Source organism: Lathyrus oleraceus, chromosome 2 (genome assembly GCF_024323335.1).
Source record: "Lathyrus oleraceus cultivar Zhongwan6 chromosome 2, CAAS_Psat_ZW6_1.0, whole genome shotgun sequence".
Lineage (NCBI taxonomy): Eukaryota > Viridiplantae > Streptophyta > Magnoliopsida > Fabales > Fabaceae > Lathyrus > Lathyrus oleraceus.
This window is the reverse complement of record NC_066580.1, coordinates 175928245-176000333: the sequence shown is the minus strand read 5'-3', so window position 1 is coordinate 176000333 and position 72089 is coordinate 175928245. Positions and strand designations below refer to the sequence as shown.

The 72089-nt window shown below is 40.1% G+C and overlaps 1 non-coding gene across 1 annotated transcript; it reads left to right on the top strand.

Annotated features, from left to right (window-relative positions):
* Positions 1-37946: 37946 nt before the first annotated feature.
* On the top strand, positions 37947-38053 carry LOC127124897 (small nucleolar RNA R71). Its single transcript, XR_007804375.1, has one exon. It is a non-coding gene; the product is annotated as a small nucleolar RNA R71 (small nucleolar RNA).
* The last annotated feature ends 34036 nt before the right edge of the window (positions 38054-72089 follow it).

Below are 72089 nucleotides of genomic sequence, written 5' to 3'. Positions count from 1 at the left end.
TGATAGCTTTCAACAGGCAGAAACTGCCACAACAATCATTCTGCAGACTAAGCTGGGAAAAGTGGAAAGCAATCATGCTAAAGAGAGCAACAACAACTCCGCTGGCAACTGCACTGGGGAGGGACTACTGCTGGGGAAGAACGCGAAGTCTTCAACAACGTCTCTGCTCGCGACTATATTGGGGAACAACCCCACCAACAGCTCTGCTTGCGACAAATGCTGAGGGAAGTGGTAAGGTACCGGGATATCAATCCACCAACCACTGAATCTACCACAGGGAGAATAACCATGCTAGGGAGATTACTGCGGGAGAAGAAACTGAGTCTTCAACGACAACCTCTGCTTGCGACTATACTGGGGAACAACCCCATCAACAGCCAAGCGGGAGAAAGAGGATACAATCAAATGCCAGGAATATGAACACATGTCTTACCTGTTGGGAATCATACCACCCTCGGGAGAGCACTGAGACATCCCTGAATATCCTTTCATCATTGTGAATATTCACTTTGTTTAAAACAACAATTTTGAAAAATTTATTTGTTTAAAACAATGACATTTTATCAATTAAAACATGCAAAACATTTGTTGAATTGAAACAAATAAGAGTGCAAATAATTGGATAAAAGCTCAAATTTATTTGATGGAATGGTAGCCTGCAAATGGCAAGACTCCATAGATCTATACAAATTTGAAATCAGTGATATATATTGGAAGAGGGCTACATTGAACATAATGATCTTTTCTCTACCAATTTGAATCTCGATGTATGCGAAGCTTCAGTCGGCGACGAATCGAGACTCTTCCGACGAAAAGACGGCTGTGGAACAGAAAGTCTTGTCAGGATGCAGTTACTTGCCGAATCCCTAATTTTTGCCTAGATTGCCCCAGGGTGAGGTACTCAATCTAGCGGGATGCAAAAATCTCTTTTTTCAAGTCTCTAATTTTGCCTGGATTACCCTTTCAGGTTCTCCACCGAGACGCTCATTTTTGCCTAAGCCGCCCTTTCGGGTTTCAACTTAGCGAGCCATTCTGTTTTTCATTTGCATATACTTTTTTTTCTAGGCAAAGTATTTCTTGACTGCATCTGAATTCACAGGACGAGTGAAATCCTCCCCATCCATTGTTGTAAGCATCAAAGCACCGCCTGAAAAGGCTCTCTTAACAACATATGGACCCTCGTAGTTTGGAGTCCACTTGCCCCTGGAATCGGGCACGAACGACAAGACTTTCTTGAGCACGAGGTCACCTTCTCGGAACACACGAGGCTTGACCTTCTTATCGAAAGCTTTCTTCATTCTCTGCTGATACAACTGACCATGGCACATGGCAGTAAATCGCTTCTCTTCAATCAAATTCAGTTGGTCATAACGACTCTGAATCCATTCAGCATCAGTCAATTAGGGACTTGAGGGTATAATTTTTCTTTTTTCTTTTGAAAAATTTTGAATTTTTTTTTTCTGATTTTTGATTTTTTCATCTTTTTTCCCTATTTTTTTTTTGATTGCATTTGCAATGCCCCAGTTTGACTGTTTTGCTGATTCTCATGATACAGCTGAATGAGCTTCTTTTGGTGTTCAAGAAGACGGGTAATCTCATCAGGAATCCCCTTCAACATCATCTTCCTCTGCCTCAAATACAAAGACTTCAAGATTGGGAGATGGCGTTGGATCATTATGTTCAATGGGTTTAGAAATCCCTGCATAACGATTCTGGATAATGAAAAGCTTTTGAATTTAAACAAGCAAATCATTAATGCAGATGAAAAATGCTGTTTTCTTTGTTTTTCAGGGTTTTTTGTGATCACTGATTTCATGCAAAAAGCAAAAAGTGAAAACAAATGGGAAAACAAATGTTTAACAATGCATTAATTGAATGAAACATCATTGTATTAAATGCTGCCAACAATGTCATCACTTCTCCTTTTGGCCTGGGAAAAGGTTTTTCAAACAAAATGAACAATTACTCTGATCTATGGATGACTGTAGGAACATCTACAACGACCCAATTGTGGCAGACACCACCAGGTATGACGAAATTGTTCAGATCCTCTGCATCCTCTTCCAAGATAGCAGCAGCTTCCTCAGGTTGATCAGCATGGATGAATCCTCCACTCTTGAACAAACCTTGCTCATTATATGCCCCAGAAGAATAGCCAATGCCAGCCCGGGATTGGTTAACCAGGAATAAATCCATCAACAGTACTTAGTCTGGCAAATATCTCTCTGAGTTCACAATTCTCTTGCTCAGGATGATCCATCAATCTCGAAGGATCGGCTCTGGTGTAGTACCGGGCGAAGTGCGTCTTCAAAATAAATGAAGATCGCAGGGTCAGACCACAAGACGGGATACCGGAACAAAACACTCGCTTATGCAAATGATGCATGAAGTGTTTGTGCATATGCTTGTTTTTTTATTTCAAAGAAACTCGAGGGTTTTATTTGCAAACTTTGAAATTTTTAAGCATTTTGATCATATATGAGAATATCTCATCAGATATATCAGGTGAAAAAAATTTCCCGGTTTTTCCATGTTTGAAATTTTTTGCAAATAAACTCCTTTGAGTTCCTTGAAAATTTTCTTTTTTATCTGATGATATGGATGTAGATGAATGCATGAATGCATGAATGCAACAATCACACTCAAGGATCAAGCAAGTCACACCAAACAAAGGTCATGGGAAAGCTCATAGTATCCCTAATATCAATCATCCATTTTGGTGGATTTAGGTTTTCACCTTATCGACACCCAAGTTCCATTGATATTAACGGTACATGAACCGGCTCTAACATCCTTAATATCAACCATCCGTTTTGGTAGATTTAGGTTTTACACCTTATCAATACCCAAGTTCCATTGATATTAACGATGTTTGAACGACTCAACCACGAATCACGGGTTTGCTGAGAGTCACGAGCATGGAGTCTCGGTTAAGAACCACCCAAAGGGAGTGTACTAGGGTTTAAACCTGCCAGACATGTTCTACCAGAGGTTCCCATAATCATCGTCTCATCTTTCGGATATTATCGGAGGAACGAATACTCGTATTACAAAAATATTCTCAAGAGAGACTCTTATGAGTGTAGTATCGCGTAACAATCGCATCAGATCTGACATCTGAACGACCTCTGCACTACGTCCTAAAAATAGGCCAAGATGGGCTTGGTAAACTAAGGTCCTTGGCTTCTAAGGCACATGATTGAAAGAATAATGCCTAACCACAAATAACTTGTGTGACATTATTAATCCAACATGACCTCCACCAAGTGAATGGACTCGCAAGTCAACTGGCTAAGGAATACTCCACACCAGTCGACAAGACTACGCCATTCTCCTATCCTAGAGTGCACTCGAGTTCGGGTATAGAACTCATCTCACAGAGATCACCAAAGCAAACAGCAATTGTATATCAAGCAATTCAAACATTACAATCAATACAGTTATCCCAAATTGTACAAAAATATGTCAAATAACACATAAATAATTATCATACAACAAGGGTGAAAAGTAGGCAATACCACCAGGGAAGGTCTAATGATATCCCCAGCAGAGTCGCCACTTTTCTGTAGCGGTGTATTCGTCGCTATATGATTTATTGATTAAACCATAAGCAAAGCATACAATGAATCGAGTCGCCACCGCACTTTTATTTATCCTAAGGACTGGTTAAAAAGCGAACAAAAACCTAAGAAGTTTTACACGTAGAAAACTAATGAAAAAGATCAGAGAATCTGGATAAGGGGTAAATTACGCTATGGGAAGGTGTTAGGCACCCATCACGTCCTAGGTACTCCTAGGGAGCCCTTTTCACACTTGTTGTATAGAAAATGTTTATTTGTTTTGACACATTGTGCAAACATGAATGGGATGATGAGAAAAGAATATACAAGTTAGTTATTTTTGTGTTCAAACGGATGAACCCGTTGCCTACGTACCTTCCATCAAAGGTAAGGATCAAAACGCCGTAGTTCGGCTAAAAGATTTCCAAAAATTAATGAGTTCAATTTTAAAACACAAGCACTAAGGCTCTTCATTACCAATGGGAGAAAACTCAACCAACATCAACAATCCACCACGCGAGGACGACTTCAACATACTAGTGAGGGGGTAACCCTATAATAAGTATGGAAGACTTACAATCAACTCACTAAGGATAAGGTAAGATTTACATCAACCACTATGGTAATTAAAACCTAAGGCTAATGTATGAAAACATATTAACAATGGACAAAGCCAAAACAATTGAATGGGTGAAGTTAATTGATTATGATTATTTACAAAATATGGTCAAGGTATGATTAGGATTGATTCAAAGAAGTGTTATGAAAATGGAGTTTGAAAAGTCAAGGACTTAAGGTCCAAGTTTCTAATTTTAAAAGGTATGAGAATGTTTGCACAACAAGTCAAAGTTTTTTTTGAAAGCAAAGTGTGAAAAAGTTTAGGACAAAGAGGGTATGGATGATGGAGTGTAAAACTTCTTAGAAAGGTTCACCTCTTGAGATCATATAGAAGATGATTCAAATGTGTCCTTATGAATGAGGCAACAAAGCGATTAAGCAACATAAAAGCAAGGTGATACCGGATGCCATCAATGGTCTTATACCAATCTCACAAACAAAAGCGGATGTCGGATACCAATAAATGGGTTTACACCAACCTCCTAAAACAAAACAATGATACCGGATGCCATCAATGGTCTTATACCAATCTCACAAAGCAAAAGCGGATATCGGATACCACTAAATGGGTTTACACCAATCTCCTAAAGTAAAACAAAACTTGGATGTCGGATGCTAATCTATCTGGACTTATACCAACCTCCAAAGTATGGTCATAGGAATACAAATGCCACATCACAGGGACTTACAATTGCATCCTCTCATACAACAAACAAAAGCGAAGAAGATATGAGTGACCAATGAGGTCTTACACTCTCTCCTTCCATATCATGGGAACCAAAGCCAATCAACATGGTCTTACAATTGTCCTCAATGGGCAAACAAACAAACCACAAGGATATGGAATGATTATACAAGAATTAACAATCAATAATGATGAATGCACAGTGGCAAGTAAGCAATCATGTTCAAATGAATCAAATAATCGATCAAACAAGTTCAAATAGCACACACTATAACCACACAATTTAGGCTCAATCAAAGGTAAGGCATTAAAGCCAACTGGAATAGGGTTAATGTTGCTCTTAACCTTGCCATTGAGGGGCTAAGGTGAAGCAGATGAAAGGATATGAGGGGGTGTGCCTCATCACTCTTATCCCTGGTCAGGGAGAGTATTGAATATCAGAAGGTGGGGGAGTTCAGAAAGATGGAACTCTCTCCCCAAGTTAGACTCGATAGATCTTGGGTATTTACTCACTATGCATCAACACAAGTAGTGTGAGCAAGGTGAGTGACTCACAGAATAGTAGGAGATAGGTTGCATATCTCTTGGATTCTACCAATTGCCTCAAATGAGGACTTTTCCTGCTTAGGACAAACATAAACAATCACAAACATTGCCTCTTAAGGAGGACTTCAGACAGTTGCCTGGCTAAATAACAAGCCAGGTCTTCCAGACTACATGGAGACAAGAGAGTCTACCTCAATGCAAATGCTTAGCAAAGCAATGCAAGTTCTCAAAAGAACTGAGCAACTAAGGGTACCTGAAATCAATCAAATATAATCAGCATCCCAACATAAACAAAACAACAACATAAGAATCAACAAGCAAGGTATAATCAAACAATAATGTGCATAGCCCAAAGCTCAAGTGAACCAAGCACCCTACAACACAAACAAATTAGTTCACAATAGTCAAGTGCAACAATTCAACTTGCATTAATTCCTTTAAAGCACTTTGCTTCTTAACCTGAAAAGTCAAAGTCAAACTCAAACATGAGTAACAAGACCACTAGGACAAGCCTAGGGTCAAAAGGATGGAAAAATGTTAAAACAGCAAGTGAAACATGATCAAAATCAAGGTAATTCAATTAAGAAGAGAACCTAATTGGCCTCACATCAAAACTATGCACTAATTTCATTTCATGCACAACTTAAGTCAAAGTAAGCAAGTATGGATCATAAATGAGCAAACAGAATGACTTCCATCAAACAAATATCAAAAACAGCTCAATAAATTCCACAAAAAAATTCTATCCTAAACAGAACATATTCAATGAGCTACATATCAATTTTCATGATATTTGGACAAGTGGAAGTAGGGGAATTAAATTCAACATGTCATGGCATGCAAAAATCAATCTAAACTAGGTCACAAAACAAGTGTCAACTCCAATCAATTGTAAAACAGTATGAACAAATGGGAAATGAATGGGGCCAAAGCCAAATTGAAGCTAAACATGTTAAGAAACACTCCACCAAATTTCATCTTCATATGATAAGAAATGAGCATTTCACAAGATATGGAAGTTTGCTACTCAAGCAAAACCCTAAAAATGCTAAACAGCAATAAAAAATGTCAATCAAATAGGAAATGAATAAACAATTCCTACAAAACTTCATGGTGAAACTAGACATATACAAGGTATCTCATGCAAAAAATCAGAGCCATAGGCATAGCATAAGCATGGATAATAAAATCATGAACACAGCATAGCATAGTGTGACACATATTGTCACACTCAAAAAGATTATATCATATCTACCAAACCAGGGATCCAAAAACTACAAACTATACATCAAAATCACCAGGCATGAGTCAAGAACAAGCATGTGAAATTTCATTCATTTTGGATAATGCATGGTTATTTTATGATCAATATGGTGAAACATACATATAATGCACACATGTCAAAGATCAATATACAAATCCAAAAAATCACCAGACACAACTTGAGTTACTATGCCTAAAAAAAACTAGAGGAAATTCTGAATCTAACAAAAAAAATCCCACCTAATTTGGATTAAAGATGATTAAATTATGATTTTTAGAAGTTTGATTGAATATTGAAATGTTTATTTAATGAATTAAATGATTTAATAATTAGCGAATGGCATTTTTGTAATTATCCAACGCCTGGCCTAAAACGCTGCGTCTTATTAATGTGGTGGCGGCGTGTGAATGGACGAAACCGGCGGGAAACTCATTTTCGAATTGGAAAGGCACAGAAACGGATCAAACATCCTTTTTTCCAGAAAACTCGCGAGCTTCCTCACGTTCTTCATGTTCCTCCATTCCAGAAACCGTTATGCGCGATTCTTCACGAAAATGCATAAACCGCATATGGTTTTCTTCGTCTCTCAACGTAGATCACAACTATGGCCACGGTTTTGTCTATAAGTTAACATACATAAAGATCCAATCCAAAAATGTTTTGTCACACAAACTTTAAATCCAAAGATCTTGGTGAATAATGGATGGAATTGCATGATTCAAACATCAATATACTCTAAGTTCAAAGATCTATTGAATCCATAAATCGATTTCAAGAATTAAAGAGTTTGAGAATTCATCTTCTTGAAGTGCAGCCGTGAGATCCTCGTGTTTTTGGCCTGGATTTATGAAAACAGATGTAGTATATTGGTGTGGAAGGTGAATGGTGAAGAGAGTTCAGCTCAAGAATGCTCGAATCAAAGGAAAATTGCAGCTGCCATTGATGAGTGATACTTTGCACAGTGAGAGTTGGCCACGATTCTTGCTTCAATCTCCACAAACAGAACTCCAAAACCACCTACAAATGATGAATCAACCATGAACTAGCACAAACATTAGTGAATTCTTGAAGAATTGATGAAGAAAGTGAAAATGCAAATTGTGAAATTTTGAGAGAATTGGAGAGTTTTTGGATTGGATCTGAAAAAATGATTATCCTCCCTGCAATTCTGTTAGAGTTAAGCTTTTATACTTGCCCTTAATCCACTCTTTAATCATGATTAGGCAAAATTGGATGATTAGTGAAATGTAGCTTGTAATGCAATTTGGCCTTTTTGCCCTTGGATGACTAGAACCAATGTAACAGTGTTTTTCCACCTTGAGCAAGTCATAAATCATATTTGGGAGCTATTGGAATTGGTCCCATGTCAAAATTCTTTGTACTTTGAAATTTGGACCTTTTTGCCCTTGGCTTTTTAATTGGTACACTTGAAAAATGACCTTTTTATGTGAAGGCTTTTGGCAAAATGTGATGATGGATTTGGATAGTACATGTTAAATGTGGTTTGCTCAAAGAAGAACCATCCAATTTGGCCATTCCATGTGAAAGTTATGCCACTTTGAATTCAAGCATTTTCTGAAAATGATTTGACTGTATCTTGCCAACCATAAATGAGAAATGAGTGTTCTTTGACTTTTTGGAAAGGTGAGAGCAAGATCTTCAACTTTCATGTTGGACAAATTTTGATTTGAAGCTTGGTGCATGATGTAATTTTGAGGAGCATAACTTTCCATTTTGGGCAGGTGAAAATTACACGTCATTTCCATTTTGGGAAACTTTTTGTTTGACTTCAAATCCTTCACTGTGGATGTTTGAAATGCCAATTGAGGCTTATATGGACATGAATGAGACCTTTCCAACCATCTCACACCTTCCAATTCCTGATTAAATGCACAGTTGACCATAGTTGACTTTTCTAGGGTTTTGGTTGACTGAGCCATGTTCTGATGAATTCCAAGCATCTACCACATGAGATCTTGATCCACAATGATATCACAACTTATATGAACTTTTGATGAATGATCATAGTGCCCAAATTCTTCAAGAATGGCCACTATCCATAGCTCAATGGCTGATTTAACTGTCTTGACCTAGTTTACTTCATCTGCAAGCAACATGATTAGATGACAATATTTTTGTACTTTTGGTTAGTAAACATATGAAAAGCATTGATATACAAATGCAATACATGCTTGGTGATCAAGAACCACACTCACAAGATACCCACCCACTAAGAGGGAAACAAAGGTGCACAATGATCCTTGAGGCAATGATATGACATGATATGATGCCTTGAGGCCATGAGGGATCTTAGGGCAAAAATTGGGGTCTTACACCGCTGAGGATAGAATTGCTTACTCGGAGCAGTTATCCACAAGGAAGGGGAAGACCCACTGGGGATAAAATTGCTTAATCAAAGCAAATATCCAAAAGGGGAAGGAATATCAATACCAACAACTGGGTAATGATAACCGCCAAGAGAGGATTACATCTACCGGTTAGTAGGTAGAAAACCACGAAAAAGTAACTGTCATCGGTTGGGATGAACAACAAAGTTAACTCTGCAAGGAGAGAAAAAAGGGTTTACAACTACCGAGATGATGGGTAGAAGACCAAAGATTCCGCTGAGGAACAAAGGTGAGAAAACAGGATTTACAACCACCGGTTAGTAGGTAGAAGACCCAAAAATCCACCATCAACCAGAATGAACCACAAAGGTTACCTCTGCTAGGGGAGAAGATAGGGTTTATAACTACCGGTTAGTAGGTAGTAAACCACATAGATAGGACTTACGACTGCTGGTTTGTAGGAAGAAAGCCACGAGTTCCACTGAGGATAAGATGAAGGAGTGCCGGTTAGTAAGCAACTATTCATTTATACCACAGGGAAGCACAAGAGACAGTCACAAAAGGCCAATTTAGGATCGAGCTAAAAGGCAAACTGAATCAAGACTCGTCCTAATGAGGATAGAACTCAAAAGGGAAACCCATCCCAATATATGTGTTGGGAGGGAACGGAAACAACCATGATCCACGCGGAAATATCTCAGTGGGGAATTGAAGGAAAGGATAGACACTTTCTGCTTAAGGGGTTGACTCTATATTGAGAGATTAGACACCCGACATCTGCTTGGGGAGATCTTCTGGGGAGATCTATATCACCACTTAGCAGGAGACAACAATCAAAAGATATATGGAAAAAATGCAACATGAATATCTGAATGTTGAAAGTATGCATGAATATGCTTGATTTATGTTTGATGAATGCTGACAAACAGACATATCTAACACAAACAGGCCCAGGGATTAAACGCCCGGTACTACACCACAGGAGAGAAAGCCAGGATTACCGGAGAATGATCAATTCTGACGGGATCAGGAAACAACAAGATCTCTGCAAGGATGAATCATCAGTCTCAACTGGGAAAGAGAGCTCGCTGCACAGGCAAGAACTGCCACGAAAGCAACTCCAAACAACTTCACTGGGGGAAACCCACTGAGGGAGAAAAGATCACACAAATAGATCATGCCACACAAGCAACTCTACTGGGGATCGGAGATATCAGGAAATCACCAAATCTCTACAGGGGAGGAATCATCACAGATACAATCCACCATGCCACCAATCTACTGGGGATTTATCTGAGAAAGAGAAGGAGAACTGGGGATCAACCACCAAATACTGAACCTTCCAAAAGGAAATCACAACTGCTGAGGAGGAGACGAATCACTGCTCTGCTGAAGGGAAGGGAGGTGAAAACCTCAACAAGCACCTCTGAAGGGGAGAGTCCTAACAAAGACTCTGTTCAACAAAAATCTGTTCGGGAGAAATCCCAACAAATACCATGCTTGGGGGAAAAATCTCAACAGAAACTCTGCTTGGGGAGAAACCCCAACAACAATCTGGAGAAAGAGGATACAGCCATGCCAGGAATATGAACAAATGTCTAACCCCGTCGGAAATCAGGCCACCCTTGGGAGAGCACTGAGAATTTCTTAGGTATTCTTTCATCATTGTGAATGTTCACTTTGTTTAAAAACAATTTGTAAAAAATTTGTTTGTTTAAAACAATGACATTTTATCAATTAAAACATGCAAAACATTTGTTGAATTGTAACAAATAAGAGTGCAAATAATTGGATAAAAGCTCAAATTGATTTGATGGAATGGTAGCCTGCAAATGTCAAGACTCCATAGATCTGTACAAATTTGAAATCGGTGATATATATTGGAAGAGGCCTACATTGAACATAATGACCATTTCTCTACCAATTTGAATCCGATGTATTTGAAGTCTTAGTTGACAATGACCGAGCGAGAATCTCTGACGAAAAGACAGTTGTGAAACAGAAAGTCTTGTCAGGATGCAGTTACTTGCCAAATCCCTAATTTTTGCCTAGATTGCCCCAGGGTGAGGTACTCAATCTAGCGGGATGCAAATTCATTTTTTTCATGTCTCTCATTTTTGCCTGGATCACCCTTTCGGGTTTTCAATCCACCGAGACGCTCATTTTTTCCTAAGTCGCCCTTTCGGGTTTCAACTTAGCGAGCTATTCTGTTTTTTTTTTTTTTTTTTTATCTAGGCGAAGTATTTCTTGACTGCATCTGAATTCACAGGACGAGTGAAATCTTCCCCATCCATAGTTGTGAGCATCAAAGCTCCGCCTGAAAAGGCTTGCTTGACAACATATGGACCTTCATAGTTTGGAGTCCACTTGCCCCTGGAATCGGGCGCGAAAGACAAGACTTTCTTGAGCACAAGGTCACCTTCTCGGAACACACGAGGCTTGACCTTCTTATCGAATGCTTTCTTCATTCTCTGCTGATATAACTGACCATGGGACATGGCAGTTAATCGCTTCTCTTCGATTAGATTCAGCTGGTCGTCACGACTCTGAATCCATTCAGTATCAGTCAACTTGGCTTCCATCAAGACTCTCATTGATGGGATCTCCACCTCTACTGGGAGAACAACCTCAATGCCGTAAACAAGAGAGAAAGGGGTTGCCCCTGTTGAAGTGCAGACAGATGTACGATACCCATGCAAAGCGAATGGCAGCATCTCATGCCAGTCTTTGTATGTAACAACCATCTTCTGGATAATCTTCTTGATATTCTTGTTAGCAGCTTCAACAGTCCCATTCATTTTGGGTCTGTAAGGTGAGGAATTATGGTGTGCGATCTTGAACTCAGCGCAAAACTCTTCCATCATCTTGTTGTTCAGATTAGATCCATTATCAGTAATGATCTTATCCGGCACACCATAACGGCAAATAAGCTGATTTTTGATAAACTTCACGACCACCTGCCTGGTCACATTCGCATATGATGCGGCTTCGACCCATTTGGTGAAGTAATCAATTGCTACGAGAATAAACCTGTGTCCGTTGGACGCTTTCGGTTCAATCATGCCAATCATGTCAATTCCCAAAATGGAGAAAGGCCATGGTGATGAAATCACATTCAGAAGTGTCGGAGGAATATGAATCTTGTCCTCATAAATCTGACACTTGTGGCATCTCTTCACATACTTGCAGCAGTCAGACTCCATTGTCAGCCAATAGTAGCCTGCTCTCAGCATCTTTCTAGCCATAGCATGTCCATTGGAATGTGTACCAAATGAACCCTCATGGACCTCAGTCATCAACAGGTCTGCTTCGTGTCTATCCACGCATCTGAGCAGAACCATGTCGAAATTTCTCTTGTATAGCACTTCGCCATTGAGGTAGAAACTGCCTGCTAGTCTCCTCAAAGTTTTCCTGTCTTTCACAGATGCCCCAGGCGGGTAAATCTGGCTCTGAAGGAAATTCTTGATATCAAAATACCAAGGCTTATCGTCTTTGACTTCTTCAACTGTAAATATATGAGCTGGTCTGTCCAAGCGCATCACGGTGATATTTGGAACTTCATTCCAATACTTCACCATAATCATGGAAGCAAGCGTAGCAAGCGCATCTGCCATCCGATTATCTTCTCGAGGAATATGATGAAAGTCAACTTCTGTAAAGAACGTTGAAATCCTCCTCGTATAATCTCTGTACGGAATGAGACTAGGTTGATTCGTTTCCTATTCACCCTTGATCTGATTGACAACCAGGGCCGAATCACCGTAAACATCAAGGTGCTTGATTCTCAGATCAATACATTCTTCCAATCCCATAATACAGGCTTTGTACTCAGCCATATTATTCGTGCATTTGAAAGTTAGCCTTGTTGTAAGAGGAATATGTGTGCCCTGAGGAGTAATGATTACTGCCCAATACCATTTCCGTACTGATTTACAGCGCCATCAAACACCATCGTCCATCTGGAACCAGGTTCTGGACCTTCATCAAGTGTAGGCCCATCGCAATCTTTCATTTTCAAATACAGAATCTCCTCGTCCGGGAAGTCGTACTGAACAGACTGATGATCTTCAATCGGCTGGTGTGCCAAATAGTCAGCCAAGATACTACCTTTGATAGCTTTCTGAGCTCGATACTCGATATCATACTCAGATAACAACATCTGCAAACGGGCAATCCTCCCTGTTAAAGCAGGCTTCTCGAAGATATACTTGATTGGATCCATTCTGGATATTAACCAAGTTGTATGATTTATCATGTACTGGCGTAAACGCTTAGCGGACCAAGCCAAAGCACAGCATGTCTTCTCAAGCATAGAGTATCGAGACTCATAATCAGTGAACTTCTTACTCAGGTAGTAGATAGCAGATTCTTTCTTTCCCGATTCGTCTTGCTGACCAAGGACACAACCCATCGAGTCTTCAAGAACAGTCAGATACATGATCAGAGGTCTTCCTTCTACAGGCGGAGACAAGATCGGAGGTTCAGACAGATATTCTTTGATACTGTCGAAAGCTTTCTGGCAATCCTCGGTCCAATCATGAGACTGATCTTTCCGGAGGAGCTTGAATATCGGCGCACATGTGGCAGTCATATGGGATATAAATCTGGAAATGTAATTCAAGCGGCCAAGAAAACCTCGGACTTGCTTCTCAGTTTTGGGCGCAGGCATCTCTTGTATTGCTTTGACCTTTGCGGGATCAACCTCAATACCTCTCTCGCTGACTATAAAGCCCAATAACTTGCCAGAACGGACTCCAAATGTACACTTGTTCGGATTCAGGCGAAGCTTGTACTTCCTCAAACGCTGAAAAAGCTTCAACAAGTGTTCTACATGCTCAACTTCTGTTCTAGACTTAGCAATCATGTCATCGACATAGACCTCTATCTCCTTGTGCATCATATCATGAAACAAGGTAGTCATAGCTCGTTGATACGTGGCTCCGGCGTTCTTCAAACCGAAGGGCATCACTCGATAACAGAATGTTCCCCAAGGTGTGATGGATGTTGTCTTCTCCATATCCTCGGGTGCCATTTTGATTTGATTATATCCGGAAAATCCGTCCATAAATGAGAAAACTTTGAATTTAGCTGTATTGTCTACCAACATATCAATGTGTGGTAGAGGGAAATCGTCTTTCAGACTAGCTTTATTCAAATCATGGTAATCCACACACATTCAGACTTTTCCGTCTTTTTTAGGCAGAGGCACAATATTGGCCATCCATTGAGGATACGTAGAAGTCACCAGAAACCCCGCATCAATTTGCTTCTGAACTTCCTCTTTGATCTTCACTGCCATATCTGGATGAGTTCTTCTGAGCTTCTGCTTCACGGGCACGCACTCAAGCTTCAAAGGCAGGAAATGTTACACAATATCTGTATCTAGACCAGGCATGTCTTCATACGACCAGGCAAAGATATCAGAATATTCTCGTAGCAAACTGATCAACCCCTTCTTGACAGACTCTTCAAGGAGTGCCCCAATCTTCACTATCCGAACACAATCTTCAGACCCCAAGTTGACTGTTTCCAGATTCTCAAGATGCGGCTGAATGATCTTCTTTTCGTGCTCAAGGAGACGGGTAATTTCATCAGGAATCCCTTCAACATCATCTTCCTCTGCTTCAAATACAGGGAATTCAAAATTGGGAGATGGTGTTGGATCATTATGTTCAATGGGTTTTAGAGTCAACCTGCATAATGATTTTGGATAATAAAAGCTTTAGAATTTAAACAAGCAAATCATTATGCAGATGAAAAGATTGTTTTTATTCTTGTTTAGGGTTTTTTGTGATCACCGATTTCATGCAAAAAGCAAAAAGTGAAAACAAATGGAAAAACAAATGTTTAACATGAATTTATTGAATGAAATATCATTGTATATATGATGCCAACAATGTCATCACTTCTCCTTTTGGCACGGGAGAAGGGTTTTTAAACAAAGCAAACATATTACGCTGACTTATGAATGACCGTAGGAACATCCACAGCGACCCAATTGTGGCAGACCCCACCAGGGATAACAAAGTTGTCAGAATCCTCTGCATCCTCTTCCAAGATAGCAGCAACTTCGTCACTCTGATCGGCGTGGATGAACCCTCCACTCTTGAACAACCCTTCTTTGTTGAAGACCCCAGAAGAATAGCCAATGCCAGCCCAGGACTTGTTATCTTCAAGCTCAATCATTTTTCCTAGCCCAGTAACTGCACCACATTCAATGGCCAGCTTCGCATCTCGATAGGAAGCAAATGAATGAGTCTTCTTCTCAATCGGTTCAGCTATAGATAAATCTTGGAAAGGAGTTCCAACTTCATCCTCAGCATCAATGTATGAGAAGGAAGACAAGTGGCTAACCAGGAGAGCCTTTTCTCCCCCTACCACAACCAGTTTCTTATTCTTTGACGAATTTCAGCTTCTGGTGTAGGGTGGATGTCACGGCGCCAGCCTCGTGAATCCATGGTCTACCAAGGAGACAGCTATAAGATGGGTGGATATCCATAACCTGAAAGGTGATCTGGAAATCACTTGGTCCAATCTTGATTGGGAGATCAACTTCCCCAATCACAGTCTTACGCGACCCATCAAAAGCTTTCACAACAACACCACTATGCCTCATGGGAGGCCCTTGATATGACAATCTAGAGAGTGTGGTCTTTGGAAATACATTCAGAGATGACCCAGTGTCCACCAACACGTTGGACATGGCGTCGTTCTTGCAATTCATGGATATATGTAAAGCCATGTTGTGGTCTCTTCCCTTCTCAGGGAGATCAGAGTCACAGAAACTCAAAGTGTTGCAAGCAGTAATGTTTGCAACAATGTTGTCAAACTGTTCAATAGTGACATCGTGATCAACATAAGCAAAATCCAAGACTTTCTGCAGAGCCTCCCTATGCGGTTCTGAATTCAGAAGCAACGATAACACGGAGATCTTGGATGGTGTTTGTAGAAGCTGATCTACAACATTGTACTCACTCTTCTTGATGAGCTTCAGCATCTCATCACAGTCTTCACTCATAATGCCACTAGGGCCAATAGAAGAAGTAGGAGTCTTTTGTACAGAGGAGGGTTTAACAACAGGTGCCGGGTTCGGAGGATTCACAGCATTCCCAATCGGACGCTCAACAGAGTCAGCAACAGCCTGAGGCTTCGGGGGTGCAGAAAACACGCGACCACTACGGGTCAATCCACTGACATCAGCAATGTTCACATTAGAAGACGAAGGCAAAGGCACTTCTTTCCCATCTTCCACAGCAACAACGCTATAGCGGAAAGGAATTGCTTTATCAGAAGAATAAGGCACAGGACCAACAGGTTTGATAATCAGGGAAGGAGAAACCTTCTGCTTCCTACCATCATATCGAATGACAACAGGCTCAGGGATCTTGAACACATGAGAAATCACATTAACCTCTGGTTCATCTTCATCAACATTCATGTTCTGAAGAATCTTGATGGTCCCATCATCCAGCAATTCCTGCAGATCTTTTCGCACTTGGAGACAGCCCAAATGATTGACAGAGCAGATACGGTATTTGTCATGGTCGTGCTCCAGATGACTGTAATCACACAGTAGACGATGCAACTCAACCAATGACTGTTGGATATGGCTAATATATTTGACCTTGTATTTGCCAGGGCAGCCCTGGACCATGTTAACAGGCTTCCCATGCTCAGGCAGTGGGTTCTTTTTAACATTAGGACCTGCGTCCTCAAAGCTCAAAATGCCGCATCTCATAAGGTCTTGAACCTTAGTCTTCAGCTGAAAGCAGTTCTCTACATCGTGGCCCGGAGCTCCCGAATGATAGACACAATGCAGATCAGGCTTATACCACCACTGAGGGTTGACCGATATAGCTGGCGGGTCTCTCAGAGTAATCAGTTTCCGCTCTATCAAAGAGGGATACAGCTATGTGTATGACACAGGAATCGGATCGAAGGTGATCTTCTTCCTTTCATAACTCGTACTAGCTTGATTACTGTTGTTGCGAGGCTGGTAAGCCTGCTGTTGAGGACGATGTTGTTGCTGATGATATTGTTAAGATTGCTGATTATTGTGTTGTTGATGATGATATTGCTGGTTGTCTCTGAAGACAGGTGCTATGTGAGCCACCTGGTGCTGGTTGCTGGCATGAGGCATAGGCTTCCTCTTGGCAGAGGGTCTTCTGGGTTTGATATGGGATTACACAGAATGTGCCTCCCCATCTTTCTTCTTGGCAAACGCCCCATACCGCTTGCTAGAAGAGCCTTCATCTTTAGATAGCCGTCCTTCATGGACCCCTTCCTCTAGTCGCATCCCCATATTCACCATTTCAGTGAAGTCAGAAGGAGCGCTAGCGATCATCCGCTCATAATAGAATGAACTCAAGGTCTTCAGAAAGATCTTGGTCATTTTCTTCTCTTCTAGCGGAGGGGTAATCTGAGCTGCCAACTCTCGCCACCTCTGGGCGTACTCTTTGAATGTCTCTTTATCCTTCTGGGACATGGCTCTGAGCTGATCCCGATCGGGAGCCATATCCACGTTGTATTTGTACTGCTTGACGAAGGCTTCGCCAACATCATTGAAGGAACGAATGTTTGCACTGTCCAAACTCATATACCATCGCAGTGCAGCACCGGACAAACTGTCCAAGAAATAATGAATGAGCAACTGATCATTATCTGTTTGAGTAGACATTTTCCTGGCGTACATGACCAGGTGGCTGAGCGGGAAGGTATTCCCTTTATATTTCTCAAAGTCTGGGACCTTGAATTTCACGGGTATTTTCACACCGGGAACCAAACAAAGCTTGGCAGCAGATTTTCCAAAGAGGCCCTTTCCTCGAAGGGTCTTCAATTCCTTGCGGAGTTCAAGAAATTGGTCATTCATCGCATCCATCTTCTCATGAACATCTGGGCCCTCAGACGGCTCAGAATGATAGATGGTTTCGTCTACCCTAGGAACGGTATGCACGACAGGAGGAGGCATAGCGAGACCGGGCTAGATGCCGGCATGGAAGCAAATATTGGTGCAGGAATATCAGGCATAAAACTAGGAGGCATCCCCCACCGAAACCCGGGCGCCATGGCTGTTGGCACAAAATGGGCACTGGCAGCTGGCACTGTTGAGGAGACAACCTCAGAAATTACAGTCCTCTGGGGAGGAGTTGCAGGTGTTGGAGACGGCTGGTTCTAAGCAACTAAGAATTTCTCCATCAGGGCAGTGAGTCTAGCGACTTCGTCCTTCAGCTCACGGTTCTCTTGCTCAAGATGATCCATCAGTCTGGAAGAGTTGGCTCTGGTGTAGTACCGATGAGTCAGCTTGTCTTCAAAATAAATGAAGAGCAACAGAGTTAGGCCACAAACAAGAAGACCGAGAACAACACCTGCTTATACAAATGATGCATGCAATGCTCGTGCATATGATTTGTTTTTATTTTCAAGGAAATTTTAGGGTTATTATTTGCAAATTTTGAAATATTAAGCATTTAATCGCATATGGAAAATATCTCATCAAATATAATTGAGAAAAGAAGTACAGCATTGTCAATCATTACAAGAGAAAAGGAAAATAAACATCCTATGGATCCCTAGAAGCTCGGGACGCTGGAAGATAAGCTGCACGAAGCCTCTTAACCTCTCTCTCATATGCTGCTTCCATATCCGCTTTCTCTTTGGCGAGTCTGTCATACCTCCTTTTCCAGAACTTGGAAGACTGAGGAAGTAGAGAAGTCCATGCATCGTTCGGATCATCAATCACCTGATGCTCGAGGAACTCGATCAGAGCGTCCTTCTCCTTAAGCTGTTGAAGCAACTCTTCTCTTTCACGGATCTAGGCACGTGAAAGGTCTTCGTCTCTCAACTCCTCTACGCCTTGGTTAGGGAGGGTTGAAGGCCCAGCCACAACCAAAGGTGCAGGTCTTGGATAATCATAAGGCATGAGATACTCTGATGCTCTCTTCCTTACCCAATCAGTATGCGGCTCCAAAGCAATGCAGTTCTTCGGGCCCAACTTATTCCTACCCTTCTTGTGGATCTTGCGCCAAGCGCGGACCATCCTGGCTTTCAGGCCTTGGGGATCTTTACCCTCCTGAAAGAACACACCTTCTAACTGAATGTTATTAGGTTTATCCTTTAGGGGGAACCCAAGCTGACGACGTGCTAAGATAGGGTTGTAGTTAATCCCACCACATGTACCAAGAAGAGGCACATTGGAGAATTCACCACAAGAGTCAATAATCTGAACTCAATCATACATGCGATCATACCAAGAGATATCATCATTAGTGAGAGACATAAGTCTCGTAGACCACCGTAGACATCCCTTATTCTCCTTGAAAGCGACCGTCTGAGGTAAGTGAGAAATAAACCACTTATACAACAGAGGCAAACAGCACACAATAGCGCCACCACCCTTTGCATTACTCAGGTGCAAAGAGAAATAGGTATCACCCAACAGAGTCGGAACGGGATTAAGGGACGAGAAGATCCTAATGGCATTCACATCCACAAATTTGTCGATGTTGGGGAACAATACCAACCCATAGATGAGAAGAACGAATATGGCTTCAAAGGCATCCTCACTCATGGCCTTCCCATAAACGGTAGCTTGAGCGATGAGGAACTCAGAAGGAAGACCTTGAATTCCACCTTTGGTAGTCATATGAGCTTTAACCAAGGATTCATCTATGTGCAACATGTCAGCTATCTCTTGAGAAGTAGGAATACTCTCCAAGCCACTGAACGGTAACTGGTCCAGAATAGGAATATCCACAAGATGAGCATACTCCTCGAGGGTAGGCAATAGCTGAAAGTATGGAAAAGTGAAGCAGTGATACAGAGGATCATAGAATTGCACCAAAGTACCCATCAACCCTTCATCGACCTGAGTAGTCAGCAGAGGCAGAAGCTTCCCATAACGAGCTTTGAAACCCAAGGGATCTAGTACATAGGATGTCAGATTCCTTAACTCTTTCAGATCGGGTTGTCTGAAGCTGTACTTCTTTGTATGCCTTTTTTTTCTTTCCATGTCTGAAAATTTTGCAAATAAACCCCTTAAGTTCCTTGAAAATTTTCTTTTTATCTGATGATATGGATGCAGATGAATGCATGAATGCAACAATCACACTCAAGGATCAAGCAAAGCACACCAGACAAAGGTCATGGGAAAGCTCATAGCATCCCTAATATCAATCATCCATTTTGGTGGATTATGGTTTTCACCTTATCGACACCCAAGTTCCATTGATATTAACGATGTCTGAACGACTCAACCATGAATCACGGGTTTGTTGCGAGTCACGAGCATGGAGTCTCGGTTAAGAACCACCCAAAGGGAGTGTACTAGGGTTTAAACCTGCCGAACATGTTCTACAAGAGGTTCCCATAGTCATCATCCCATCTTTCGAATATTATCGGAGGAACGAATACTCGTATTCCAAAAATACTCTCAAGAGAGACTCTTATGAGTGTAGTATCGCGTAACAATCGCATCAAATCTGACATTTGAACGACCTTCGCACTACATCCTAAAAATAGGCCAAGATGGGCTTGGTAAACTAAGTTCCTTGGCTTCTAAGGCACATGTTGAAAGAATAATGCCTAACCACAAATAACGTGTGTGACATTATTAATCCAACATGACCTCTACCAAGTGAATGGACTCGCAAGTCAACTTGCTAAGGAATAACTCCACACAAGTCGACAAGACTATGCCATTCTCCTATCCTAAGGTGCACTCGAGTTCGGGTATAGAACTCATCTCACAGAGATCACCAAGCAAACTAGCAATTGATATATCAAGCAATTCAATCATTACAATCAATACAGTAATCCCAAATTGTACAAAAATATGTCATATAACAAATAAACAATATAATACAACAAAGTGTGAAAAGTAGGCAAACCCACTAGGAAGTCTCTTTCGCTCCCCAGCAGAGTCGCCACTTTTCTGTAGCGGTGTATTCGTCACCATCGGAAATATTAACTAGATCCGAGGTAAATCATACAAAGTCGAGTCGCCACCGCACTTCTATTTATCCAAAGGAAAGGTTAGAAAGCGAACAAAAACCTAAAAGTTTTACAAACAAAACTAGTAAAAGAAGGGTCAGAGATCTGGGTAAGGGGGTTGGTTACGCAATGGGAAGGTGTTAGGCACCCAAAACGTCCTAGGTACTCCTAGGGAGCCCTTTTCACAACTTGTTGTAAAAATTGTTGTTTATGAAATATTTTTGTGCAAACATTGATTGAAGAGATGAGAGAAGAATGTACAAGTTATTTACATTTTTGTGTTTGGATGGATGAAACCCATTGCCTACGTACCTTTCATGAAAGATAAGGATCAAAACACCGTAGTTCGGCTAAAAGATTTCAAAAAGTGAGTGGATTGATTTTAAACAAAAGCCTTAAGGTCTTTCGTTATCAAAGGGAGAAAACTCGACCTGAACAACCACAAGTCCACCATGTGAGAATAGCTTCAACATACTAGAGGGGTTAACCCTGTTATCAGTATGGAAGTCTTACAATTCGATCACTAAGGACAAAAAGGTGAGATTCACATCAACCACTAAGATAATTCAGATCTATGGCTAATGCATGAAAACTTGATTAAGAAAGTGGACAAGGGCCATAAAAGCAATTGAGTGAGTGGAATTAACCAATTAGAAGTATTCACAAACATGTCAAAGTTGATTAGAGATTCAATTCACAATAAGTGTTATGAAAAGAAAGTTTGAAAATCAAAGGCATAAGGCCTAGGTTTCTAGTGTTAAAACAAGTCAAATGTTTGCACAATAGTTTTCTGGTTTTGGGTTAAAGATGAAAAGTATGGATCAAGGTTAAGCATGCAAAAGGTGGGTGATAAGAGACAAAGCCACAAACAAGGTTGCTTTCTCAAGATCATAGAAATGATCCAAGTAAGTTCCTTTGGAATGGTCAAGCACAAGGGCAAAAGCAGATAAAGCATGTATCAGGGAAAATAAGCAATAGGAAACAAGATGCCAATAGCTGGTCTTACTCTTGACTCCAAGGAAATGGAATGACAATCAATGGTCTTAAATCCAATTCCTAGCAACACAAAGGAAACAAATGCCAATAGCTGGACTTACAATTGACTCCTCAAAAGACAAGAGAAATGTCATAAAGTATGAGCAATGATCATGGAAATGATATACAAGTAAAGCTCAAAATGAAAACAATGCACAAAGGCACACACAAACATCAATGCATAGATGAACAAACAATCACACACTATACACAAACAAGGGGCTTCACACAAGGGTGGGCTTTAGTCAAGGGGTCATATCAACCTCGACAAACAAGCCGGTTGTACAAGTGTAAACAGAAGCTCTTAACCACTAACATTGAGAGTTAGGGTGAGCAGATGAAATGGGAAATGAGGATTAGACCTCATGGCTCTTCCCTGGCCGGAGTGAGCTCAAAGACAATGAAAGTGTGGGGATCCAGAATGAGGGATCCTATTCCACATGACTGACACAACAAGATTTTAGGTGTTTATTCAAAATGCATCATCACGTAGTGCGAGCAAGATGAAAGACTCAACTGATTAGCAGGGGATGGATTGCACATCCCTTCTATCTGCCAATGCCTCTTCACTTAGGAGGTCTTTACATGTAACCATGCCTCATTGAGGTCTTTAGCACAAAATTAAACAATAAAAAACATGGCCTCTTAAGGAGGGCTTCAGATAGGTGCCTACCAAAGATAGCAGGTCTTCCAGACTACATGGAGAAAAGAAATTACCTAAGTGGTATGCCAACCACAAGCAAAGAAAAGAAACTCAAATAATGAGTTAAAGCTACTAAAGTACCTGTAAGAAAATCAAATAAGTCAATATTCACATTCAGACAAAACCAAATAGATAGTCAACAGTGAGACAACCAATATACACAATGCAAGTCAACAACTCAAGTGAGTTAGCCACCCAAGGACCTACAACACAATCAAAATTAGTTAAACAAAGTAAATTGCATCTCAAGCAAAGAGATTACATCATCCATTGGAACTAATTGCTTGAACCTAAAAGGAAAAGCTCAAATTGTGAGTACAAACCCCTAGGGCAAAGCCTAGGGTCAAGGGCAAAGCAAAAAGTCAAAACAGAAACCAATATTCAACATAAAGCTCATTTAAACAAGTAAGAACATGTCCTAAAAAGGACCAAGTCAAAAACATCAAGCAAAGTCATGTAGTGAGTAAGAGAAGGCAAAGGCAATTACAAAACACACAATTGATCATTAAGAATGAAAATTCCATATTAAAACAGAAATGAATCAAACAATTATGAAAATTTTTATTTGCATACAACATGTCAAATACAAACATCATGCAAAAAATTGGAATCAGAAGAGATCATTTGACCTAGAAATGAAAATGCACAAGTAGGACATCAAATTGTGTGACACACATTGTCACACCAAAAGTTTATGTGTCTAAAATAGAGATGGAAAATGATAAAAATACACAACCAAGCCTCAAAGGTCAAGCAACATGTTGGGAATCATCACACCAAATTTCAAATCAATTGACCAATGTATGAGCATTTCACAATAGAATGAATGAAGCATGTCACATTTTGCATATATGATCAATCAACAGTCCACAATCAAAAATCCAGAAATGATAAAAATCAGAGAATCAAATCATAAAATGATAGACACTTCAAGGAATATGTGAGAAAAAATTTGGAATTATTTGGAATCATTTTCAATTTTTAGTGATTTTTTGAATATGACGAAAATATTTGAAATGAAAATGATCATGCATAGGAAATTATGGAGGGAAATGAGAAAAAGGTTGAGAAATTTGAAAAAGTGTTGGAGCGGAGGATCGAAGCAGGTTCACATCAAAAATCAAGCGCTGAAGAAAATAACATTTCAAAATGTTGCCAATGGGAGTCGAAGGGTGATCCAAGCGTTAAGCATCAAAACACGGTCGTTTAAATAATTGACGTGGACAGCATAGTCACAGTCAATGCGCATGTGGCACAGGTCAAGCAAACTGGATCCAATCGTTTTGACAACAGGCATGACGTGGCAGCTGACTGGGATAAAAACCCTAGCATTCAAGGCCTGTTGCAGACGGCGGAGCCCGCGGTGGCCAGGGGTGGTTTCCACCGTCTTCTTCATGAAGACGGTGGTTGCTACAGTATGCATGCTTAAAAAATTCTCCAGAAACAGGCAAAAATTATATCATTCAAAAGCTCATCACATGTACATTCTAAATCCAGCATCAATTCATATCAATTCATCACAATCAGTGCAAATCAAAGAGAAAACATTTGGATCTACAAAACTTCTATCAAGCATAACTCATGCAATACTTCAACATTTTTTATGAAATTTATATCAGCGTGATCAACATGCAAAGATCTACCAAAACATGGCAATGGATTGAAGAATTATGAGATTCGAGTTTTTACCTCTTGAAGAGCAGAACAATGAAACCGTGGATCCAAGGCCTTGCAAGTGTCCAAATCAACTCCTGAGATGATGACTTGAAGCTTGATGCAATAATTGAAGCTTTGCACGACCTAGATCTAGCTCAAATCACAACTTCCATCTTCATGTTCTTGAGCTTCATAGCTTGATTTCTGCTTGAATTCTTCAATTCAATGCTTGGATCTTCATCAACAACACTCCACAAACCAGAATATGCAAGAAAATTACTATGCTATGTGAAGAATTTTCAGATTTGGATTGAGAGAAAAAATGGAGGGAAGAGAAATTTTGGATCTAGAATGTTCAAAACCTCCAGAATTCTGTTATGATTTGGTTTATATATGGTCTCCTAATCACATCCAAATTAGAATTAAGCATGAGTTAATTATGATTAGTGAAAATGAGGTGTATGGCAAAAATTGGAAAGTGTGAGGTGCCATGCAAATTCACACGTGAACAATACCACATGGAGGTGTAAACTCACTCAAAATCATCTCATAAGCAAAATGGCAATGGTATTTTGTTCATGTAATGCACCAATTTTGAATTTCCAACTTTCCCTCCAAAATATTCATGAATGAGCAAATGATCATGTGATGAAATTTCATGCAATGTGATTATAGATTTGAAAATTATAGGTCATGAGAAGCAATATGAAAAAAGAGGCACTCATTTTGGAATTGTGGATCAAAAGTTATGGCTTGTTGAAGTTCCATGCACACTTGGCAATCATGTGGCCATATCTTCTCAACCATTCATCATATGCTCATGATCTTGGACTTTTTGGGAATGGGAGAGAAAGATCTTTAACTTTCATGTTGGACAAAAATTTATTTGAAGCTTCTTTGATGTTGGAAAGTTGAGTTGAATTCGGTCTAAAAACTTGCTATTTTTGGAAACTTGAATATATAGGTCACTTTCCATTTTGGGAAACTTTTGCACTGGCTTCAAATTCTTCAATGTAGATGTATGACATGATGAATAGGCCTTGTTTGGACATGAATGAGGATGTTAAGATCAATTCCCCAACCTCAAAGCCTTCAATTGACTGTATAGTTGATTGTATTGGGCCTCAGATGACTTGAAAATGTCTGATGAATTTGGGCCTTTGCCACTTGGTAACTTGCTTCCAAATGGAACCATAGCTCATATAAGCTCAAACATAACATCATATGGTCCTCAACTCCAGAAAATACCATCTGCTCTTGTACCAGGGATGCTCATGAATGGCTTGACCTGTGCTTGCTTGATGCTACAAAACAAATTTTAGATGACATATTTTTGTATTTTTGGTTAATGATTAAACAAGAAAAGCAATGATATACAATGCATACAATGCCTGGTGATCTCAAACCACTCAACAAAGATATCCCATCCAAAGGGAGAGGAAGCAAAGATGCTCAAAGGATCCTTGAGGCTATGCAATGAAATGATATGATGCCATGAGGGATCTTAGGGACAAAATTGGGGTCTTACAGTGCCCAAATTCAAACTAAATAGTTTCCAAACAACTTAAAATATTGCGAAATTCCCAAAATGCCCTCCGGATGCCTAAAGGAGTTAAAATAAGAAAAATCAAAAATTGGGGCGAAATGGCCAACACGGGTCGTATCAGGTGATACTGCTGCCCGTGTTGGCTCCTCTGTAGGTTCAACAAGGCACTCCATGCTGACATGGGTCGTGTCAAGTGACACAGGCGCCCGTGTCAGCCCACTGTTTACTGGGTTCAGGATAGCTTGCTCTGCACATGGTGACACGGGTCGTGTCAACTGACACGGGCGCCCGTGTCAGCCCTCTGTTTTGTCTATTTTTCGCTTTTCCTTAATTCTCTGACCTTCATTCTTCCGGTACGCACTTTCGAACTTGTTAACTAATCTGGAAACCAACAGTCTACACAGAAACGCATAAAATGCGACAAAAAGTGAAAAACTACTAATGTAACATAAAACAAACGGAAATTCATAAAAAGTAATAAACTAAAGAAATCACTAAAATAAAACTTAAAAAGTTACCGATTCATGAAGATTCCATGCTAGATAGATGATGAAAACTGACTGTAAATGGTGGCCGATCACAACCTCAAACTTATCTCATTGCTTGTCCTCAAGTGATGCAAGAGACAAAGCGGAGGTCAACCATGGATTATATTCTTTCCACCCCACAGCTGATGTTATTCAAGACTTTGTTTTTTCCTTCCCGATTAAGCTTCTGGTTTACCCATTCGAAATTCGCCACTGCCTTATCATTTCAGAGAGTTCTTTTACCTACAAGCTTCTTCACACTACTCACCAAATCTCTCGAGGTTAAGGTGTTTAGCAATCAATAAATCAAGTATGCAATATCAACTCTTACTTTTTGAATAGATTCTACGTCAACTACACAAACATAATTCACACACTTTAAGAGTTCTTCAGGGTTGTTGATGCGTATTTTTCGCAAGTATACGAACGCGTCAGAGTAATATAAAAGATTGTCGAATCCATAGAGACCAAGTGTCAATCTATCGTTATCTATTGTTATGGTGTTTATCTAAGGTAATCGAAATAGGGGTTTTTAGAGTGTGCAATGAAAAGTGAAGTATTAAATAAAGTTCAATTAATAAAGACAGGCTCGAATGTAATTCACATAATCAATTAATGATCCAAGACTTGCTAATAGAACTACTTATGGGAAGTGTTTCCTACTTTAAAAAGAACCAATTTAACGGGAACTATCGCTTTCGCGTATTCAGAACCGAGTTGTACTCCCTAATCAAACCCTCTTATTTTCACTTATAAAAAGGCGCACATTGCGTTAGAGTAGTAAACCTATTTTTAAGAAATATAGTATCTTGACTAAGTTGAAAAGTATTTTAACCTGGATTTCCTAACCAAAAGAGGTCCTCACGAACCAGACTCTAAACTTATAAACGCATCCGAATATAGTTTTAAAATCACTTTTCTTTTTAAGTTAAAAACTCCTAATGAACTAAACAAAGCGCTTTCATTGTATTTGAAATAGTTAAAAACAACTAAGTTTAAAAAGACGTTGCACGACTTTCGATCTTACCCAACGGACATTAAGTGCGGGAAAACTTAAGTTGAAAGTCAAAATAGCCCTTAAGTGTTTCTACGAACAATTGTACGGAGTATCGGTTCAATTACGATCCTTACATTCTAACCTTTATAGATTTAGTTAGATATGGTAAAGTAAAGGTGCATTTAAATAAAAGTAGTGCGAGTGCGAGAAATAAATGAAAGTAGTGCGAGTGCGGAAAATAAATGAAAGTAGTGCGGGTGCGAGAAATAAATGAAAGTAGTGCGAGTGCGGAAAATAAACGAAAGTAGTGCGGGTGCGAGAAATAAATGAAAGTAGTGCGACTACGAGAAATAAATGAAAGTAGTGCGAGTGCGGAAAATAAATGAAAGTAGTGCGAGTGCGAGAAATAAATGAAAGTAGTGCGAGTGCGGAAAATAAATGAAAGTAGTGTGAGTGCGAGAAATAAATGAAAGTAGTGCGAGTGCGGAAAATAAATGAAAGTAGTGCGAGTGCGAGAAATAAATGAAAGTAGTGCGAGTGCGAGAAATAAATAAAGTAAAGACAGTGCGAGAAATAAATAAAGTAAAGACGGTGCGGGAAAATAAATAGATAAAGGTTAAGCAATAAAAACCTGCTGCAATTGGAGGTTTGAATAAAATGAGAAACGGAAATGAAAATGGCGGCAGGATTAACTTCCTTCTAAAGTGCTCCAAACTCGATTACAAACTCGATTACAAACTTGATTACACAATTATGGCAACACCTCAATGTGAAGCGAATACCACTTTAAAATACTTAATATATGCCTAAGTGAAACTAAGTTTTCTCTATGCTTGGATGATTAAACAAATGAATACGAGTCTCTATTTATAGGCAAGGAAAATAATGGAAATCACAAGGATGCCCTTCAGTTTGAAATTGGGAGGGAAAAACTTTCTTCTTGTGGCGCCCGCCACAACACCATAGCGCCCGCCACAAGGGTAAATTGTGGCGCCCAAGTGGAGATGGTGGGGAACGTGGCAGTTGTGGGAAGTTGAGCTCTGACAGGTCATGGATGGACCCATGGCGCCAACCACAGTGGGAGCCACAAGTGCAAAATGCTGAATTTTAGACTTTTTAGCTAATTTTCACTCCTTTTCTCGATCGGGGCTCCGATTAGACTAAAAACCTGAAAACAAAGAAAAACATAGTAATAACGTAACAAAATAATAATAAAACAACTAAAATGCATGCGAAATCGGAGTCGGAAATACGGTGGAATTCAGTGTCATCAAATTCTCCCACACTTAAACCCTTGTTTGTCCTCAAGCAAAACACTAAAAAGCTCATAGAAGAAAAACTGGTGTCAACGAGTGATTCGAGCTAGAAAGGTTTCTAAGTTCAAGTCGGGATACCGTGATATGTACTAACTGAGTGAACTAAGGGTATCATGATGACACTTATCGCAGATACGGACACAAACTCCATTTCTATATTAACCAACCCATATTATCCCACAATACCTAGGCCTGCCTCTTCATCTCTTTTTGTGTCCTTTTCATTCAGGCGCAATCACATTAGGCTTGTTATCCATACATGCTTCATAGAAGAGTGACTTGTTAGTGATTATGATCCAAACATGGGGTTTTTGGCACATAAATTTGTGTAAACCCTTTTATTTGACCCAACTGCAGTTGTGGGAGATTGGATCGTAATCCGCCTTACCGAGTTCAGCGCCAGATACCTCTGAACCAACTAACAGCGGGTGAGTTTTTCTTTTTCTTTTGTAGCAAATTTTTACAGCCTTTTTGGTTTAAATGACTTTGTGAGGGTCACCTATACCGGAGTTTCCTTTTTTGCTTTCTTTTATTTATTTCACTAGATCATTCACATATGTTCATCGGTCCCTTACATAGAGGATGCGTAGGCTGGAGCTGACTGCTGGAATAAACTACTGAGGACTTATACTGAAATGATGATTAAGGCCATGGTATATGGGGTTTCGGGAGTGATTCCTATATTCATGAAGTCTATGGTGCAAAAACAATACTGATGTTTCAAAAAGTTCTCCCAGGTCACCACATCCTTACTCAAACCCGTCTTAAAACCCAAAAAAACATGCAGAATAACACCATTTTCTTTTGCAAAATTTTTTGGTAGGGCTAAAGGAATGGGGAGATTAGACTGTACTAAAGATACACTATACTGGTGACTCGTCAGGCTCATGCATTATCTAAAACACTCAAACTAAAAGCAAAATGAAATAAAGTAAACAACTAAAAAGCAATAAAAATAAACGATCTAACTGAAAATAGAAAAGAAAAATAGAAAGTGATAAAATCTCCTCCCACACTTAAATCGAACATTGTCCCCAATGTTTCAAAATAAGATAAGGGGAGAGTAACCTGACATCCTACTGTTGACCACTAGTACCTTCGCCATCCTAAGGTGGACGACGGGTTCGGCTGCAACGACTGTCTCTATGATCCATCCTGGCCTATAAGGCATCCTGAGCAGTCCTCACCTCTCGAAGGTTGCTTAAAATGGAACCCTGAGTGGCCTCTATTAGTGCATAATGTTGACGGTGGTAGTGCTGCTGACATGCTTGCTCGTTTGTGATCGTAAGCAGGGACTGTACAACAGTCTTATAGGATCTATCTGTCCTCCGCTGTGATTCTTGCATGAAGCTCATGTTATCCGTCAGTTGTTACTGAATGGTAGAGAGTAGGTCATCACGCCTTTGCTCTCTAGCCATGTGGTCGCACCTTATCTCCTTTGTAGTATAGAAGCCTTGAGTAGAACCTGCAAAAGAAGAAGAAGATGGTGCGGTGTATGGTGGTGAAGGGTTATGGGGGAGCATATGAGGTACGGCAGATCGCTCTCGCCGATCATATTCTTCATCAGTGTCGTGTCCCTCCTCATCAGGAACATTAGGAGGAAGAGGACCCAAAACAGGTGGAGCATCTAAAGCATAGGTCCAATTCCTTTCATTACGTACATCAATATGTCTAGTGCACGGTAAAACAACAGATGGGATAGCTACACCATGAATCATAAGTACATAACCTCCCTCTCTCCTCAATCGGCATAATTTCATGTCTCTCAGAAATTTTAGGTTAATTGTGCGAGGAGCTAAGGAATCTAAGGTAGCTATCTCATTGTTCAGGTTAAGAGCCCGAGCAATAGACGTAATGAGTCCTCCAAAAACAATAGGTCCCGTTTTATTAAGAGTTAATGCCATATGAGAGAGCATAAATATGACCGAATTGATTCTTCTATTTGTGAGGCTTCCTTGCAAGAATAGAAGTTCTCGAGCATTGACCTTGTTTGGATTCTACCGGCCAAAAATAGCACATGCCAACAGATATCTAAAAACTCTGATGGTCGGGTTATGGATGATCGAGGCAAGAATTCCTTCAAAAGAATTTATTGAAGTGTTAGACAATCTCTGCAAGAAGGAAAACACCTCGATCGAACAGTCTGAATCCAAAGGGGACTCACAAATAGCACCTTCCCCATGAGGAATACCTAATAGTCCTGCTAGTTCGTCGGTACTGAATTCATACTCAACAGCAAACATTCTAAATTGGACAGTACCAACTGTGCTAGCAGTGTTAGGATTGACAATATAAGTTAAAGAACTTAAAAACTCGATTGTCAATCGCTCAAAGGTAGGTTCTTTGTTTGAAAAGATAGTGTGCAAGCCTAAATTATCTAATAAATAAAAAATGCTATGGTAGATACCCAAAGTGTAAAGACAATTTTCATCCACATACCTTGTCGGGAGAATTTCTCGATTTTGCAACCTTTCGATAATTTTTCTCTGTCTATCTCCCGGTTTCCCTTCTCGAAGAATGAATCCATTGAACTCCATTATTTAGCTCTTGGAATGTGATGAAGAGGATGAAGATGGGTTTGTAAAAATGTGGGATTTTTATGAGATTCGACGGATGAAAATGAAAACGGAAGTTGGGAAAATGACTTGTATGGTGTGAAGATAAGAAATGTGGGAGCTTTTGTGGGGTTCAAGGGCGTTTTTGTAAGGTGGAAAAATGGGTTTTGGAGGTTTGAAGGTATGAAAATAGTGAAAATGGGAGTCTGCCCCGAGCTTATACAGACGCTATGGTGGGCGCCACAACATCTATGGCGGGCGCCACAAGGCTAAATTTGGTTGGGCCGGATTTTGGTCATTTGGCATGGGCTTCTCGTTCTCTTTTCGGTTGGGCGTCCGGATAGCGTTTGCATTGTATTTCCTAGTGATATAAGGCTTGCATAATTTTATACAAATAAAATTTAAACATTAGACTAATAAATAAATAAACAATTAATATAATTAGACTATAATAAAAATATAATAAACACACATAAAAATTAGATATATAGATGTGGAAATATTAATGTGCTGACATAGTTAGGTAAATGCGAAAAATGTAAGCATAAATGAGACAAAATAAAACGAGATGGTAAAATCAAATAGTAGGGGGTTCGTCTGCCTGACTAGATCCACGAAGCATGGCTATCTCTTGGCGGAGCTCTGCAATCTCCTGGTATAAACAGTCAACCTCGATAACGTGTGTAAGGTCAGATACTCCCATCTGTAAGGTAAGGTCAGCCACCTCCTTCCTAAGCCCGACAATCTCTCTACGACACTCTGCAATCTGGGTGCGAATGTCTGGGGTCTGCAAAGATAAATCATTAGAATATACAGTGATCTTGGGTGAAGGCGGTGTAAGGGTATACTCAGCAACAGGTGGGGATCTAGGCTCCTGGATAGTTTCTCCCTGACCCTCCAGAGCATAACTCCAGTTCGCTGGGTCATGAATGCTGGTCATCATTGGATCCGACAGTGTGAAATAGTGTATCGCCTCGCTGTCAATCAGCATTCTGAATTATCTTGGATTGAACGAGGATCTCCTCATCAATCCTCTGGTTAAGCAGAAGTCGATATCCATAGTAGTGTACCCACAATAGTTCCTGAGATGTAGCAGCTTGCGGTATAAACCTAAGGCGATGGAAATCTGTGTGATGATCCTTCCTACATGAATGACTCCTTCGGACGATCTGGCTACACTGTTAAGGCCACACAATAGAAAGTTCCCACATGCCACTAGGCGAGACTGGGATGCACAGAACAATAAGAATATCTCTTCTTCACTCAGCAACATCTCAACATCCGGTCTTCTAAGGAATGAGTGTTCCAGAATCATCTAGAAGTACCTAAAAGCAGGGTTGTGTATAGCCTGGGATAACTGAGTAGAGGGATCCTGACTCCCTCCATCAGAGATATCACTTCAGAACTTTTCCACTTCCTTACCCAGAAAGTATCCCATTGGTGTCTCAGGGATAGCGTCAGGGGTGGTCTGAAAGCCTAATAGGTCACCGAACTCTTTCTGGCTGAAAGAGTACTCAATCCCAAATAGCCTGAAGGCAACATACCCATCTAGTCCAGAAAAGGATCATAATCAAATGAACTGAGGAACTCCAATGTCAAGTTCCTGTAAGTGTTGCTCAGGTCGTCCACGAACTCATCCCAATGGAGTTGGTGGTTCAGAAATCAGATGCTTGGCTCGATGCCTAGGGCTTCCATGCAGTGCTGGTCTGGGTAGCGTGTAGGTCCCATAGGGCGCTGGTAGAGATATATGTAGCTCTCTCTCTGGGCATCATCCCTGAAAGCTACATGCATATCGTGGAAGTCCTGCATCCTGTAAAAGTTAGGAAAAAAGGATCCTGAAAGCACAAACATTGCAAATATTTAGTCTAGGTGAAAATATGATAACAAATAAAAATAAAATAAAGTAAATAAATGCAAAAAGTAAAACAAGATAAGAAAACCGTGGGTTGCCTCCCAAGCAGCGCTTGTTTAACGTCATTAGCTTGACGATCGGAATTTATACACCTGTAGTAGGAATCGGTGGATCGATCAGAGTGTGGCTTGAGCAGTCTGTTGGAATGTCTCATCCTTCATAGAGCTTCAGTCTTTGTCCATTTACAATGAATGGACTACAGGTTTCGCTCCTAATTTCTACAGCTCCGGATCTCAGAATCTTGGATACTTTGAAAGGGCCAGTCCATCTCGAGCGCAGCTTCCCAGGGAAAAGTCGTAACCTAGAGTTGAACAGGAGAACAGGATCGCCTATATTGAAATCTTTCTTCACTATTCTTTTGTCGTGCCAGGCTTTTGTTCTCTCTTTGTATATTTTGGCATTCTCGTAGGCAGATTGCCTGAGTTCTTCTAGTTTGTGAATGTCAAGGATATGCTTTTCACCAGCGGTCAGGTAATCTAGATTCAAAGTTTTAATGGCCCAATAGGCCTTATGCTTTAATTCAAAAGGTAAGTGACACGATTTTCCATAGACTAATTGGTAGGGAGTAGTTCCTATAGGGGTTTTGAAAGCGGTTCTATAGGCCCATAATGCTTCTTGAAGCTTCTGAGACCAGTCTCTTCTAGATATTGAAACAATTTTTTCTAGGATTTGTTTTATCTCCCTATTGGATACTTCTACTTGGCCACTAGTCTGTGGCTGGTATGGTGTTGCTACTTTATACCTAACTCCATATTTTCTTAAGAGTTTGTTAAATATTCTCGATATGAAGTGTGATCCTCCATCGCTTATGACTAAACGGGGTGTTCCAAATCTAGGGAATATATAGTTCTTAAATAACTTGATCACCACCCTGGTATCGTTTGTGGGTGCAGCTATAACTTCAATCCACTTAGACACATAGTCCACAACTACTAATATATACTTATTTCCTAAGGATGGTGGAAAAGGTCCCATTAAATCTATACCCTATACGTCGAAGAGTTCTACTTCCTGAATGTTTCTTAGAGGCATTTCGTCACGCCTTGAAATGTTTCCAGTGCGTTGGCATCTATCACATTTGACAATACAAGCATGGACATCACGCCACATGGTAGGCCAGAATAGGCCAGCTTGAAGAATCTTGGCGTATGTCTTAGAGGTGCTTGCATGTCCACCATAGGGTGCAGAGTGACAATGCTCAATTATACTTTTTACCTCCTCTTCTGGAATGCAACGGCGAAAAATTCCATATTTACCCCTTTTAAAAAGGAGCGGTTCGTCCCAATAAAAGTTTCTCACATCGTTAAAGAACTTCTTCTTGCGGTTGTAGTCAAGATCAGGGGGTACGATATCGGCGGCTAGGTAATTAACAAAGTCTGCATACCATGGTACGTTACGTACTGCTAAGGATGTTTGGAAGTTCTCATGAGGGCCTAGGCTATCATCTTCAATGGTTTCTAGTCTAGCTATCAGTCTATCATAGGCAAAATCATCATTTATGGGTACTAAGTCTGGTTTCAGGGGTTCTAGCCTAGAAAGGTGATCAGTTACTACATTTTTAGTGCCTTTTTTATCTCCTATATCTAAATCAAACTCTTGTAGTAACAGAATCCATCGGAGTAACCTGGGCTTGACATCTTTTTTACTTAATAGGTAACGAATGGTAGCATGATCGGTGTAAACTATAATTTTGGCTCCTACTAGATAAGATCTAAATTTGTCTATGGTGAAAACTAGAGCGAGTAATTCCTTTTCAGTTGTTGCGTAGTTGAGTTGGGCAGCGTCTAGGGTTCTACTGGCATAATAAATTGCATGTAATTTTTTGTCTTTCCTTTGTCCTAGAACGGCTCCAACGGCATAATCACTAGCGTCACAGGTTATCTCAAAAGGTTCTGACCAATCAGGGGGTTTCATAATAGGTGCAAATATTAACATTTGCTTTAAAAGATTGAATGCTTCATTACATTTTCCATCAAAAATGAATTCAGTATCTTTCATTAAAAGGCCAGTTAAAGGTTTAGTTATTTTGGAGAAGTCCTTGATAAAACGCCGGTAGAATCCAGCATATCCAAGGAAACTTCGGACTTCTCTGATGGTTTTGGGTGGTTTTAGGTTCTCTATAACTTCTATATTAGCCCTATCTACCTCTATACCTTTTTCGGAAATTATATGTCCTAAAACAATCCCTTCGGTGACCATGAAATGACATTTTTCCCAATTTAGTACAAGGTTCACCTCCACGCATCTCTCCAGGATTTTCTCAAGGTTAGCAAGACAATTTTGGAAATCAAATCCGCAAATCGAGAAATCATCCATAAATACTTCCATGATACCATCTAGGTAATCTGCAAAGACTGGCATCATGCAGCGTTGGAAAGTGGTTGGGGCGTTATAGAGGCCGAATGGCATTCGTCTGTAGGAAAAAGTTCCACAAGGGCATGTAAAGGTAGTTTCTTCTTGATCTTTGGGGTGGATAGGTATTTGGAAGAATCCAGAGTATCCACCTAGATAGCAAAAGTAAGAGTGTCTGGCTAAACGCTCCAACATCTGGTCTATAAATGGTAAAGGGAAATGATCCTTCCTGGTTGCTTTATTTAATTTTCTATAGTCTATACACATCCGCCATCCTCCTTCTATCCGTTTTTCTACATATTCGCCTTTATCGTTCTGCACGATTGTGATGCCTCCCTTTTTAGGTACTACATGCACAGGGCCCACCCACTTACTATCCGAGATCTGGTATATTATACCTGCCTCAAGTAACTTAAGAACTTCTTTTTTAACAACATCACTCATTATAGGGTTTATTCTTCTCTGATGTTCTCTGGAGGGTTTTGAATCTTCTTCGAGCGAAATTCGATGCATGCATACGGATGGGCTTATACCTTTCAGGTCAGAGATTTTATATCCTAAGGCCGAGGGATATCTGCGTAAAACGTCTAAATGTTGGTCTGTTTCCTCTTGGCTCAACTTAATTGTTTTTATAATTTCTTCTTGTTCTAATTCCCTAATGCATTCATCAATGATATCTAAGGCATAACATGCGTCTCCCATCACAGGTGCCATAAGAAATTTCGAAAGTATAAATTCTATTTTCTCGTCACCTACCTCAAAGGTCAACTTTCCTCTCTTGACATCTATTATGGCTCCTGCAGTTGATAAGAATGGTCTACCTAGAAGGATTGGTATATCATTGTCTTCTTTGATGTCCATGACAACAAAATCAGTAGGGATAAATAACTGACCTATCATAACAGGGACATCTTCTAATATGCCTATCGGATACTTAACAGATCTATCGGCTAATTGAAGTGACATCTTAGTAGGCTGTAATTCTCCTAAGTTTAACCTCTCACAAACTGCTAAAGGCATTAAGCTCACACTAGCTCCTAAGTCTAGAAAAGCTTTTTCGATGACATGACTTCCCAAAAGACAAGGAATGGAAAAATTTCCAGGATCTTTATCTTTCTTGGCTAATTTATTCTCGGAAATAGAATTGCATTCCAAGGGCTTCGGATCGTCAAGTATACGTTTGTTGGTAAGGATGTCTTTGAGAAACTTTACATAAGAAGGTATTTGGGTGATGGCTTCTGTGAAAGGGATTTCTATGTGAAGTTTTTCTATAACCTTAATAAATTTTTGATACTAGTTATTGATCTGGGTTTGTTTGAGTCTTTGCAGATATGGTATAGGTGGTTTATGTCACGGGGGTGGTACGTAAGTTTTATCTTTAGGTTCTTCTCCTTTTTCTTGACTTTTCTGGTTTTCAGATTCCTTTGGTCCCTTTACTTCGTTTGTGGGTTCGGTACATTCCTTAGAAGTTTTGGGTTCACTCAATCTTGGCTTTGGTGGCTCATCATAAGCGTTCCCACTTCGTAGGGTAATGGCATTGGCTTGTCCTCTCGGATTCTGTTGAGGTTGTCCAGGGAACTGTCCTCCAGGTGTAGTCTGGGGGGCTTGGTTTAAAGCTACCTGAGAGATCTGGGTTTCAAGCATCTTAGTATGACTAACTATTTGGTCAACCTTGGTTCCTAACTGGGTAATCAGTTCATTAACATGAATGTTCTGGTTCATGAACTCTTTGTTTTGTTGGGTTTGAGCGGTGATAAAATTTTCCATAATTTTCTCAAGGCTCGGCTTTGGTGGCACAGGTTGCATAGGTTGATTTGATCTTGGGGCTTGGTAACCTGGTTGTCTCGGAGGTGAATTATTTTGGATTGGGTTATTATTCTTATAGGAGAAGTTCGGGTGATTCCTCCATCCAGGGTTATAGGTATTCGAATATGGGTTCCCTTGGGTGTAGTTCACTTGCTCATAGTGGGTTTCGTTTAATAGACCGTATTCTGCATATTGGTGTCCTTTGGTTCCACATATCTCACAATCCGACGAAACTACAGATGCAGTATTCGGGTTTATGCACATATACTCGACCTTGAGGGCTAATGCGTCCATTTTAGCTTGCATCATGTCTATAGAGCTTAACTCATGTACTCCTCCTTGGACTTCCTTCTTCTCAGCTGTCGCTCGTTCTACTCCCCATGATTGATGGTTTTGAGCCATATCTTTGATGAGGGCACTAGCTTCAGGATAAGGTTTGTTCATCAGCGCACCGCTTGTGGCAGCGTCGATGGTCATCTTAGTGTTATAGTGAAGTCCATTATAGAAGGTCTGAATGATTAACCAATTTTCTAAACCATGATGTGGGCATGCTCTTAACAGCTCCTTATATCTCTCCCAAGCTTCGAACAACGATTCTCCTTGGTTCTGGGTAAATCTAGTTATATGGTTTCGAAGAACGACGGTCTTACTTGGGGGAAAGTATTTAGCAAGGAATACTCTTCTAAGGTTATCCCAAGTCGTAATGGAATTGGGCGGAAGGGAATCTAACCATGATAGGGCTTTATCTCTGAGGGAAAAAGAGAATAATCTTAAACGGCTTGCCACAGGAGAAGCTCCATTGGTTTTAAAAGTGTCTGCTAATTGGAGAAAGATTTTTAAATGTTGGTTTGGGTTCTCAGTAGCGAGACCTGCGAATTGTCTCTGTTGCACTAGTTGCAACAGGGAGGGTTTAAGTTCGAAATTATTAGCTGGGATAGTTGGGTTTACTATACTAGAACTAGGTTCTTCATTGGATGGTTGGGCGAAATCCTTAAGAGGTCTTTGGTTTTGATCTTCGGCCATAACTCTCCTAATTCTATGGAAAAATAAACGTGCGTGAGCGTAACGTTTAGGTTCCGCCAAAGGGTATACTAAACTTCCGGTGCTGCGAGTTCTTCGCATTGACCGGTGGGTAATAACCTAAGTCTAAACGATATAACAACAGGGTACGAAATTTGAAAAAATTGGTCCCCGGCAACGGCGCCAAAAACTTGATGCGTGTTTCTCGCAAGTATACGAACGCGTCAGAGTAATATAAAAGATTTTCGAATCCACAAAGACCAAGTGTCAATCTATCGTTATCTATTGTTACGGTGTTTATCTAAGGTAATCGAAATAGGGGTTTTTAGAGTGTGCAATGAAAAGTAAAGTATTAAATAAAGTTCAATTAATAAAGATAGGCTCGAATATAATTCACATAATCAATTAATGATCCAAGTACTTGCTAATAGAACTACTTATGGACATGGTTTCCTACTTTGAAAAGAACCAATTTAACGGGAATTGTCGCTTTTGCGTATTCAGAACCGAGTTGTACTCCCTAATCAAACCCTCTTATTGTCACTTATAAAAAGGGGCGCATTGCATTAGAGTAGTAAACCTATTTTTAAGAAATATAGTATCTTGACTAAGTTGAAAAGTATTTTAACCTAGATTTCCTAACCAAAAGAGGTCCTCACGAACCAGACTCTAAACTTAGAAACGCGTCCGAAAATAGTTTTAAAATCACTTTTCTTTTTAAGTTAAAAATGTAAGAACAAAATTAGTTCTACAAATTGATTCCAGGATTTTGATGATAACAAAGGATGAAACCAAAAATGGCAGCCTAACAAAATTTATCTAAGTGTGCAGGACTCTGAACAAGAACAAAGGAATCTGATCGTTTTATCAGATACAGAATCAAATCAGATACAAAGTACTAGAAGATCAGAAGAAGAAGTACGCCCTAGAAGTTCTGACTCTGAGTGAAACAGGACAACAGTATACCAGAAGCTCTAAATCTTCCTCTGGAAATCAACTCTGATGATCTAAAAGACCAGGACTCTTAGAAGCTCTGATGTAACTCCAACTCAACCTCAGATTGACAGAGTTAACGTAGACTCTGACGTAGTTTCTTCAAATCCAGAATTAGTAACGGAAACAACAACTTCAAATGGAAAGAAATTATATTTGGAAAGAAGTTATTCAGGGAGACAAATTGGTTATGGCAAGAAACACATAAGTAATGGCATTTAACTCTCATTAAAGACAAATATTCTGCCATCACTACAATGGTCCTTTCTCCACTATATAAAGGACGACATTCTTCATTGAGAGACACACCTGAACGCACAACAATTCTCTATTCTATCTTTAGTTTTTCACGATTTGTTGCTCATACGTGAAAATACTTACTTACTACTTGTTATAATATCTGCTTTCTCTTAGAAGCATTTTAGATTACAATTACTTTTATTAAACCTGTTTTTGTTCCTCAAGTGACTCTGCGCAGTCTGTATACTTGAGAGGACTAAGAGATCTTTTTCTCTTAGACGTTTGGTTGTAATAATCTTTCAAGATTAGTGGATTAAGTCCTTGTTGAAGGCGAAATCACCTTGGCCGGGTGGACTGGAGTAGCTTTGTGTTATAAGCGAACCAGTATAAAATCCTGTGTGTTTTTATTTTGCAAAAGCGCTTATTTTTCAAAACAAATCAAACCCCCCTTTCTTGTTTTTCTCACCTTCAATTGGTATCAGAGCTTCGGCTCTGTTATTGATTTTCTAATCAAATACTTAACCGTGTAGAGAGATCCAGAACGAGAAAAACTATGGCTCACACAAATGAAAGAGACAGTTACAATGCTAAGCCTCCTGCCTTTGATGGAGAGAAATTCGATTACTTGAAAGATAGAATTGAAATTTTCTTTCTAGGCTATGATGCTGATCTCTGGGACATTGTCACAGATGGATACAAACCTCCTGTAACTAATGCTGGAGTTGAAGTTCCCAGAAGTAAGATGACAGATGATCAGAAGCGCGATTTCAAGAATCATCACAAAGCCAGAAGGATACTTCTCAATGTCATATCTTACAATGAGTATGAAAAAATCACCAACAGGGAAACAGCTAAAGATATACTTGACTCCCTGAAGATGACTCATGAAGGAAACTCTCAGGTCAAAGAAACAAAGGCTCTGGCTCTAATCCAGAAATATGAAGCCTTCAAAATGGAGGATGATGAAGCTGTAGAGGTAATGTTCTATAGATTCCAAACTCTTATTGCAAGTCTCAAAGTACTAGACAAAGGATACACAACTGCAGACCACGTCAAAAAAATAGTCAGAAGCTTGCCAAAGAAGTAGAGACCCATGGTCACTGCCTTAAAGCTTTCAAAGGATCTGAACAACATCACCCTCGAAGAACTTGTTAGTTCACTCAGAAGTCATGAGATAGAACTGAAGGAAGATGAGCCTCAGAAAAAGAACAAGTCTGTAGCATTAAAGTCCAGATCTGAAAGACGCAAGCCTGACAGAAACAAAGCATTCCAGGCCGAAACAGAAGATGCTGATGACTCTGAATAGGAAGATTCTGATGATGAAGAAGAATTATCCCTCCTGACCAGAAGAGTAAAACAACTCTGGAAAAAGAGGAATAATAACTTCAGGAGACCAAGACCCAGAGGGGATCGATCAGAATCAACGTCAAAAGGTAAAACTAACAAAGATGTTACTTGTTATGAATGTAAAGAAACAGGTCACTACAGGAATGGATGTCCCAAGTTAAAGAAAGATAGTTCCAGAAAAGAGAGCTTCAAAAAAAATTCCCTCAGAACCAAAAAGGGATTAATGGCTACCTGGGATGATAGCGAATCTGACTCATCAGAATCTGACTTTGATGAACAGGCTAATGTAGCATTCATGGCTACCACATCCAAGAACACCTCAGATGAAGAATCTGAATCAGAAGAGGTATTTTCTGAACTCTCTCGATCTGACTTAGAATCATGTTTGTCTGAAACTCTTAGCTCATATGAGAAACTAAAACAAAACTTTAAAGCTATAAAAGGTTGTCTTGAAGATAAATTTGAAGAGTGTGACAAACTTGAGATAACTATTTCAGAACTAAAAGATGAAAACAGAACCTTGATTTTAGAAAGAAATGCAGCAAAGAAAAATTGTTCAAAACTGGAAGAAGCGTTATCTCAAGCTCCACAAACTTCAAACACGATAATTTATAAATATGAAAAGGCCTTTCAAAAGTTTCTGAAAAATGGGATAGGAAGAAGTGTAATGGCATCCATGATTTATGGAGTCAGTCAGAACAATAAAAGAGGAATTGGGTATGATCCTAATGAAGATAAAACTTCAACTAGTGACCAACCAAAATCTCCTTTTTCATATCACTACACACACACACAAGAGCAACAATTTAATAATGCCAGAAAACCCAAAGTACTAAGAAGCTCTGGGAAAACTAATCACAAAGGACCCAAAAGACTATGGGTACCAAAGGATAAGATTGTTTATGTTGCAGATATCATATGCAGCAAAGTTCAAACACCAGTCATGGTACCTGGACTCTGGATGCTCGCGACACATGACGGGAAGAAAGTCTATGTTCCAAAGCCTGGAACTTAAAGATGTCGGATTCGTTGGCTTCAAAGGTGATCAGAAAGGAAGGATCAGAGGCTTCGGAACTATTGGTAATGGTACTCTTCCCTCCATATCTGATGTATTATATGTAGAAGGATTAATGCATAACCTGTTATCAATAAGTCAATTAAGTGATAACGGTTATGATGTAATCTTTAATCAAAAGACATGTAAATCCATAAATCAAAACAATGGTTATGTCTTATTCACTGGCAAGAGGAAAAACAATATCTATAAAATTAATCTTTCTGATTTAAAAGAACAAAATGTAAAATGCCTGATGTCTGTTCACGAAGAGCAATGGGTATGACATAGACGCTTGGGCCACATTAGCATGAGAAAACTATCTCAGCTAAATAAACACGAGTTAGTCAGAGGCCTACCTAAGCTGAAGTTCTCTTCAGATGCTCTATGTGAAGCATGTCAGAAAGGAATATTTTCAAAAACATCTTTTAAAAAGAAAACTATTGTTACTACCTCTAAGCCTCTGGAACTTCTTCACATTGATTTATTTGGTCCTGTGAAAACAGCATCAGTCAATGGAAAGAAGTATGGACTAGTCATTGTTGATGATTTCAGTCGCTGGACATGGGTAAAATTCCTAAAGCACAAGAGTGAGTCTCACTCTGTATTCACCAGTTTCTGCTCCAAAGTGCAAAAAGAATTTGACTCTAAAATTATCAGAGTCAGAAGTGATCATGGTGGAGAATTTGAAAATAAATCTTTTGAGGAATTATTTGACTTTAATGGAATATCCCATGATTTCTCCTGCCCTAGAACTCCATAACAAAATGGAGTTGTAAAGAGGAAGAATAGGACACTCCAAGAGATGGCCAGAACCATGATCAATGAAACGAATGTGGCTAAGCACTTTTGGGCCGAAGCTGTAAATACAGCGTGTTACATTCAGAATAGAATCTCCATAAGACCTATTCTGGAAAAGACTCCCTATGAACTGTGTAAAGGAAGAAAACCAAACATTTCATATTTTCATCCTTTTGGATGTTCCTGCTTTATTTTAAACACTAAAGAACATCTGAACAAGTTTGATTCCAAAGCACAGAAAGGTATTATGTTAGGATACTCAGAACGCTCTAAAGGCTACAGAGTATACAATACAGAAACCAAAATTGTGGAAGAATCAATTCATGTCAGATTTGACGATAAGATTGACCCTGAAAAGTCAAAGCTAGTTGAGAATTTTGCAGATTTGGAAATCACTCTTGCAGGATCTGACAAAAAGACTGAAGCTCCAGAAGCATCTACCATTCAAACTCCTGAAGAAATTAACTCTCCAGTAATTCCAAAGAAAGCTAAAAGTCGCCTCAACATATCTGAAGAGTTGATTCTGGGTAACAAGGACGAACCTGTCAGAACTAGGTCCACCTTCAAGACCTCTGAAGAAACTCCTCAGGGACTAGTATCTCTGATCGAACCTACGTCCTGTGATGAGGCACTTCAAGATAGCAAATGGGCTCTTGCCATGCAAGAAGAGCTAGATCAATTTACGAAGAACGACGTCTAGGATCTTGTTCCTAAGCCCATAGGCACTCACGTTATCGGAACCAGATGGGTGTTCAGAAACAAGCTGAATGAGAAAGGAGATGTCGTCAGAAACAAAGCTCGACTGGTAGCTCAAGGTTACAGTCAACAAGAAGGTATTGACTACAATGAAACCTTTGCTCCAGTCGCCGGGTTAGAATCTATTCGCCTTCTTGTATCTTTCGCTATCAAATTATATCAAATGGATGTCAAGAGCGCATTCCTTAATGGTTATATATCAGAAGAAGTGTATGTCAACCAACCTCCAGGTTTTGAAAATCCAAACTATCCAGAACATGTTTTCAAACTTAAAAAATCTTTATATGGACTTAAACAAGCTCCCAGAGCTTGGTATGAACGTTTAAGTAATTTTCTTCTAGAACATAATTTCATCAAAGGGAAAGTTGACTCCATACTCTTCTGTAAAAACATTAAAAATGATCTCATGATATGCCAGATATACGTTGATGATATCATTTTTGGTTCAGCTAACGCCTATGTATGTCAAGAATTCTCTGAGTTAATGCAGGCAGAATTTGAAATGAGCTTAATGCAAGAACTCAAGTTCTTCCTAGGAATTCAAATCAATCAAGCTTCAGAAGTCACGTACATTCATCAAAGCAAATACATAAAAGACATTCTGAAGAATTTTGATATGGCTGAATGCAATTCTGCAAAGACTCCCATGCATCCAACCTGCATTCTTGAAAAAGAAGAAAGTACAGACTATCTGGTTTTTGTGATGCAGATTACGCAGGAGACAGATTGGAATGAAAAAGCACTTTTGGAAATTGTCAGCTCTTGGGAAACAATCTGATATCCTGGGCCAGCAAAAGACAATCAACAATAGCCCTGTCCACTGCAAAAGCAGAATACATCTCAGCATCATTGTGCACTACCTGTAAGACCCCAATTTTGGGCCCTAAGATCCCTCATGGCCCATATCATTCATATCATAACCTCAAGGATCAATGCATGCCTTTGCTTCCCTCCTAGTGGATAGATCGCCTTGTGGGTTTGTTTCTTGATCACCAAGCATACTTTGCATTTGTATATCTTTGCTTTTCACATGTTTATTAACCAAAAAGTACAAAAATATTGTCTGTTTAACCTTGTTGATTGCAGATGAAGCAATTAGGTCAAAGTCAGTCAACAGTCAGTCATTGCAATGGATGGTGGCCATTCTTGCAGAATTTGGGCACCATGGCCCATAATCAAAAGTTCATACATCTTGGGACATCATTTGAAGTCAAGTTCTCAAGGGATTAGGGTTTGGAAATCATCAGAAGAAGTTCAATCAGTCCAAAACCCTAGAAAAGTCAACAGACAGTCAACCTTGGTCAACAGTTGATTTAATCAGAGATTTGATGGATAGAATTGATCTGAAGAAGTTCATTCATGCTTGTATAAGCCTCATTTATCATGTCAAACCTCATCATGGAAGAAAATCAAGTCAAATCAGAAATTTTCCAGAAATAGAAAGTGGACCTGTAATTTCAACTGCCAAAAATGGAAACTTCTTGATCTTAAACTTACATCATGATACAAGCTTCAAATGAATTTTTGCCCAACATGAAAGTTGAAGATCTTGTTCTCCCATTTTCAAAAAGTCCAAGAACTCTCAAATCCCATGTGTGGTTGTCAAGATATGATCAAATCATTTTCACCAATTTTTGAACTTCAACAAGCCATATCTCTCAAACCATAAGGCCAAATTTGGTGGGGTTTTTTCCTACAAACCACATTTTTCATCCTCTTTCCAAAAATATAAATTTCATTCATCAAAACCCTACCATTCAAAATGGCATTTTTTTGACCTTTTTCATTTAAATTCAAGTTTGACCAACCTTTGACTTTTTGATTTTTTTGATTATTTCTCACTTTGGCCAATTGGGACTTGTTATATATGTCATTTGCAATATGTACCAAGCCTAAATTCAATTAGCATTCCATCATACCACTTCCATTTTTTGCTTTGATTGTCAAGTTTACAAGTGATGCATTTTGGTTCATTAAGTAAAAGCAAGCTTGCCGTTCCATTTAGAGACCACAAACAGCATAAATAAATGTTATTTGCAGCCTGTCTAAAGGCCCATTGGTGGCCAGCATACACCTCCTTCTTCACTTGTGCAAAAGCTAGCAAAATGGCAAATTGATTTCATTTGGCTAATCCAACTTAGCATTTCCATTAGCAAGGCTAAACAGTGCTATATAAATGATATTTCTGCCATATTCTAACCCTAGCCACAATCACAAACACACAGAAAATTCTGTTTTCTCTCATTTTTCCATTTGGCTCGATTGGCATTTTTCTGCTTGAAGCACAAGAGAACCACGAGCGCCCTTGTTTCCTTCATCATTTGTCCAACCTTTGGAGCTTGTTTGAAGTCCTATCCCCTTGCTGTAATACCATTTGATGCTACTGCTACATGAAGCCATGTCCATGGTGAAATTTGAACCGAGCTGGATTTGATGGTTTTGAGCTGAGCTCCTCCAACTATCCGTCATTATCAAGCATTGTGGATCTTTATTTGAGCTGGAAACCTCCAAACCATCACTGTTTCACGATTTTCTCCACAGCCAAGTGAGTTTTTCGACCATCCCCATTCTCTAATCCATGACATATTTTAGGTAGATTTTGCTTTGTTGAGTCTATTACAACTTGAATTACTTAAAACCATCGAGAAATGCATGAGATATATGGGTTTGAAATTTTCTGCTCATGATGATTTTTGTTCGATGCATACTGTGTAAAGTGTTTCAGTACATTTGGCTGTTGGATTTGTGTTGTTTGAAGTTTGTTTGCTCAATGGATATGGTCACTTTCGATTTCTGGGCAATTTGTTTTTTCATGTATGAATGTTAATGATGATGAACACCCTGTTTCATAAGCCCTCGATTAGCCCAGAATTCACATGAATATGTTCTTGCTTGTTACTTCTTATTTAGTTCAAATTGGTGTTTATGGTTGTGGTAATAGTCATGTACAAAGAAAGAGGAACATGTTGATATGATGTTTGTCGATGTTGGTCGTGAATTGCTCTTACTGTTTTTTTCTTGAAATGATGAACAAAATGATGAGGGTACTGTATGATTGAAACCCTAAAAGCTTGCGCCCAGATTTCCTTCATGAAACGCGATTGGGCTTTTGTTTCCTTTTGTCTGCTTGCTATTGGCACTGTATCATTGCCTCACCAGCTACCACTTGCCACGTCCCCAAACCAATACTCACCGTTTCATTTATTCACCCACAGTATTTTGTTTTCATTTCATGAATTATGTTTTGGTCTGTTTTGTTAGTTTGTTTTGCATGCACAACCTTATTACAAAGCCATACTACCTATCACTGCTTGACACGGCTGGAAATTGAAACTCACCGTTTCATTTAAGTTGGCCGTCACTTACCATAATGCCATCAGTCAACTCATGTTGACCTTGTTGCCATGCTCTTGTTCATATTTTGCTCAATTAATCATCAAACTTCACCAATTAATTTCTCCTTCAATTTTAATCAAAAATTATGATTCTTTTTCCATGATGTTCACAATTGAGTCTAGTATTTAAATGTGAATTTTAATTATTTTTCCATTGGTTGGTTTTTTAATTGGTAATTATTTTCTCAACATATGTGCATAAATGATACATCTCACCATTTCAATTGTGAAATATTCATGTCATATCCAATGCCTTTGAAATTTTTTGTGGTAAAACTAGACACATTGACCTTCATTTTGGTATAAAGTTTGTGCATTTCTCATTTGTGGATTGAGAGCTTTGATTTTTTGAAGTTGTGTGTTGCATTTGGTGTCATACCATGATCATGCATTTTCACAATTTTTGTTCACACACTTCCCTACATCCAAATGACTCCAAATTTTGCATGAATGATCCCTTGTATGTCTAATTGATGTATGAATTTTCTGGGAATTAATCTTGCTGTTTTCCATTTGATTGAGAATTTTCTTCCATATGTGGTCATTTGTTGACTTTTTGTGCTATGCCTTGCCAAATCTTTTGTGAAATTCTCAAATCTTATTGTATGAACATGAAATTTCATATGTGATAACTAGACATCTCAAGCTTTGCATTGGTGTAAATTTCATTCATTTCTCTTCTGTTTTCAAATTGATATGATTTTTTGAAGTTGACCCATGCTTGTTGACTTTCACCATGCTTACTTGAATTTGATTTGAATTCATGATTTTACTTGACTGCCTTCCTCTCATCCAAATGCCATGAAATTTTGCATGCTTGCTATGTTAGATGTTAGGATTGAGTGTGATTTATTTCATGATTTTTGGAAATGTTTGAGTTGACTTTTGAAGGAAGTCTTTGCTGTTGACTTTTGTGTGCTTCTCTTGCCATGCTTTGCATCCTGTTGCATATGAAATGACCATGATGCATGATTTGGTTATGAATCCAATTGAGAATGCTTCTTGAATGTTTAAACTTGGTTTGGTTTGACTTTGTCTTGCTGCCTTGACTTTTTCTTTCATCTTTGACCCTAGGCTAGTCCTAGTGGTCTTCTGAGCTTACAATTGAGCTATTTGTTTCAGGTTGAGCACCCATGCTTAAGGATCACTCAAATGTGATTGAATTTGTTTGTTTATCATGTGCTAACAATTTGTGTTGTAGGTGACTCATACTTGAGTCTTTGTGCCTTGCACAATTGGTCCCACTGTGTGACTATTGGTTCATTTCCTTTTGGTTTTGACTGTTGACTTGTTTGCTAATGAGTTTGACTTTTGCAGGTGCTTTAGTTGCTTAAGTTCTTTAAACTTGCTTGCTTGCTTTGCTTTATAGCATTTGCTTTGAGGTATAATTACTTCTTCTTCATGTAGTCTGGAGACCCGGTCTGTTATTTGACCGGGCAAACTGTCTGAAGTCCTCCTTAAGAGGCAATGCCTGTGTTTGTTTATATTTGTCCTAAGCAGGAAAAGTCCTTCAAGTAAGGCAATTGGTGGAAGGTAGGGATAAGTAATCTATCCCCCACTATTCAGTGTGTCCTCTCTTTGCTCCCAGTACCTGGTTGAAGCAATGAGATAAATACCCAAGATCTAATCGAGTCAATAATGTGGAGAGAGTTCCTACTTTCTGAACTCCCACACTTTCTTTGATGCTCTCTCTGATATGAGATTGAAGCAATGAGGCACACCCCTCATCTCCTTTTCATCTGCTTCACCTGAGCCCCTCAATGGCCAGGTTAAGAGCAACCTTTACCCATTACAGTGGACTTTTAAAGTCAAACCCTCTTGTGTGAGCCCCCATTGTTTGGCTATAGAGTGTGTTGTTTGATATTCATTGATGGATTGATTGCTTCATGTGCACTTGCTTGCCTGTATGCTATGCATTTATCATCATCATCAATTGCCATTAATGCATGATCATCTCATTTATCTTTGTGATGCTATCATTGTTGTTTGCCCATTGAGGACAATTGTAAGACCATTGCTTTGGCATTTGCTCCTGTGATATGGAAGGATAGAGTGTAAGACCTCATTGGTCACTCATATCTTCTGTTTATCTGTTTGTATGTGAGGATACAGTTGTAAGTCCCTGTGAGTTGGCATCTGCTTTCCTGTGATCATAATTTGATCTGTTTGATTTGTATGTGAGGTTGCAGTTGTAAGTCCCTGTGAGTTGGCATCTGCTTTCCTGTGATCATAGTTTGTTTATCTATTTGTATGAGAGGTTGCAATTATAAGTCCCTGTAAGTTGGCATTTGCATTCCTGTGATCATATTGTTGCTTTTGTTCTTGTATGTGAGGATCCATTATAAGTCCCAGTGACGTGGCATTGGATTTCCTAGGACCATACTGTGGAGTTAACCTAAGTCCAGATAATTGGCAGTTGATTTCCATATTTCTCATTCTTGTTTTCTTTTGAGGAGATTAGTGTAAGTCCATTGAGTGGCTTCTGATATCCCGTTCTGTTTTAGGAGATTGGTATAAGACCATTGATTGGCATCCGATATCCGCTTTTGCTTGATTTGCTTGTTTGTTATTATTAATTGCTATTCCAAAGGACACACTTGAATCATCTCCCATATGATCTCAAGAAGTGAACCTTCTAAGAAGTTTTACTATCCATCCTCATCCATTCATCATTCATTATGTCCTAGACTTTTCACACTAAACCTTTTAAACTTGACATAAGTGTTGTGCAAACATCTTCATGTTTTCTAGCTAAAAAACCTGGACTCAAGTCCTTGACCTTTTTTTCAAACCCATTTCATAATACTTCTTTCAAATTGATCTTAATCATACTTTGACCCATTTTCATAATCATAATCAGTAACTCCACTCATTCACTTGTTTTGGCTTTGTCCATTAATGCTTTCATACATGAGCTATAGGTTTGATTTATCTTAGTGGTTGATGTTAATCTCACCTTCTGTCTTTAGTGATTGAATTGTAAGTCTTCCTCGCCTATTATAGGGTTAACCCCTCCCTGGCCAGTTGAAGCTTTTCTCACATGGTGGACGTTGTTGTTTGTATAAGGTTGAGTTTTCTCCCGTGGATAACGTAAGACCTAGGGTTTGTGTTTAAAATTGAACCTAACCCACTTTTGGAAATCTTTTAGCCGAACTACGGCGTTCTGATCCTTACCTTTGATGGAAGGTACGTAGGCAACGGGTTCATCCGTTCGAACCCAATAATAAAAAAAATGTATATTCTTTTCTCATCATCCCAATCATGTTTGCACAATACTTTTGTCATAACAAATATTAATTTAGCATAACAAGTGTGAAAAGGGCTCCCTAGGAGTACCTAGGACGTAGTGGGTGCCTAACACCTTCCCATTGCGTAATTTACCCCTTACCCAGACTCTCTGATCTTTTTATTAGTTTTCTACGTGTAAAACTTCTTAGGCTTTTGTTCGCTTTTTAGCCAGTCCTTTGGATAAATAAAAGTGCGGTGGCGACTCGAAATTGAATGTATCTCTTAGCTTATGATTTAACCGATAGATCATATAGCGACGAATACACCGCTACAGAAAAGTGGCGACTCTGCTGGGGAGACCTCACCAGAATCCCTGGTGGTAGTGCCTACTTTTCACCCTTGTTGTGATATATATTATTATTCTTTATCTGACATATTTTTGTACAATTTGGGATGACTGTATTGATTGTAATGTGTGAATTGCTTGATATACATTGCTGTTTGCTTTGGTGATCTGTGAGATGAGTTCTATACCCGAACTCGAGTGTACTCTAGGATAGGAGAATGGCATAGTCTTGTCGACTGGTGTGGAGTAGTCCTTAGCCAGTTGACTTGCGAGTCCATTCACTTGGTGGAGGTCATGTTGAATTAATAATGTCACACAAGTTATTTGTGGTTAGGCATTATTCTTTCAATCATGTGCCGCAGAAGCCAAGGACCTTAGTTTACCAAACCCATCTTGGCCTATTTTTAGGACCGTAGTGCGGAGGTCGTTCAGATGTCAGTTCTGATACGATTGTTACGCGATACTACACTCATAAGAGTTTCTCTTGAGAATATTCTTGGAATACGAGTATTCGTTCCTCCGATAATATTCGAAAGATGGAACGATGATTATGGGAACCTCTGATAGAACATGTCTGGCAGGTTTAAACCCTAGTACACTCCCTTTGGGTGGTTCTTAACCGAGACTCCATGCTCGTGACTCCCAACAAACCCGTGATTCGTGGTTGAGTCGTTCAAACATTGTTAATATCAATGGATCCCGGATCAGGTGTAAAACCTAAATCCACCAAAGCGGCTGGTTGATATTAGGAATGTTTGAACCGGTCATGTACCGTTAATATCAATGGAACTTGGGTGTCGATAAGGTGAAAACCTAAATCCACCAAAATGGATGATTGATATTAGGGATACATAGAGCTTTCCCACGACCTTTGTTTGGTGTGCTTTGTTTGATCCTTGAGTGTGTTTGTTACATTCATGCATTCACGCATTCATCCGCATTCATGTCATCAAAAGAGAAAAGTTTCAAGGAACTTAAAGGGTTATTTGCAAAATTTTCAGACATGGAAAGACCAAAAAGGCATACAAAGAAGTACAGCTTTAAGCAGCCTGATGTAAAAGAGTTAAGGAATCTGACATCGTATGTATTAGATCCCTTGGGTTTCAAAGCTCGATATGGGAAGCTTCTGCCGTTGCTGACTACTCAAGTGGATGAGGGATTGATGAGCACTCTTGCTCAGTTCTATGATCCGCTCTATCATTGCTTCTTATTTCCGGACTTCCAGTTGTTGCCGACTTTGGAAGAATACTCTCACCTTATTGGGATTCCTATTCTGAATCAAGTGCCGTTCAGTGGCTTAGAGAGTATTCCATCTGCTCGAGAGATTTCCAACTTGTTGCACATAGATGAAGATCTGATTAGAGCTAATCTGACTACCAAAGGCGGAATTCAGGGTTTTCCTTCTGAGTTCCTCATTGCCCAAGCTACCTTTTATGGGAAGGCCATGAGTGAGGATGCCTTTGAGGCTCTATTCGTTTTGCTTATCTATGGATTGGTGCTGTTTCCCAACTTCGACAAGTTCGTGGACATGAATGCCATTAGGATCTTTTCAGTCCTTAATCCGGTTCCGACCTTGTTGGGTGATGCATATGTCTCCATGCATCTGAGGAATATGAAGAATGGAGGAGTTATTGTCTGCTGTCTACCCCTGCTGTACAAGTGGTTTATTTCGCACTTGCCGCAGACAGTTGCTTTCAAGGAGAACAAGGGATGTTTACGGTGGTCTCAGAGACTCATGTCTCTCACCAATGATGATATCACCTGGTATGATCGTGTGTATGATACCGTTCAGATCATTAATTCTTGTGGGGAATTCCCTAATGTGCCTCTTCTTGGTACATGTGGTGGGATTACCTACAACCCTACGCTTGCACGTCGTCAGCTTGGGTTCCCCCTAAAGGATAAACCCCATAACATTCTGTTAGAAGGTGTGTTCTTTCAGGAGAGTAAAGATCCCCAAGGCCTGAAAGCCAGATTTGTCCGCGCTTGGCGCAATATTCGCATAAAGAGTAGGAATGAATTGGGTCCAAAGAACTGCATTGCTTTGGAGCCATACACCTCTTGGGTCAGACAGAGGGCTGCTACCTACCTGATGCCGTATGATCATCCGAGACCTACACTGTTGGATGTGGCTGGGCCTTCAACCCTCCCTACCCAACGTGTAGAGGAGTTGAGAGAAGAAGACCTTTCGCGTGCCTGGATCCGCGAGAGAGAGGAACTGCTGCAGCAGCTCAAGGAGAAAGATGCTATGATTGAATTTCTCGAGCACCGAGTGATCGACGATCCGAACGACACTTGGACTTCTCTGCTTCCTCAGTCATCCAAATTCTGGAAAAGGAAGTATGATCAACTTGCAAAGGAGAAAGCTGATATGGAGGCTGCCTATGAGAGAGAGATCAAGAAGTTGTACACTTCTCGTCTTCCAGCGTCCCCGAGCTAATAGGGATCCATAGGATGTCATTTACCTTTTCTCTTTGTAATATTTAAAAGAATGCTGTACTTCTTTGTCTTAATATTTTGAATGAAATATTTTCCATGAGTAATCAAAATGTTTAAATATTCAAAATATTGCAAACAAAAACCCTAAGGGTTCCTTGAAAATCAAAACATTTGCACAAAGCATTTCATGCATCATTCTTGCATAAACAGGTACCCATTTTTCTGGTCTTCCGGTTCTAACTCCTGTTCTTCATTTATTTTGAAGACAAGCTGACTCACCGGTATTATACGAGGGTCAACTCTGCAAGGATTATGGAGCAATTGGAACAAGAGAACCAGAGTTTGAGGGATGAAGTCGCCAGACTTGGCGCTCTGATGGAGCAACTCCTTGCTGCCCAGAATCAGCCTGCTCCTCAACAACCAGCAACTCCGGTTCAGCGGACAGTTATATCTGAGATAGCTACATCAACGGTGCCTGTCAGTGCCCAGCAGCCTAACGCCATGCCTCCAGGTTTTCCTTGGGGGATGCCTCCTGGCTTCATGCCTGATCTGCCAGCTCCAACATTTGCACAAATGCCGGCATCTAGCCCGGTCCCTATTCCTGTTCCTCCTGTCGTGCATACCATGCCGAGGGTAGACGACACCATTTATCACTCTGAAGCGTCTGAGGGCTCAGATGTTCACGAGAAGATGGATGCTATGAACGATCAATTCCTTGAGCTGAGAAAGGAATTGAGAACTCTCCGTGGCAAAGATCTCTTCGGCAAGTCAGCAGCCGAACTTTGTCTAGTTCCCGGCGTTAAAATACCAGTTAAATTCAAGGTCCCAGACTTTGAAAAATATAAAGGGAACACTTGTCCTTTGGCACATCTGGTCATGTATGCCAGAAAGATGTCCACGCAGACCGACAACGATCAACTCTTGATCCACTATTTCCAAGACAGCTTGTCTGGTGCTGCCCTCCGTTGGTACATGAGTCTAGATAGCGTCAACATCCGCTCTTTCAACGATCTTGGCGAAGCTTTCGTCAAGCAATATAAATACAACGTTGACATGGCGCCTGACAGAGATCAACTCAGGTCTATGTCACAAAAGGACAAGGAGTCGTTCAAGGAGTACGCCCAGAGATGGCGTGAGCTGGCAGCTCAAATCACTCCACCATTAGAAGAGAAAGAGATGACCAAGATCTTTCTGAAGACTCTTGGGTCATTTTACTATGAGAGAATGGTGGCCAGCGCTCCCTCTGATTTCACCGAGATGGTGAACATGGGGATGCGTCTTGAAGAAGGTGTCCGTGAAGGACGGTTAGCAAAAGATGATGGTTCTTCCTCTAAACGATATGGAGCGTTTAAGAGGAAAGAAGGCGAATCGCATGCTGTGCAATCTCAGCCGAAGCATCGAAGACCCTCTGTTCAGAGGAAGCCTGCACATCGTGCCAGACATCAGCATCAGGTGGCTAATGTGGCACCCGTATTCAAGGATAATGCTCAACAGTATCAGCATCAGCAGCAATATCCACAACCGCAGTATCAACAGCAACAGCAGCGTCCACAACAACAGGCTTACCAGCCTCGTGGAAGTACAACCAATCAGGCTAATGTGAACTATGATAGGAAGAAGGTCAGCTTCGACCCTATTCCGATGACATATACAGAGCTTTATCCCTCCTTGTTGGAGAGGAAGTTGGTTTCGCCCAGGGATCCTCCTGCAATTCCTGCAAACCCGCAATGGTGGTACAAGCCAGACCAGCATTGTGTCTATCATTCCGGTGCTCCGGGCCACAACGTTGAGAACTGTTTCCCGCTGAAGAATAAGGTTCAAGACCTTATGAGAAGCGGCATTTTGAGTTTTGAAGACTCCAACCCAAAATGTCACCAGGAACCCATTGCCTTCGCATGGGAAATCTGTCAATATGATCCAGGAAGACCTTGGGAAGTACAAGGTTAAGTACATCAGTCATATCCGGCAGTCATTGGTTGGATTACATAAGATGCTGTGTCAGCACAGCTATTTGAAGCATAACCATGACCAGTGCCGCGTCTGTTCTGTTAACCGCTTGGGTTGTGATCAAGTGCGCTGTGAACTTCAGAAATTGTTGAATGAAGGTACCATTGAGATTCTCCAGAATCGCAATGTTGATGTTGTTGAGCCCGAGGTGAGTGTCATATCACCGGTGTTCAAGTTGCCAGAGCCCGTTGTTATTCGGTATAATAGCAACAAGCCTAAAGCTTCGCTTTCTCTGATTATCAAGCCAGCCGGCCCTGTGCCGTATTCATCTGATCGAGCGGTACCTTTCAGATATAGTCCTGTTGCTGTCCAGGATGGGGTTGAAGTTCCTCTGCCGTCTACATCTGTAACCACTATCGCTGATGTTAGTGGGTTGACCCGAAGCGGTCGTGTGTTTTCTGCACCTGCCAAGGCTCCTGCTGTTTGCTTCTGAATCTGTTGAGCGTCCTGTGGGGACTGCTGTGAATGTTCAGAATCCGGCACTTGATGTTGCCAAATCCTCCTCTGTACAAAAGACTCCTGTTTCTTCAGATGGCCCGAGTGGCATTGTTGATGAAGAATCTGATGAGATGCTGAGGCTCATCAGAAAGAGTGAGTACAACATTGTAGATCAGCTTCTACACACGCCCTCCAAGATTTCCATTCTTTCTCTATTGCTAAACTCAGAGCCCCATCGGGAATCTCTGCAGAAAGTCTTGGACCTGGCATATGTCGATCACGACGTCACCTTGGAACAATTTGATAGCATTGTTGCAAACATTACTGCCTGCAACACTCTGAGCTTTTGTGACGCTGATCTCCCTGAGGAAGGAAGAGACCACAACATGGCTTTACATATATCTATGAATTGCAAATCTGATGCAATGTCCAATGTATTGGTGGACACTGGATCGTCCCTTAATGTATTGCCAAAATCCACACTCTCCAGATTGTCATATCAAGGTCCTCCTATGAGGCAGAGTGGGGTTGTTGTTAAAGCTTTTGATGGGTCGCGCAAGACCGTGATTGGGGAAGTGGACCTCCCGATCAAAATTGGACCAAGTGACTTCCAGATCACTTTTCAAGTAATGGATATTCACCCATCATACAGCTGTCTCTTAGGCAGACCATGGATTCACGAGGCTGGCGCCGTGACATCCACCCTACACCAAAAGCTGAAGTTTGTGAAAAACAAGAAATTGGTTGTAGTAGGGGGAGAAAAGGCTCTCCTGGTCAGTAATCTATCTTCTTTCTCGTATATTGACGCAGAGGATGAAGTTGGAACTCAATTCCAAGCTTTATCTATTGATGAACCAATCGAGAAGAAGTCTCCTTCATTCACTTCCTACCGAGATGCGAAGCTGGCCATTGAATGTGGTGCAGTTGCTGGATTAGGGAAAGTGCTTGAACTTGAAGATAACCGTTCCCGGGCTGGCATTGGCTATGGTTCTGGGGCATGCAATGAGCAAGGTCTGTTCACCAGTGGAGGATTCATCCATGCTGATCAACCTGCAGGAGAGGAAGCTGCTGCTATCATTGAAGAAGAAGATGCAGAAGACTTGAACAATTTTGTTATTCCTGGTGGTGTCTGCCACAATTGGGTCGCTGTGGATGTTCCTACAGTTATCCATAGATCAGAGTAATTGTTCATTTTGTTTAAAACCCTTCTCCCATGCCAAAAGGAGAAGTGATGACATTGTTGGCAAAGCATATATACAATGATATTTTCATTCAATTTTTGCATTGTTAAACATTTGTTTTTCCTTTGTTTTCACTTTTTGCTTTTCTTTATGAAATCAGTGATCACAAAAAATAAAAAACAAAAATAAAAGCTATCAAAGCAACATTTTTCATCTGCATAATGATTTGCTTGTTTAAATGCTGAATTTTTCTTAACCAAAATCATTATGCAGGTTGATCCTAAAACCCATTGAACATAATGATCCAACGCCATCTCCCAACTTTGAATTCCCTGTATTTGAGGCAGAGGAAGATGACGTTGAAGAGATTCCTGATGAGATCACCCGTCTCCTTGAGCACGAAGAGAAGATCATTCAGCCGCATCTTGAAGACTTGGAAACAGTCAACTTGGGGTCTGAAGATTGTGAGCGCCTGGTGAAGATTGGGGCACTTCTTGAAGGGTCTGTTAAGGAAGATTTGATCAGCTTGCTACGAGAATATTCAGATATCTTTGCTTGGTCATATGAAGACATGCCGGGTTTAGATACAGACATTGTGCAACATTTCCTGCCTTTGAAGCCTGAGTGCGTGCCTGTGAAGCAGAAGCTCAGAAGAACTCATCCAGATATGGCAGTGAAGATCAAAGAGGAAGTTCGGAAGCAAATTGATGCGGGGTTTCTGGTGACTTTGACATATCCTCTATGGGTGGCCAATATTGTGCCTGTTCCTAAGAAGGACGGAAAAGTCCGTATGTGCGTTGATTATAGAGATTTGAATAAAGCTAGTCCAAAAGATGATTTTCCTCTACCACACATTGACATGTTGGTAGACAATACGGCTAAATTCAAAGTCTTTTCCTTTATGGACGGATTTTCCGGATATAATCAAATCAAGATGGCACCAGAGGATATGGAGAAGACAACATTCATCACACCTTGGGGAACATTCTGTTATCGAGTGATGCCCTTCGGTTTGAAGAACGCCGGAGCCACGTATCAACGAGCTATGACTACCTTGTTTCATGATATGATGCACAAGGAGATAGAAGTCTATGTGGATGATATGATCGCTAAGTCCCGAACGGAAGTTGAGCATATTGAGCATTTGTTGAAGCTTTTTCAACGTTTGAGGAAATTCCAGCTTCGTCTGAATCCGAACAAATGTACCTTTGGAGTCCGTTCCGGAAAGTTGTTAGGTTTTGTGGTAAGTGAAAGAGGTATTGAGGTTGATCCTGCAAAGGTCAAAGCAATACAAGAGATGCCCGCACCCAAGACTGAGAAGCAAGTTCGAGGTTTTCTTGGCCGCTTGAACTACATTTCCAGATTTATATCCCACATGACTGCCACATGTGCGCCGATATTCAAGCTCCTCCGGAAAGATCAGTCTCATGATTGGACCGAGGATTGCCAGAAAGCTTTCGACAGTATCAAAGATTATCTGTCCGAACCTCCGATTTTTGTCTCCGCCAGTGGAAGGAAGACCTCTGATTATGTACTTGACAGTTCTTGAAGACTCGATGGGTTGTGTACTCGGTCAACAAGATGAATCAGGGAAGAAGGAGTTTGCTATCTACTACCTCAGTAAGAAGTTTACTGATTGTGAGTCTCGGTACTCTATGCTTGAGAAGACGTGCTGTGCTTTAGCTTGGGCAGCTAAGCGTTTGCGCCAGTACATGATTAATCATACAACTTGGTTGATATCCAGAATGGATCCAATTAAGTATATCTTCGAGAAGCCTGCTTTAACTGGGAGGATTGCCCGTTGGCAGATGCTGTTGTCTGAGTATGATATCGAGTATCGAGCTCAGAAAGCTATCAAAGGTAGTATCTTGGCTGACCATCTAGCGCACCAGCCAATTGAAGATCATCAGTCTGTTCAGTATGACTTCCCTGACGAGGAAATTCTGTATTTGAAGATGAAAGATTGCGATGAGCCTACACTTGATGAAGGTCCAGAACCTGGTTCCAGATGGACGATGGTGTTTGATGGCGCTGTTAATCAATATGGAAATGGAATTTGGGCAGTAATTGTTAATCCCCAGGGATCGCACATTCCATTTACAGCAAGGCTAACTTTCAAATGCACGAACAATATGGCGGAGTATGAAGCCTGTATTATGGGACTTGAAGAATGCATTGACTTGAGAATCAAATATCTTGATGTCTATGGTGATTCAGCTTTGGTTGTCAATCAGATCAAAGGTGAATGGGAGACAAATCAACCAGGTCTCATCCCATACAGAGATTATGCAAGGAGAATTTCAACTTTCTTTACAGAAGTTGAATTTTATCATATTCCTCGAGAGGATAATCGGATGGCAGATGCCCTTGCTACGCTTGCTTCCATGATTGTAGTCAGATGGTGGAATGATGTTCCCAACATTACTGTGATGCGCTTGGACAGACCCGCTCACATATTTGCAATTGAAGACGTGAAAGATGACAAGCCTTGGTATTTTGATATCAAGAATTTCCTCCAGAACCAGGTCTACCCACCTGGGGCATCTGTGAAAGATAGGAAAACTTTGAGAAGGTTGTCAGGCAGTTTCTACCTCAGTGGTGAAGTGCTGTACAAGAGAAATTTTGATATGGTTTTGCTCAGATGCGTGGATAGACACGAAGCAAACCTATTGATGACTGAGGTCCATGAGGGTTCATTTGGTACTCATTCCAATGGACATGCCATGGCTAAGAAGATGTTGAGAGCAGGCTACTATTGGCTGACAATGGAGTCTGACTGTTGCAAGTATGTGAAGAAATGTCACAAGTGTCAAATTTATGCGGATAAGATTCATATTCCTCCGACACTCCTGAATGTGATTTCATCACCATGGCCTTTCTCTATGTGGGGAATCGACATGATCGGTATGATTGAGCCGAAAGCGTCCAACGGACATCGGTTTATTCTCGTAGCAATTGATTACTTCACCAAATGGGTTGAAGCCGCGTCGTACGCGAATGTAACCAGGCAGGTGGTTGTGAAGTTTATCAAGAACCAGCTGATTTGCCGTTATGGTGTGCCAGAGAGGATCATTACTGATAATGGATCCAATCTGAATAACAAGATGATGGATGAGTTGTGCGCTGAATTCAAGATTGCACACCATAATTCCTCTCCTTACAGACCCAAGATGAATGGGGCTGTTGAAGCTGCTAACAAGAATATCAAGAGAATTATCCAGAAGATGACTGTCACGTACAAAGATTGGCATGAGATGCTGCCATTTGCTTTGCATGGATATCGTACGTCTGTACGCACTTCAACAGGGGCAACCCCTTTCTCTCTTGTTTATGGCATGGAAGCCGTTCTCCCAGTAGAGGTGGAGATCCCATCAATGCGAGTCTTGATGGAAGCCAAGTTGACTGATGCTGAATGGATTCAGAGTCGATATGACCAGTTGAATCTGATCGAAGAGAAGCGATTAACTGCCATGTGCCATGGTCAATTATATCAGCAGAGAATGAAGAAAGCATTCGACAAGAAGGTCAAGCCTCGTGTGTTCCGAGAAGGTGACCTCGTGCTCAAGAAAGTTTTGTCTTTCGCGCCCGATTCCAGGGGCAAGTGGACTCCAAACTACGAGGGTCCATATGTTGTTAAGAGAGCCTTTTCAGGCGGAGCTTTGATGCTTACAACAATGGATGGGGAGGATTTCACTCGTCCTGTGAATTCAGATGCAGTCAAAAGATACTTTGCCTAAAAAAAAAAGTATATGCAAATGAAAAAAGAATGAAAAAACAGAATTGCTCGCTAAGTTGAAAACCCGAAAGGGCGGCTTAGGCAAAAATGAGCGTCTCGGTGGAGAACCCGCAAGGGTAATCCAGGCAAAAATTAGAGACTTGAAAAAAGTAATATATTTGCATCCCGTTAGATTGAGTACCTCACCCTGGGGCAATCTAGGCAAAATAAGGGATTTGGCAAGTAACTGCATCCTGACAAGACTTTCTGGTTCATCAGTCGTCATTTCGTCAGAAGATTCTCGATTCGTCGTCAACTGAAGCTTCGGATACATCGAGATTCAAATTGGTAGAGAAAGGATCATTATGTTCAATGTAGCCCTCTTCCAATATATATCACTGATTTCAAATTTGTACAGATCTATGGAGTCTTGCCATTTGCAGACTGCCATTCTATCAAATCAATTTGAGCTTTTATCCATTTATTTGCACTCTTATTTGTTTCAATTCAACAAATGTTTTGCATGTTTTAAATTGATAAAATGTCATTGTTTTAAACAAATCAAATTTTTCAAAAATTTTGTTTTAAACAAAGTTGAACGTTCACAAGATTGAAAGGATACTTAAGAATATCTCAGTGCTCTCCCGAGGGTGGCATGATTCCCAACAGGTAAGACATTTGTTCATATTCCTGGTTTGGTGGTATCTTCTTTCTTCAGATCTTTGTTGGGGTTGTTCCTCAAACAAAGTTGTTGGTGGGGTTGTTCCCCAGTACAGTCGCAAGTGATTTGTTGTTGAAGACTTCGTTTCTCCAGCAGCAGTTTTTCCCTAGCATGGGTGTTTCCTTGTGAAGTTTCGGCGGTTGATGGTTTGTTACCTTGGTGCCCCGTCACTTTCTCCAGTGGGTTGTGTGCCCCAGACTTTATTTGTCTCCTCAGCACAGTCATGAGTATAGTCATTGATTGATACTCCCCTCGGAATCGTGAGTAGAGCTGATATTAACATCCCCACCGGGGTTGCAAGTGGAGTTGTTACCGCTTTTCCCCATGCAGTGTGCCAGCAGGATTTGTCTATTTCCTCAGCACGATCGCTTTCTTTTTGAAGACTTGGTAAGTCAGTGGTTCGATACCCGGTACTTTACCTTTTTCCCTGGCGAAGTCGTCTGTGGAATTATTGCTATCTCTCCATCAGAGTTTTTCTCTTCAGCAGAGCAGGATTTATTTTCCTATTCAGTGTTTGATTTGGGTTGGCATCCCAGTATATTGCATCATCTTTTCCTCAGCTCAGTCTGCAGAATGTTTGTTGTGGCAGTTTTCGCCTGTTGAATACTCCTTCAATCCCGGTATGGTCGGATGATGGCTCTAGCCTCCAGTGAACGGATTTGATTTCCTGACTATCTGTGATCCCCAGTAGAGTGGCTTATATTGCAGAATCTACTTGTTGTGATCAGTTTGCTATGCATATACTCCCCGAGTGGAGTGGCTCGTTGCAGAATTTACTTGTTTGATCTGTCCTCCCTCAGGGGTTTGTTCCCAAGAGAGTAGCCGACGGTTTTCCCCAGTAGAGTTGCTTATGCAGTTAGATTCTACTTGGATGATTCATTCTCCCTCAGTGGATTCTCCCCCAGCGGAGTTGTGTGGATTTGCTTCTACAGCAGTTCGTGCTTATGCACTCTTTGTTTCTCAGTTGACCCTGGGATCCCCGGCAGATACTTTGGGACTTCTCTTGTTCCCTACAGATTCGTCTTGGTGGCTGTGTGCCCGTTGTGACTTTCTGTACCCTGTTTTGGGTTGTTCCCTAATATCTATGATTCTTTGCTTCTTCAGCAGTACTTGCAGATCTTTGCTCTTCAGCATGTAGATCTCCGCGGATTGGCTCTCCAGCTGGTTTTTCCCCTGGAAGTATAATACCGGACGTTTGTTCTTGAACCTGTTTGTGTTAGATTTGTCTGTTTTGTCAGCATTCATCAAACATAAATCACGCATATTCATGCATATTCATAAACATTCAGATATTCATGTTGCATTTCTTGCCATATATCTTTTGTTTGTCGTGTCTCCTGCTATGGTGATATAGATCTCTTTATAGATCTCCCCAAGCAGATGTCGGGTGTTTAAAATCTCTCCATATAGAGTCAACCTCATAAGCAGAAAATGTCTGTCTTTTCTTCTGCAGTTCCCCACTGAGATTATCCTCGTGGATGACGGTTTCTTCCGTTTCCTCCCAACATATATATTGGGATGGATTTTCCTATTTGAGTTACATCCTCATTAGGACGTGTCTTGATTCAGTCCGTCTTTTCGGATCGTTCCCGAATTGGCTATTTGTCAAATATCTTGTGCTTCCCAGTGGGTTGTTCCCCAGCGGAATGTTTTTGGGCCTCTGCCTACAAACCAGCAGTTGTAAGTCCTATCTTTCCTGGCTTTCTTAACAGAATTTGTGGTTATACACCTTTTATTCTCCAGCCAGAGTTTTTTGGTTTCCTACCTACTACCCGGTAGTTGTAAATCCTATTTTCCTGCTCTTCAGCAGTTGGTGGTTTGTTATAAACCCTATTTTGGTTTCCCGTGCGGATTTGTGATTTGTTCTATCCCCACGTAGAGTTTTTGGTTTTCTACCCCGTATTCGGTAGATGTAAACCCTAATTTTGTGGTTATCTTCATTCAATATTTGATGATGATTGTCCTTCGCCTGTATAAGTTGCTCAGATTAGCACTTATATATTCAGCAAGTCTTTTGTGGATAATTGCCGTATGCTAGCAATTTTATCCCCAGTGGGTCTTTTCACCGTATGCTTGTGATTTGTTCCCTGGATCATTGATTCTTTATCAATGCATCCCCAGCTAGTCTTCTGTCGATAATTGCCGGATGCTTGCAATTTATCCTCAGCAGTTCGCCTTTCATTTACCCTTTTTGTTGGTAATGTCTGTTGCTCCCTTTTGATTGGTTATCATTATATACCTAATTTGGTATCCCGATGCCTTTCTGTTCGGTTGATTTATCCTTCATTAACCCAGTAACCGGTTGTGGATAATCTTCCATGCGAGTATATTATTCACGGTCTGCCGGTAATGAATAATATATCTCATGCACTCTTCAGTCGAAACCCTTTGTGTTTCCCCAGTCGAGTAATATTCGTTATTTCCCTTTGTGGAGTCGAATATTTCTTTGTTGTCGGATAATTGCCGGATGCTTGCAATTTATCCTTTGAGTTGTCTTTCGTTTACCCGTATGCTTGGTATCGATTGTCTCTCTTTTTTGGTTAGTCACCTATTATATACCCAGTAACCGGTATCTCTGGTGTCTTTTCCTTTCGAGTGTATTATTCACGGTCTGCCGGTAATGAATAATATATCTCATGCGCTCTTTAGTTGGAATCCTTTGTTGATTTTCCTCAACTCAGCAAGATTCGTATTCTTTGTAGAATCGAATAGCCATCCTTTAACCAGTTTGTGTTTTGGATGATGAGTGTTTTGGAAGTGAAAACCAATTCACATTTTCGGTAGATCACCTATTATATACCCAGTAGCCGGTATCTCTGGTGTTTCTTACCATGCGAGTTTATTATCTACGTTCTGACGGTAATAGATAATATATCTCATGCGAGTATCTTATCCACGGTCTGCCGGTAATGGATATTATATCTCATGCACTCTTTGGGTTTGTGTCCCCATTTGAGTAAGATTCGCTTTCCCGTTGTGGATTCGAATGCCCATCCTGTAAGTCGATTTGCTTTTTCAAGCCCTCCTTTCGGATGATGAGTGTTTTGGAAGTGAAAACCAATTCACGTCTTCGGATTTTATCCCATAAACAACCCAGTAACCGGTTCAGGATAATTTTCCTTTCGAGTATATTATTCACGGTCTGCCGGTAATGAATAATATGTCTCATCTGAGTATTCTATCCACGTTCTGACGGTAATGAATATTATATCTCGTTCACTCTTGAGTCGATCTTTTGATTGTTTTCCCCTCAGAGTAAGATTCATTTTCCTTGTGGAATTGAATGTCCATCCTTTAAGCAAGTTTGCTTTTTGCTCTCTTCAGGATGATGAGTGTTTTGGAAGTGAAATCCAATTCACGCTTTGGTTGGTCACCTATTATATACCCAGTAACCGGTATCCTTGGTGTTCCCTCCTTTCTGCTCCCTATTATGACCCCGGTCCCCCTGTGGAGTCAGATTTTCTTGAGTCTGTTACCCGTATGCTTGGTGACATCTCATTTTGCTTGTTACTTCCCCAGTGGAGTTTTCTTTTGCTTCTCCCCAGGAGTCAGCTTGTGTCTTTCCAACGGATTTATGTTCCTTTGGAATTATCTCTTCCCAGTGTGAGTCCTTCACTCCCCAGTGAGTTCTCCTGTCTGTTTTCTGTTTTCCTAATCAGAGTCGTGTCTTGTTCACGTTATGTCAGTTTTATCTTCCCCAGTTTGGAGTCGTGTTTTGTTCACGCATTTCCTTTTCTTTTATTATCCCCATAGAATCTTATTAGAGTCTCCGTTCCGGGTGAGTGTATTGCTCCGATGGATCGTCTTTTCTTCTGTGTGAATCATATTCCCCACAGAATTTGTGTCTTTTGCATGCATACATTTGCATCATGAGGTCTCTTAGGGACCAAAATTTGTCTCATTACTGTTATTTAAGTCCATTCTACCGCGTCGAGATGAAGATTTCTAAACTTCACTTCTCCGGCTAGAATGACCTTAAATAGGGGCATCTGTAAGACCCCAATTTTGGGCCCTAAGATCCCTCATGGCCCATATCATTCATATCATAACCTCAAGGATCAATGCATGCCTTTGCTTCCCTCCTAGTGGATAGATCGCCTTGTGGGTTTGTTTCTTGATCACCAAGCATACTTTGCATTTGTATATCTTTGCTTTTCACATGTTTATTAACCAAAAAGTACAAAAATATTGTCTGTTTAACCTTGTTGATTGCAGATGAAGCAATTAGGTCAAAGTCAGTCAACAGTCAGTCATTGCAATGGATGGTGGCCATTCTTGCAGAATTTGGGCACCATGGCCCATAATCAAAAGTTCATACATCTTGGGACATCATTTGAAGTCAAGTTCTCAAGGGATTAGGGTTTGGAAATCATCAGAAGAAGTTCAATCAGTCCAAAACCCTAGAAAAGTCAACAGACAGTCAACCTTGGTCAACAGTTGATTTAATCAGAGATTTGATGGATAGAATTGATCTGAAGAAGTTCATTCATGCTTGTATAAGCCTCATTTATCATGTCAAACCTCATCATGGAAGAAAATCAAGTCAAATCAGAAATTTTCCAGAAATAGAAAGTGGACCTGTAATTTCAACTGCCAAAAATGGAAACTTCTTGATCTTAAACTTACATCATGATACAAGCTTCAAATGAATTTTTGCCCAACATGAAAGTTGAAGATCTTGTTCTCCCATTTTCAAAAAGTCCAAGAACTCTCAAATCCCATGTGTGGTTGTCAAGATATGATCAAATCATTTTCACCAATTTTTGAACTTCAACAAGCCATATCTCTCAAACCATAAGGCCAAATTTGGTGGGGTTTTTTCCTACAAACCACATTTTTCATCCTCTTTCCAAAAATATAAATTTCATTCATCAAAACCCTACCATTCAAAATGGCATTTTTTTGACCTTTTTCATTTAAATTCAAGTTTGACCAACCTTTGACTTTTTGATTTTTTTGATTATTTCTCACTTTGGCCAATTGGGACTTGTTATATATGTCATTTGCAATATGTACCAAGCCTAAATTCAATTAGCATTCCATCATACCACTTCCATTTTTTGCTTTGATTGTCAAGTTTACAAGTGATGCATTTTGGTTCATTAAGTAAAAGCAAGCTTGCCGTTCCATTTAGAGACCACAAACAGCATAAATAAATGTTATTTGCAGCCTGTCTAAAGGCCCATTGGTGGCCAGCATACACCTCCTTCTTCACTTGTGCAAAAGCTAGCAAAATGGCAAATTGATTTCATTTGGCTAATCCAACTTAGCATTTCCATTAGCAAGGCTAAACAGTGCTATATAAATGATATTTCTGCCATATTCTAACCCTAGCCACAATCACAAACACACAGAAAATTCTGTTTTCTCTCATTTTTCCATTTGGCTCGATTGGCATTTTTCTGCTTGAAGCACAAGAGAACCACGAGCGCCCTTGTTTCCTTCATCATTTGTCCAACCTTTGGAGCTTGTTTGAAGTCCTATCCCCTTGCTGTAATACCATTTGATGCTACTGCTACATGAAGCCATGTCCATGGTGAAATTTGAACCGAGCTGGATTTGATGGTTTTGAGCTGAGCTCCTCCAACTATCCGTCATTATCAAGCATTGTGGATCTTTATTTGAGCTGGAAACCTCCAAACCATCACTGTTTCACGATTTTCTCCACAGCCAAGTGAGTTTTTCGACCATCCCCATTCTCTAATCCATGACATATTTTAGGTAGATTTTGCTTTGTTGAGTCTATTACAACTTGAATTACTTAAAACCATCGAGAAATGCATGAGATATATGGGTTTGAAATTTTCTGCTCATGATGATTTTTGTTCGATGCATACTGTGTAAAGTGTTTCAGTACATTTGGCTGTTGGATTTGTGTTGTTTGAAGTTTGTTTGCTCAATGGATATGGTCACTTTCGATTTCTGGGCAATTTGTTTTTTCATGTATGAATGTTAATGATGATGAACACCCTGTTTCATAAGCCCTCGATTAGCCCAGAATTCACATGAATATGTTCTTGCTTGTTACTTCTTATTTAGTTCAAATTGGTGTTTATGGTTGTGGTAATAGTCATGTACAAAGAAAGAGGAACATGTTGATATGATGTTTGTCGATGTTGGTCGTGAATTGCTCTTACTGTTTTTTTCTTGAAATGATGAACAAAATGATGAGGGTACTGTATGATTGAAACCCTAAAAGCTTGCGCCCAGATTTCCTTCATGAAACGCGATTGGGCTTTTGTTTCCTTTTGTCTGCTTGCTATTGGCACTGTATCATTGCCTCACCAGCTACCACTTGCCACGTCCCCAAACCAATACTCACCGTTTCATTTATTCACCCACAGTATTTTGTTTTCATTTCATGAATTATGTTTTGGTCTGTTTTGTTAGTTTGTTTTGCATGCACAACCTTATTACAAAGCCATACTACCTATCACTGCTTGACACGGCTGGAAATTGAAACTCACCGTTTCATTTAAGTTGGCCGTCACTTACCATAATGCCATCAGTCAACTCATGTTGACCTTGTTGCCATGCTCTTGTTCATATTTTGCTCAATTAATCATCAAACTTCACCAATTAATTTCTCCTTCAATTTTAATCCAAAAATTATGATTCTTTTTCCATGATGTTCACAATTGAGTCTAGTATTTAAATGTGAATTTTAATTATTTTTCCATTGGTTGGTTTTTTAATTGGTAATTATTTTCTCAACATATGTGCATAAATGATACATCTCACCATTTCAATTGTGAAATATTCATGTCATATCCAATGCCTTTGAAATTTTTTGTGGTAAAACTAGACACATTGACCTTCATTTTGGTATAAAGTTTGTGCATTTCTCATTTGTGGATTGAGAGCTTTGATTTTTTGAAGTTGTGTGTTGCATTTGGTGTCATACCATGATCATGCATTTTCACAATTTTTGTTCACACACTTCCCTACATCCAAATGACTCCAAATTTTGCATGAATGATCCCTTGTATGTCTAATTGATGTATGAATTTTCTGGGAATTAATCTTGCTGTTTTCCATTTGATTGAGAATTTTCTTCCATATGTGGTCATTTGTTGACTTTTTGTGCTATGCCTTGCCAAATCTTTTGTGAAATTCTCAAATCTTATTGTATGAACATGAAATTTCATATGTGATAACTAGACATCTCAAGCTTTGCATTGGTGTAAATTTCATTCATTTCTCTTCTGTTTTCAAATTGATATGATTTTTTGAAGTTGACCCATGCTTGTTGACTTTCACCATGCTTACTTGAATTTGATTTGAATTCATGATTTTACTTGACTGCCTTCCTCTCATCCAAATGCCATGAAATTTTGCATGCTTGCTATGTTAGATGTTAGGATTGAGTGTGATTTATTTCATGATTTTTGGAAATGTTTGAGTTGACTTTTGAAGGAAGTCTTTGCTGTTGACTTTTGTGTGCTTCTCTTGCCATGCTTTGCATCCTGTTGCATATGAAATGACCATGATGCATGATTTGGTTATGAATCCAATTGAGAATGCTTCTTGAATGTTTAAACTTGGTTTGGTTTGACTTTGTCTTGCTGCCTTGACTTTTTCTTTCATCTTTGACCCTAGGCTAGTCCTAGTGGTCTTCTGAGCTTACAATTGAGCTATTTGTTTCAGGTTGAGCACCCATGCTTTAAGGATCACTCAAATGTGATTGAATTTGTTTGTTTATCATGTGCTAACAATTTGTGTTGTAGGTGACTCATACTTGAGTCTTTGTGCCTTGCACAATTGGTCCCACTGTGTGACTATTGGTTCATTTCCTTTTGGTTTTGACTGTTGTCTTGTTTGCTAATGAGTTTGACTTTTGCAGGTGCTTTAGTTGCTTAAGTTCTTTAAACTTGCTTGCTTGCTTTGCTTTATAGCATTTGCTTTGAGGTATAATTACTTCTTCTTCATGTAGTCTGGAGACCCGGTCTGTTATTTGACCGGGCAAACTGTCTGAAGTCCTCCTTAAGAGGCAATGCCTGTGTTTGTTTATATTTGTCCTAAGCAGGAAAAGTCCTTCAAGTAAGGCAATTGGTGGAAGGTAGGGATAAGTAATCTATCCCCCACTATTCAGTGTGTCCTCTCTTTGCTCCCAGTACCTGGTTGAAGCAATGAGATAAATACCCAAGATCTAATCGAGTCAATAATGTGGAGAGAGTTCCTACTTTCTGAACTCCCACACTTTCTTTGATGCTCTCTCTGATATGAGATTGAAGCAATGAGGCACACCCCTCATCTCCTTTTCATCTGCTTCACCTGAGCCCCTCAATGGCCAGGTTAAGAGCAACCTTTACCCATTACAGTGGACTTTTAAAGTCAAACCCTCTTGTGTGAGCCCCCATTGTTTGGCTATAGAGTGTGTTGTTTGATATTCATTGATGGATTGATTGCTTCATGTGCACTTGCTTGCCTGTATGCTATGCATTTATCATCATCATCAATTGCCATTAATGCATGATCATCTCATTTATCTTTGTGATGCTATCATTGTTGTTTGCCCATTGAGGACAATTGTAAGACCATTGCTTTGGCATTTGCTCCTGTGATATGGAAGGATAGAGTGTAAGACCTCATTGGTCACTCATATCTTCTGTTTATCTGTTTGTATGTGAGGATACAGTTGTAAGTCCCTGTGAGTTGGCATCTGCTTTCCTGTGATCATAATTTGATCTGTTTGATTTGTATGTGAGGTTGCAGTTGTAAGTCCCTGTGAGTTGGCATCTGCTTTCCTGTGATCATAGTTTGTTTATCTATTTGTATGAGAGGTTGCAATTATAAGTCCCTGTAAGTTGGCATTTGCATTCCTGTGATCATATTGTTGCTTTTGTTCTTGTATGTGAGGATCCATTATAAGTCCCAGTGACGTGGCATTGGATTTCCTAGGACCATACTGTGGAGTTAACCTAAGTCCAGATAAATTGGCAGTTGATTTCCATATTTCTCATTCTTGTTTTCTTTTGAGGAGATTAGTGTAAGTCCATTGAGTGGCTTCTGATATCCCGTTCTGTTTTAGGAGATTGGTATAAGACCATTGATTGGCATCCGATATCCGCTTTTGCTTGATTTGCTTGTTTGTTATTATTAATTGCTATTCCAAAGGACACACTTGAATCATCTCCCATATGATCTCAAGAAGTGAACCTTCTAAGAAGTTTTACTATCCATCCTCATCCATTCATCATTCATTATGTCCTAGACTTTTCACACTAAACCTTTTAAACTTGACATAAGTGTTGTGCAAACATCTTCATGTTTTCTAGCTAAAAAACCTGGACTCAAGTCCTTGACCTTTTTTTTCAAACCCATTTCATAATACTTCTTTCAAATTGATCTTAATCATACTTTGACCCCATTTTCATAATCATAATCAGTAACTCCACTCATTCACTTGTTTTGGCTTTGTCCATTAATGCTTTCATACATGAGCTATAGGTTTGATTTATCTTAGTGGTTGATGTTAATCTCACCTTCTGTCTTTAGTGATTGAATTGTAAGTCTTCCTCGCCTATTATAGGGTTAACCCCTCCCTGGCCAGTTGAAGCTTTTCTCACATGGTGGACGTTGTTGTTTGTATAAGGTTGAGTTTTCTCCCGTGGATAACGTAAGACCTAGGGTTTGTGTTTAAAATTGAACCTAACCCACTTTTGGAAATCTTTTAGCCGAACTACGGCGTTCTGATCCTTACCTTTGATGGAAGGTACGTAGGCAACGGGTTCATCCGTTCGAACCCAATAATAAAAAAAATGTATATTCTTTTCTCATCATCCCAATCATGTTTGCACAATACTTTTGTCATAACAAATATTAATTTAGCATAACAAGTGTGAAAAGGGCTCCCTAGGAGTACCTAGGACGTAGTGGGTGCCTAACACCTTCCCATTGCGTAATTTACCCCTTACCCAGACTCTCTGATCTTTTTATTAGTTTTCTACGTGTAAAACTTCTTAGGCTTTTGTTCGCTTTTTAGCCAGTCCTTTGGATAAATAAAAGTGCGGTGGCGACTCGAAATTGAATGTATCTCTTAGCTTATGATTTAACCGATAGATCATATAGCGACGAATACACCGCTACACTACCCAGATGCTCTGGATGAAGAATCAGTTAGAAGATCTGCAAATCTTCGAGAGTAACATTCCTATCTTTTGTGATAATACTGCTGCCATTTGTTTAAGTAAGAATCCCATTTCACACTCCAGAGCTAAGCACATTGAAATAAAACATCATTTTATCAGAGACTATGTTCAGAAAGGGGTAGTAACTTTGAAATTCATTAATACAGATCATCAATGGGCAGATATCTTTACTAAACCCTTAGCTGAAGATAGATTCCTCTTTATTTTAGAAAATCTAAACATTCAAAACTGCCCTGAATAAAATGTGCCTCTGAGGGTGTTAAATGAGACTCTGATATAAACAAATGGATTCTGCCTCTGACTCTGGTACCTCTACCAAGTTAGAAGTTATCTGAGCTAGAAATCTCCAGGAACCAATCCTTTGGTATTCCTGAAGATCAGATAAAGCAACACGTGGAGTACCTTGCGTCTGACCTTGGAACTTCTAGACAGCTGTCTAGCAGTAATCAAGGAACAGTCTCTTGAGATCTCCTCGAGCAGTGTGCTGATTGTTGGGATTAGACATCATTTATGAGCTATAATCATTTTTCCCTCTAAACGTGCTAACTTGGTTTTTGTGTGGAAACTCTAATTTATGTGTCGTTTTGCATGCGCCCTAATTTAGGTATTTAAACACTCATTTCTCACTTCGCACACATTTCACTCTCACGCACCTCTTAAACCTCAGTTCTCTCAAGGCATTTCTGCAAGCAGTTATCATCTTCATCCCTGTTCTTCATCAACAATGGATGGTCAACAACAAGCAGTTTACAACTTCTTCCAACAAATGATTTCTAGCGAACAAGCCCAAAGCACAAGCAACCCTACTCCAACGGTTACAGGCGTAGTTACAACACCAATCTC